Here is a 72089-nt window from a genome sequence, read left to right on the forward strand (position 1 = left end):
GGTCTGTTCCATATTCTTATTATTCTTAGGTTTGTTCTTTTCATTGTGTCCTGAATTTCCTGGATATTTTAGGTTAGGAACATGTTATACTTTGTATTTTCTTTGACGAACATGTTAATATTTTCTCTGATACCTTCTATACCTGAGATTCTCTCTTTTATATCCTGTATTCTGTTGGTTATGCTTGCATCTATGACTCCTGATCTCTCTTCTAAGTTGTCCATCTTCAGAGTTGCCTCCCTTTATGTTTGCTTTATTGTTACTATTTTGATTTTTAGTTTTTGAACCATTTTTGTTTAATTCCTGCATCTGCTTGATTGCATTTTCCTGGATCTTTTAAGAGATTTATGCTCAAAGCATATATTGTACCACACACAGTAATAGTGAGAGACTTAATCACCCCACTCTCATCAATGGACACATCATGGAAGCAGAATCTGGACTGGCAGACAGTGAAACTAGCAGAAGTTGTCAACCAATTAGATTTAACAGAAATCTATAGAACATTTCACCCTAAAACAAAAGAATTTAACTTTTTCTCAGCACCTCATGGTACCTTCTCCAAAACTGACCATATAGTTGGTCACAAAGCAGGTCTCAACGGATATAAGATCAAAATACTCCCATGCATCCTATCAGATCACCATGAATAAGGCTAGTCTTCAATAACAACAAAAAGCCCTCATACACGTGGAAGATGAACAATAATTACATGGTCAATAGAGAAATAAAGAGAGAAATTAAGGACTTGTTAGAATTTTATGAAAATAAAGGTAAAACATGCCCAAACTTCTGAGATGCAATGAAAGCAATACTAAGAGGAAAACTCATAGCTCTGAGTGCCTCCAAAAAGAAACTGAAGAGAGCATATACTAGCAGCTTGACAGCACAGCTGAAAGCTCTAGAACAAAAATAATCTAATACACCCAAGAGGAGTAGACAGTATGAAATAATCAAACTCAAAAAGAAATTAACCAAGTAGAAACAAAAAGAACTATACAAAGAATCAATAGAACCAGGAGCTGGTTCTTTGAGAAAATCAACAAGATAGATAAACCCTTAAGCAGACTAACTGGAGGCCACAGAGAAAGTATCTAAATTGACAAAATAAAAAATGAAAGGAGAGAAATAACAGAAGTTGAGGAAATTCAAGAAATCATCAGATCCTACTACAAAAGCCTATACTCAACCAAACTAAAAAATCTAGAGAAACGGACAATTTTCTATGCAGATACCAGGCACCAAAGTTAAATCAGGATCAGATAAACTCTCTAATCAGTCCCATAGCCCCTAAAGAAATAGAAGCCATCATCAAAAGCCTCCCAAACAAAAACAAAAACACAAAATCCCAGGACAAAATGAGTTCAGTGTAGAATTTTATCAGACTTTCATAGAAGACTTAATACCAATACTCTCCAAGCTATTTCATGAAATAGAAACAGAATGAACACTACCCAACCTGTTTTTTGAAGCCACAATTACACTCATACGTAAACCACACAAGGACCCTACAAAGAAAGAGAACTTTAGACCAATTTTTCTCATGAAAATTGTTGCAGAAATACTCAATAAAATTCTTGCAAACCAAATCCTAGAACATATCAAAACAATCATTCACTATGATCAAGTAGGCTTCATTCCAGGGATGCAGGAATGGTACAATATATAAAAATCCATCAACATAATCTACTATATAAACAAATTCAAAGAAAAAATAATCATCTCACTAGATGCTGAGAAAGCATTTGACAAAATTCAACACCGCTTCATGTTAAAAGTCTTGGAAAGAGCAGGAATTAAAGACCCATACTTAAACATAGTAAAATCAACATACAGCAAGCCAGTATCCAACATCAAACTAAATGGTGAGAAACTTGAAGCAATCCACTAAAATCAGGGACTAGACAAGGCTGCCCACTCTTTTCTTACCTATTCAATATAATACTAGATGTCCTGGCCAAAGCAATTAAACAGTAAATGGAAGTCAAAGGAATACAAGTAAAAAAAGGAGAAGTCAAAATATCACTATTTGCAGATGATATGATAGTATACTTAAATGACCCCAAAAATTCCACCAGAGAACTCCTACAGCTGATAAACAACTTCAGCAATGTGGCTGGATATAAAATTAACTCAAACAAATCAGTAGCCTTTCTCTACTCAAAGGACAAATATGCAGAGAAAGAAATTAGAGAAAATACACCCTTCACCATAGGCACAAACAATATGAAATACCTTGTTGTGACCCTAAGCAATTGAAAGATCTGTATGACAATAACTTAAAATCTCTGAAAAAGAAATTGAATAAGAACTCAGAAGATGAAAAGATCTCCCATGCTCATGAATTGGAAGGATCAACACTGTAAAAATGGCTATCTTGCCAAAAGCAATCTATAGATTCATTGAAATCCCCATCAAAATTCCAACTCAATTCTTTATAGAGTTAGAAAGAGCAATTTGTAAATTTATTTGGAATACCAAAAAACGTAGGATAGGAATAACTCTTCCCAACAATAAAAGAACACCATCCCTAACCTCAAGCTATATTACAGATCAATCGTGATAAAAACTGCATGGTATTGGTACAGAGATAGTAAGGTAGATAACTGAACAGAATTGAAGACCCAGAAATCAACCCACACACCTATGGTCATTTGATTTTTGACAAAGAAGGTAAAAACATTCAATGGAAAAAGAACAGCCTCTTAACAAATGGTTTTGGTTTAACTGGCAGTCAGCATGCAGAAGAATGCAAATTGATCTATTCTTATCTCCTTGTTTAAATCTCAAGTGCAAGCTGATCAACAACCTCCACATAAAACCAGGTACACTGAAACTATTAGAAGAGAAAGTAGGGAAAGTCTTAGAACACATAGGCACAGGAAAAACTTTTCTGAATAGAACACCAATGGCTTATGCTCTAAGATCAAGAATCGACAAATGGGACCTCATGAAATTGCAAAGTTTCTGTAAGTTTAAGGACACTGTCAGAAAGACAAAACAGCAGCCAACAAGTTGGGAAAGGATCTTTACCAATACTACATCTGATAGAGGGCAATGTCTGATAGATATCCAATATATGCAAAGAACTCAAGAAATTAGACTCCAGAGAATCAAACAGTCCTATTAAAAAATGGGGCCCAACAACAGGGCCCACCTGGGAGGGAATCAGAAGATCAGAGCTCCCTAGAATCTAGGATGGAGCCCCACCACTACTACCCAACCTCCTAGCCAAACAGGGTATCTTTCATATATTATTTTATTTTAAGTGTATATGCTACCACAGAGGATAAGAGAAGCTCTATCATCTTATCCAAATATTGTCACTGATGTCTAGCATGTTTCAGCAACAGTTTTCTTGTAGATTGAAAAGGGGGTAGTTTAATATGACTAAAAATCTCCATTTTTATATATGTTTTTGCATGTGTTATCTCTATTTACTAAGGATTGAATTACGGATTCTGCTAACTCACAATGTTGAACATTTAGAAGGTAGTTTTTATAGGTGTTGCTAGGCTTTTCCTTAACATTAGTCAGCCTCAATATTTGGAATAATATTTAATCTCATGTATGTAATAAATCTAGTGGCCCCATGAAGGTTATTTACAAGCAGAGAACTCTGCATTCATCAGAATACTCTTGATTCTTTTGGCCATAAATAAATTGAGTAAACTCTTAATTAAATCTCTAGCTGGGGGAGCCTTAAGTAGATTCGTTGGTTTTGCCTGGGGATAGTTAAGGTTCACTGTGCACAGTTTACATGGTCAGCACAGCTGTTCTGAGAAACAGTGTTAACCAGCTAGTCACTTTCTAACAGTCATACACAATACTCAACAAGTCCATACTTGTGTTGAGGTGTGTCACATTCTCTCCCTACTGTGTGTGTGTGATAAACAAAAAACAAAAAAAAAAAAAAAAAACAAAAAAAACCCAAAAACAAACAAACAAACAAACAAACAAAAAACTGGAGTAGGCTTTTTAAACGACAAAGTTTAGCTTTCTAAATGCAGGAGTTTCAAAAACAAAAGATGCTGAAAAGATGTTACCTTTTACTTTGGTCAAATCATTACCTATGCTCTGACATCTTAATTTTTAGTACTTAAAGTCTGTGTAATAGAAATATGTTTAAGTATATACATAATTAAAATTTAACTCAGAAATCTTCAACAGTGGAGTTTGTTTTCTAGAAAAAATATAACCCTATTGTATCAACTTTTATTTTTCTTTATTATGGCTCATATTCTGAAAAGAATGCTTAAGCTATTTTAAATTCTCATGCCACTTCCCCCAAAGGATATTTAAAAATGTGATCTTACATTAACTTTATATACTTTCTTCATAAATTTTGCCTTAAACATTGTATCTTGTTTTAGTAAATTGTTTTATTAGAATCCTACTTTGATATTTTTAACAACATTTTATTCTAATTAGAAATTTACTTTAAAAAAATCCTTACAATGCCTGTATTTGGTATATCATTGCTTCTCTGTTTATTGAATTTGTTAAATACACAAGTCCAAACATTAAGCATGTTTTAGCATGTATTGTATGTGCTAGATAAAAGAGAAAATAAAGTTACAGTGTGTTCCTCTCATAAAAAGAATATATTCTATAAAAACCTGTGTTTAACAAAAGAACCTGAAATATAAAAAGAATGTGGACCTGTAAAAACAAAAAGAAACAAAAAAACAAAATCAAAATAAACCAAACAACAACAAAAAAGAAATAAGCAGCCCTGTGGCTCTCATCTGTCTTTACTAACATTAAAGTATATGTACCATTTAAATTATCAGACATCTTCAATTGACAATTTGGCATAAAACAATTGTAAAATTTTTAGCCCTAATTAACTCTTTGATTATAATTGTATTTTCTTTTATACTAAATAAAAAGCATGTCTCCAAAAAAAAAAAATGGGTAACAGAGCTAAACAAAGATTTTTCAACTGAGGAATATTGAATGGCTGAGAAGCACCTAAAAAATGCTCAACATCTCTAGTCATGAGGGAAACACCAATCAAAACAACCCTGAGATTCCACCTCATGCCAGTCAGAATGGCTAACATCAAAAACTCAGATGACAGCAGATGCTGGCCAGGATGTGGAGAAAGTAACACTCCTCTATTTTTGGTGGGATTGCAAGCTGGTACTACCACTCTGGAAATCTGTATGGTGGTTCCTCCAAAAATCGGACATAGTACTACATGAAGACCTAGCTATTCTACTCCTGGACATATATTCAATAGATGCTCCAACATATATTAAGGACACGTGTTCCACCATGTTCATAGCAGCCTTAATTATAACAGCCAAAGTTAGAAAGAACCCAGATGTCCTTCAACAGAAGAATGGATACAGAAAATGTGGTACATTTACACAATGGAGTACTACTCAGCTACTAGAAACAATGACTTTATGAAATTCGTAGGCAAATAGATGGAACTAGAGACTATCATCCTGAGTGAGGTAACCCAGTCACAAAAGAACACACATGGTATGCACTCACTGATAAGCCGATACTCACCCCAGAAAGCTTTGAATATCTAAGAAACAATTCACAGTCCTTAAGAAGCTCAAAAAAAAGGAAGACCAAAATGTGGATGCCCCAGTCTTTCTTAGAAGGCAGAAAAAATACTCACGGGAGAATATGCAAGGTCAAATAGAGGTTCAGGGTTTGAAGAAAAGATCATTCAGAGGCTGCCTCACCTTGGGATTCACCCTATATGCAACCATCAAACCCAAGCACTATTGCTGATGCCAAGAAGTCCTTAATGGCAGGGACCAGATATGCATGCCTTTTCAGGGGCTCGTCCAGATTCATGCAGATATAGCTGAGCATGCTTGCAGCTAACCATCGGACTGAAGGTGCTAAAGAACGACTGCATTTGAAAGCAAACTAAGACAATTTTACAGTGTCTCATGTGCCGTGGGGAAGACAGTGCATTCTATCTGTTGTATTGAATATTCAATAGTTCTGATCTAGAAAACATCTCAATTGACTTCCTCTTCTTTATTGATTTTTTTTTGTTTTTGGTTTGGAAGCCTTATGTATTTATTTATAGACAGATTTTCTCTGTGTAACTCTGGCTGCCCTAATGTTTGTTCTGAAGATCAGACTGGCCTTGAACTCAGCAATTTGCCTGCCCCTATTCCCTAGTGTTTTGATTAAAGGTTGTACCATGATGCCCAGCTTGGAAGCTTTATTGAAATATAAGAGCAGAGTATTAAAGTTTTCCAGTATTATTGTGTCAAGATCTATGTGACATTTTATATTTCTAAAGTTTAAGGAAATTTGGAGCCTGAATCTTTAGTATGTAATTATTTATCATTGTTATATTTTCTTGGTGAAACTTTACTTATATGTAGTGGTTTCATTTTTCTCACTGACTAGTTATGGCTTAGAGTCTACCTTCCAAGACACAAGAATCATCATGACTGTTAATGGACGCCATTTGCTTGGTAGACTGATTCCCACTAAGTCTCAGTTTTGGCATCTAAGTGCGTTTTTTAGAGACAAAGCTAATTGGATCTTGTTTAGCTTTTGGTTTTTCAAGACAGGGTTTCTCTGTGTAACAAAGCCCTGGCTGTCTTGCACTCAATTTGTAGACTAGGTTGGGCTTGAACTCATATAGATCTACCTGTTCTGTTTCTGAGGACTGAGATTAAATGCATGTGCCACCAGGTCAGGCTGGATTTGTTTTTTAATCTGTTCAGCTACTGTGGATATTTTTATTGGTGAGTTGAGGTCATTTGTATTTAAAGTTATTATTCAGAAGGATTTGCTATTCTCTATGATTCTGCTAGTTGATGCTTTGCTTGGTTGGATCATTCATATTTCTTTTCCTCAGCTTTATTTATGTTAGGAATTTTGGTTTTTGGTTGCTTTTTCAGTGTGTTGATTGATTTTTCCTCTATTCTTTGGTTTTCTGCCCATCTCACAAAATGTATTGTTTTATATGTTCTTGTAAGTGAGACTGTTTTTTTTTTCTTCATAAATAGTATTTTTCTTTAAAATAATTCTCTGCAGCAATGCTTGGTTTTCATGAATCGCCTTAATTCATGCTTGTCTTAAAATCTTTTTAATTTATCATAGGGGTGGCACAGCCCATCATGTACAATTAATTTTAAGATCCAACGGTCATCTGAGAAGATAGAGTCTCAATTAAGAGGTTGTAACACTGGCTACATCTTTGGGGGAATTGGCTTTATTGTAGGTTGATGTGGGAAGGCCCAGCCCTCTTTGGGCTGTGCTGCCTCTGCAGGTGGTCCTGGGTTGTTTGAGGAGTTTGGATGAGCACAAACCAGGGTGAGTAAGCCAATAAGACCCTGCAGTTTCTGTTACAGGTTCCAGACCTCCATCAGCATAAATGGTGAACTGGAAGTGGAAGATATAATAAATCCTTTCTCCCATAAGTTGTTTTTAATCATGTTTATCCCAGCAACAAAAAAGCAAATGAGAATAGTATATAAGTTGGTACATTTGTGCCTTTGTATGTGAGCTGATCTTTTCCTTGTTTTTAATATTGTCTTGTTTGCTTTGCATTTTTTGATATCTTGACTACTATATATCGTGGAGAGGATATTCCTATTCATATATATTTGTGATTCTAAATTTATCTTGTATTTGTATATTAATTCCTTTCTATTGAGAAAATTTTGCTGTAATTTTAATGAATAATTTATGTATGTTTTTTCCATTTTATTGGACATTCTCTGTATTTACATTTCAAGTGTTATACCCTTTCCCCTCATTTCCCAACCCCCCTTCTTCCGTGAAGGTGCTCCCTCTACCAACCACGAATTTCTACCTCAGTGCCTTGGCATTCCCATACACTGGGAAAACGAGCCTTCACTGGACCAAAGGCCTCTCCTCCCACTGATGCCAGAAAATGCCATCCTTTTCTACATATGCAACTGGAGCCATGGGTCTCTCCGTGTGTGCTCATTGGTTGGTAATGTTGCTCTTCGCATAGGGTTGCAAACCCTTTTAGCTCCTTCAGTCTTTTCTCTAGCTCCTTCATTGGGGTCCCTGTGCTCAGTCCGATGATTAGCTGCAAGCATCCTCATTTGTATCAGTAAGGCTCTGGCAGAGCCTCTGAGGAGGCATCCATATCAGTCTCCTGCCAGTAAGCTCTTCTTGGAATCAGTAATAGTGTGTGGGTTTGATGTCTGCATACGTGATGGATCCCAAGATAAGGCAGTTTCTGGATGATTTTTTCTTCAGTCCCTGCTCATCTATTTGTCCCTGTATTTCCTCCCATGAGTGCTTTGTCCTCCCTTCTAAGAAAGACTGAGGCTTCTACATTCTGGCCTTTCTTCTTTTTGAGCTTCATTATGTCTGTGAATTGTTTCTTGGGTATTCAGAGCTTTTGGGGCTAGTATCCACTTATCAGTGAGTGCGTACCATGAGTGTTCTTTTGTGACTAGGTTATCTCACTCAGAGTGATAGCTTCTAGTTCCATCCATTTGCCAAATAATTTTATGAAGTCATTGTTTTTAATAGCTGAGTAGTACTCCATTGTGTATAATGTACCACAGTTTCTGTATCCATGCTTCTGTTGAAGGACAGTCAGGTTCTTTCCAGCTTCTGGCTATTATAAATAAGGCTGCTATGAACATGGTGAAGCATGTCTTTGTTGTATGTTGGGTCTATGCCCAGGAGTATCCAGGTTTATCTATGATTTTTAAAAATTTGTCTCTGCTTCTTCCAGCATCCCATGGAATCTTCCTTTGTTCTCTTGAATGCATTCTAGAGTTCTAGATATTCATTAATTTTTTCACTAGTATATATATATATATATATATATATATATATATATATATATATATATATATTTGAATATACATGTATATGAATATTTTGTCTTGACTTTCTCTCATATACACATAATTTGTTATTCTTTGTTTTATCTGTTGACTATGCTTTATTGATTATTGTTTCATTTCTGGAATTTCGGTTTGGTTCTTTTTAGTGCTTCCTTACTGAATTTTGCTTCAATTGCTTTTGAATCTCCCTTTCAAGTTATCAGCTCTTTCATTCACTTTGGTAACTATGCTTTGATAGGTTTTCAACTGCTCATTACTATCTAGGTGTTCATCTGCTTATCAGATCCATTATCTGGCCCTTGCTGGTTTCTAACAACAGGATTCTTCATTATGCCTCTGGCATTTCAGCTCTTTCAGTTGTCAGGGTGAGAATGAGGCTGAGAATGTGTTGTGGAGCATTGTTTTCTCATATTCTTTGTTTGGTTTTTTTTTTTTTTTTTTTTTTGAGATGTTTTATGCACCCCGTTGTTGTCCAGTTTTAACTTTTTCCTTCTTTTCAACTTTTCTGTTTTGCTTTATGTGAGTCCTCCAGGGTGTTGTCCTCACTAGGAGTTATGACTTACAGAGACAGTGGCATAGGGTACTGGTTGGGGAAAAGTTTGCAGATGGTTGCTTTGCATTTGTTTGCTTGCTTGTCTATTTATTTATTTGAATATGGTCTCATTATGGCTGACCTTGAAGTCACTTTGTAGATTAGGCTGGACTGAGAATCAGATGGTTCCACCAGTCTCTGCCTCTTAAGGTCTAGGTTAAAAGGTGTGCGCTACCATGCTGGGCATTGTTTCATATGTGAGGATATTAATATTTAGTGAATAAAGAAGGAATGGAAGGAGGAAGTAGGTAAATCATGAGTGAGAAAGAAAGTATATCAGTTGAAGACATGTGGGGTAGCAGAGAGACAATTATAGGTACAGAAATGTGGGCGTAGAAAGCTATGAATGTCTTTTCTGGTAAGACAGAAGTCAAAAATCCAGTAGCTCAGTGACTAACATACAATATTTGCATTGTAAATGGTGATAACAAATTTAGAAGAACAATGAAAACTTAGGTGAATTTAAAAAGTTGATAATATAAAATGTAAATATAATGCTCGTAGTATGATTTTACTCCTCGTTGGAGGGATCCTCCCTTTCCTCCAAGACTGTCCTTTGTACCAGTCTCAGTAGATTCTGGGGCAGATTGCTAGTCTCAGTATTTCAGAGAAGTGGAATCAGGGTGCCCTTCCAGACAAGGGTTTCTCTGAGCATAAACCAATTCTGCTAGAGCTTGTTGATTAAATTTGTTAGTGCCACACCCCAGTGAGGTGCAATTGTTCTCAATAAATCCTGGATGAAGGTTTGCATGGGCAGGGTTTTCTGTAATTGGTGTTCTGAAGGGATGTGGGAGAACATCCCCCCTGGGTATGATGTGTACTAGCACAGTGCTGGACACACAGCACAGACTCCATGATATTTCAGCTTGACAGTGGTGGGGGAGCCATTCAGCCTGACTTGCTGTCTCGTGTTCAGGGCCCCTTTATATACACCTTCGTGCTTTCCTGCTCTGGGGGGCTCTCCATTTGCTTTTCACCAGACCACTGCTGCCCATGTGTGCAGTTCACTGGCCGAAAAGTTAATTCTGATCCTGATCTGTGGGATGGCTGAGGTGGCTGGGGTAGCATGGTAGCAGTAAGAACAGATCACTGGGGTACTGTCCCACAGGCAGTTCATTAGCAGAGACATTTAAGGATGCTCAGCAGGGTGTGTGTGGTAGCTGTGGCCCTGACCACAGCAGTAGTGAGGACCTAAGCCTATTTGCAGAAGTTCACTGATATGCACACAGAACGTGCTGGTCATCGAGCTCGGTAGTAAATTATCCATTTTGCCTTTTGGTTTTTGTTGGTTTGTTTTTGTTTTTCACATGGTACACTGCTGCATATACTTACGAGCCTTTCCTAGAGGACATTTGAAGGTATTTCCACAGTGCTTTCAGTTAGCAAATGCCCTGCAGGATGGAAAACGCTGGCCCATCATCCATTGGTGCTGCTAACAGTTTCCAGTGTGTCTGATAAATTGTTTATATTTTTACTACGCCGTATTCTCACTAGGCTGTAAAAAGTGTGCAGAGAATAAGACAGTTGCTGGTGACTAATAGAAACCATGTAAGACCACTGAGCAGTATACACTGTTGTCTTATCTCTTCTACGCTTCCTGATGTGAGGTCTGGGGTTCTTACGAAATCATTCTCCAGGCAGATCTTTGTGAGTTCAAGGCCAGCCTGGTCTACAGAGTGAGTTCTAGGAGAGCCGGGGTGGTTTTACAGAGAAAGCATGTCTTGAAAAGCAAAAAAACTTACCCTCCCCTCCAAAACAACAACAACAACAACAAAAAGAAAATAAATATTTTTCCTCCACCCTCTTCCTCTTGTACTCTGCTTTTTTTTTTTTTGTGATGCTTGCAGTAGAACCCAGGGCTTTCTGATGCTCAGCAAGTATTCTACCATTGAAAACCATTCCAGCCATTTCAGTTGTTACTCCAGTGGGAGATTGAAGAACTACCTGAGAAAGTGAGGATTTAATCTTCCCTGTGGATTCTCATTTCTTTCTGTTCAGCTTTGAGTTTCTGTCATCATCACCCAGTTTTGCTGTCATCTTTTAGAGAATCTCTATCCCAGAAGTAGCTCAATTCTATTTGGGGTTTTACAGATCTTAAAGTCAGCTCTATTACATCCATAAAAAGATGGCAGGAGAGTCGGCTGGGAGCCATGACTCTGCACACCAGGCCCGTGGGACTCTCCTCCAAGGATCCAAGTTTAATTGTTTTTCATTGATTCCATTTGTCATTGAACATGAATCACCTCTTCTAATGCTATTGTCTCTGGGATCTCTTTGAGTTTTCTTTACAATTAGTAAGTAGCAGTTCTATGCCACCTTGTTTTTTCTCTTATGTTAAATTCTTTTTGTTATAAATACCTGTTTTCCAGGTTCCTGCCTCCATCTACCTCCTGTGATTAGCTTGTTTCTCTATCTGTGTAGGACTGAAGCATCCAAACCTTGGTTTTCCTTCTTCTTATGCTCCATATAGTTTGTGGGTTGTATCATGGGTATTTTGGGCCAATACCTACTTTTCAGAGCTTACATACCACGGGTGTTCTTTTGTGACTGGGTTACCTCATTCAGGATATTTTCTAGGTCCATCTATTTGCCTGCAAATTTCATGAAGTCATTGTTTTTAATAGTTGAGTAGTACTTCATTGTGTAAATGAACCACATTTTTTTGTATCCATTTTTCTGTTGAAGGACATCTGGGTTGTTTCCAGCTTCTAGCTAGGGAGAGAGGAGGGGGAGAAAAAGGAGACAGAATCAGGTGTTGGAGGGACAGGAGGGATGTACAGGTTCAGAGGTTCAGTCCATTATCATCAAGGTGGGAGCATGGCAGCATCTAGGCAGGCATGGTGCAGGGGGAGCTGAGAGTTCTACATCTTCATCTGAAGGCTGCTAGCAGAATACTGGCTTCCAGTTAGCTAGGATGAGGGTCTTAATGCCCACACCCACAGTGACACACCTACTCCAACAGGGCCATGCCATCTGATAATGTCACTCCCTAGGCTGAATATACAAACCATCACAGTGACAGACCTGGATTTGGACCTAGGTAGGCTAATTATGCATTAGGTGTTCTTAAACCCTGGGCTCAGTGAGAATTTCTAATTCTGTGAGGCTGAGATGTAATTGAAAGAAAGATGAAAATAACTTAGCAGGCTTGGAGTTGTAATGTAACTGGAAGATATTGATCAAGTTGTCTCTCATGATTAATGCTGGAAGAACGGAGGCAGAAAACCAGGGGACTCAAGGCAACAGAGTACTTATGTGCACTTATGTGCAGCTTTCGGAAGGCTCACTGTTATTATCACAGCTCTTTTGAAACATAGTTATGAACATGCAGATTGGCAGGGAAGCCTGTTTCTCAGGAAGCACGCCCAACATTATATAAGGCACAGCAATGTTATTTGTCTCTAGAAAGATGTCTGGGGTCTGGGAAAATCTCTTACTCTAGCTGTATCTAGTCGGTGAAGAAGGCTACAAGCATTCCTGCTTACCTTCTCATTGGTGGCATTCCAAACTCCCTCATTTTTTTTTAAATTGAAAATACTGTTTTTCATAAAATATATTCTGATTGTGGTCCCCCCCCCTCAACTCTTCCTCGATGTCACCTACCTTCTGACCCTCCCAAATCCATATCTTTTCTTGCTCTCTCTCATTAAAAAAAAAAAAAAAAAAAAAACCAGGCATCTAAACATAAAATAAAAAGAAATAAAACCATATTTAATAAAAACAAACAAACAAACAAACACAAAAAGCCAAAGATGCCGAGAAATACACATTTACACATATAGAAATCTCATAACAATACAAACCCAGAAACTGTAATATAAGCAAAAAACTGTAATGAAAAAAACATTCCCAGACTAAGCATTATGTGACAAAAAGCCTCCAATGTCCCACTGAGTTTATTTTGTTCATACTAAGGGCAGACCATCTACTGCTGGGCATGGGGGTCTGCCCGTAAATATGGTTTGTATACCCAGTGAGGCTCTGTCTCCTTTGTGAGCAGTTATCAGTTGGAGATAACTTCTAGGTCAGGAATGGGGACTGTGTCTAGCTCTCCTGCTAGTCCTGGGACTCCACCAGGCTCCCACCCATGGAGGCACTGTGCATGCTGCACAGTCTCTGGAAGCTCATTTGTGGATCAGTTTTATTGTGTGGAAGACATTGTTTCATTCTGGAAATTATTCATTCCTTCTGGCCCTCCTGCCCCATATGCTTCCTCTTCCATACAGCATCCTGAGCTCTGAGGGAGGGCTTGATGGAAACGTCTCATTTAGGACTGAGTGTTCCTGCAACATTGTACACTTGTAGGCTTTGGCATTTGTTCCTGTAACAGGAAGGTGTTCTGGGTAGTTTTATGTCAACTTGACATAAGCTAAAGTCATCTGAGAGGAGGGAATCTCAATTTAAAAATAGTCTCCATGAAATTGGACTGTAGGCAAGCCTGTAGGGCATTTCCTTCATTATCAATTGATTGGTGAGGGTCCGGCCCATTATGGATCGTGCCACATCTAGGGTGGTGGTTCTGTGTTTTATAAGACAGCAGACCAGCGATCCATGATGCGGAAGCCAGTTAGCTCTGCATGAGTTTATTCTCCCAGGTTCCTTCCTTCACTGAATTCCTATCCTGACTTCCTTTAATGATGACCAGTGAAGTATTAGCCAAATAAACCATTTTCCCCATGTTTCTTTAGTTCATGGTATTTCATCACAGCAGTAGTAACTCTAACTCAGGCAGAACAAGACTGATTTATTAACAGAGAAGAATGTTGTTAGGAGTCATATTATTGCTATGTTCCTCTAGCAGAACAGTAGTATTTTGTTTTCCTCGAGAACGTGTTCTACCTAGGCTATGTTCTTGGGCACCTGAGCAGAAATAGGTTCTATCTCATGGAATAGACCTTAAATCCAATTGGAAAGTGGTTGTTCACTCCCATGACATTTGTACCACTATCACACCAGCATATCTTACAGGCAGGTTGTGATTGTAGATTACTGGCTGTCTTAGTCAGGGTTTCTATTCCTGCACAAACTTCATGACTAAGAAGCAAGTTGAGGAGGAAAGGGTTTATTCAGCTTACACTTCCATATCACTGTTCATCAACAGAGGAAGTCAGGACTGGAAATCAAGCAGGTCAGGAAGCAGGAGCTGATGCAGAGGCCATGGAGGGATGATGCTTACTGGCTTGCTTCCCCTGGCTTGCTCAGCCTGCTTTCTTACAGAACCCAGGTCTATCAGCCCAGGGATGGCACCACCCACAATGGGCTGGGCCCTCCCACCTTGATCACTAATTGAGAAAATGCCTTACGGCTGGATCTCATGGAGGCATTTCCTCAGCTGAGGCTCCTTTCTCTGTGGTAACTCCAGCTTGTGTCAAGTTGACACCAACCTACCAGTGCACTGGATTTGCAGCTATGTTGGTATTTATCTTTGTCCTCTGGTAACATGCAGAGTACCTTCCAGTAGTTAGTAGGGAAATGGGGGTGAAGACTCTAGGTAGGTATCAACCCAACTGCTCAGTGTTCATTGACTTATATAGGTGCTGTCTTCAGCAATAGGAGTTTATCACTAATTTTTGGATAGAAATCAATAGTTTTGGCAATAACCTGGGCATTTGGGGGTGCTTATATGAGCCCCCTTTGGCCAACAGCTCAATTAGATGTAGCCCATTCTTGGAGGGTCCATTTGGTGACAAGTGATGTCTAATTGGGGCTTTGTCTCCCTGTTTCTTTGGTGATTCCATTTAGATTTCTTATGAAACATCAGCATCAGACAGTCCCATGCCTGTGTCAAAATGTCATTATAACACTCCAACCCCAACAACAATTATGCTTTGTAAATTGCCCCATTAGACCGAAAGTTGTTAAGTGTATATTATACGAGAAAAGAACTAACCTCACATTTATGGAGGGATGTATCATTGAAGAGTATGCTGTCTATATCAAGTAGATGAAATTATTATTATGAATGAGAAAACCAAGACATTGAGTGTAACTGACTGTCCAAGGCTGTGACAAACAAGTGACAAATGAGTTTTGAGCTCAGTCGTTCTCTGATTCATTGTACTTTATTGCATGTGGGAGAGTTTCTGTGGATATTGGAATTATATTTGTCCTTAGAAAGATTGCCGTTTCCTTCTGTGTTCTAACTTCCCTAAAGGAATCCCCCCGTATATCCACCATAAGGATTTCCCTGCAGGCCAATCCAGAAGCACTCTGCAAATGGTGTTGCAGCTCCAGGTGCCCACTTTCTGAGTTTTTATTGTTCTGGAAAGAACTAAATTGGAGAACAGTATAAAGATTTCAAAACAGCATTAAAGATTTTTCCTAAAGTATCAACAGAATTTTGGACTTTATTCTATTCTCTAGTTGTCTGCACATTCTACATGCAGAGTTTTTCTGTCCACGTGGGTCTTATAAAGTTGGAGGCTCCCTCCAGTGAAAGATGTGGGGGAAATATCCATTCATTCTTGTGTCTTGTGTTTGCGCTGCAGATGGCACAGTCTTGACATTTTGTAAATATCAACTAAGTTTAAATTTTGGAAAAAGACCAACGTAAAAATCCCCTGTGTTAGTGTTGTCTTGTACATGACATTAACCCAGAAAAAAAAATCCCAAAGATGAGGAAAAAGGGGTACTGTGGTGAAAAGGCTGCATTGTCTAATTTAGACACACAAATGACTTTCTCTAATGATCTCTCATGGGAGTTATTAGGTGAGAAGTTGCTATAGAATGTCCTTGACACCTGGCATAGTAATACTCAATAAATAGCAACTCCTGTTAAATAATGAAATTTCTAAATCATGTAAAAACAGCAGAGCCAGGAATTTCCTCCAGATACACTGAAGACCATTTTTGGTACTGGCCAATTGACATGTAAATTACCGTTAACTTTCTTAAAATAATTTTCTTTAACAGAAAGTCACACTGATAAGAAAAACCAACCATTAAAATATTTGATCAAATCAAGTGATAGCTTCTACAGTTCCGTGTATGTCCCACAGACTCCAGTTAGTTACCGAACTCTTAAAACCAGTGTTGTGACATTACAACAATGTTTTGTGAGAATTTTATAAACCTTTACAATATGTGTTACTTTTCTGAGGCAAACTGAAGGTATATTTCTTAAGGTTCTGGTGCCTTTAGCAGCATTTGATGGAGAATTTTTTTTTATACATTTGTGATAAATAGAGGTGAAACAGATTGCAGTTTGTTTTTAAAAGCAATATTATTTTTTAGTCATAAACCATGTACCAAGTTTCTGGTCAAAATTGTGTAGGATAAGTTAAACTTAATTGCATTCTATTAACCAATATGAGTATATTTCTTACACATATAGTTACATTGAAATAAAGTTCTAAAAACTATCGAAAAAACTTTAAGCAAATGATCAAGGCCACAGTCTATTGATACAGCAATTAGGGGTTAAGTTCACATTTATGTGTGTCTAGAGTTTAAGCTCTCCCTGACAGTGTTTTGTGTTTCTGTTTCCCCAGGCCTCTGCTGGACCCTTAACCTGGGCAATGGATTTCAAACTGTCTCCGGACTAGGGAAGATTCTTACCTCAGATACAAAAACTCGAAAATCTCAAGTAGTCTCTGTAGAGATGATGGCTAAAATTTCTAAATCCAGTTAGGGTTGAAAAATAAACCTTCACGTCCCCCTACTTGGAAGGAGCAATTTATAAAATGTCCATGGAACGTTTAACATTTAAATCTCACTAACCTCCACTGCTCTTGCCAAATTAGTACCTGGAAAAAAAATTAATGTGATGATGAACTAGACTTATTAGTAAGCAGTGCTTAATAATATTTCCTCTTTTTATCTACCCACACCCACAATGCTGAGCAGTATTATTGACTGTTATTAGACAAACTGGAGCTTGTCTAAAATTGCATCTGGAATGTGTTAATATTTTTACATGTTTTAAAGGAACCTCATAAGATTAAAATTACTGCATCATATTTCTTATGGGAAATAAATAAGGCATGTACTCTAGAAATACTTTAGTTAATTCAGACTCAGGGATCCCTCAGTAAAGTGGATCCTAGCCCCGTGGATACAGCTGACACGGAGAAATAGAAAAGTAGGTCTTACTGGCCCATTATTTTCCCTGTTTCCCGCCTCTTATCTAGAGGTGTGCTGCTGATAATCTGTAGCTTGAGATTCAGTGGACTTGGCCACCTCTCTTTCCCCTGGCTGAAGTATTTTAAGGGTGAAAGGCCACCTGTCTGTTTAACAGTGAGACTGAGTCGGGGCTGGAGAGATGGCTCAGCCATTAAAGGCTAAGCTCACAACCAAAAATATGAGACTGAGTGGAAGTCCCCAGTCCCAGCTCCCAACTCTCTCCTGTACTTTGCTACTGCTGATGGTACACCCAGAGTGATCATTTCTAGGGGCTTTCGTGCTCAGTTGGACCTTTTGGTAAGATTGGCAGCGTCAGTGGCACAGGTAGTGGTGACACCAAGCACTCTGGTGGCAGTTTTTGAGCCTTCGTTGTTTTAGGGCAGTTTTATGCTACTAATAAAAATACCGGAGTACTTTGGGTAGTTTGTAAGGAATAAGAATGACTGGTTTGTGGCTCTGGAGGCTCAAGAGGATGATGTTGGCATGTACCTGGCCCGTACCAGCCTCAGTTCAGGTGACATCACTCTGGGGGTGGGGGGAAGTTCCATCAAGAATAGTCAGGATCACATCTGGAGGGGATTTGGGGCAGTGCTACACTCATGTAGAACAACTGGCTCTGTGGAGCATACCAAGAGAGTGAGACTGGATTTCCTTCAAGAAAAATATCACTCTTTCAGAAAGACCGAGGTGTGTAATCTTTACACTAAGGTTCCTTCAGCCATGCTGGAACCCGTATTCATATTGAGCCTTTGGGGGACAAATTATACACAAACCATGTTATGGTTCATGCCAGAGAGTCCCGTGATCTGTGTGCAACTCCCCCAACGGTTTATGTCTAGAATATTAAACGAGCGTATAATGAGTTTCGATTCAGCGGCTGCTTTTTTCTACCATGTGAAACATTTCTGTTTGCTGAACCACTTGGAAATGGGTGGCAGCCATCATGGTGCTTCCCACTGAATCTCCCAGGAAGAAGGACATGCGTATCATGCCATCGTCACATGCTGGAAACACAACACGAATAATATCATGGGGTATAGTTCACATCCAAGTTTTCTTTATTTACAAATGTCCTTACTAGCTACTTTTTAGAAATATAAGCAAGCATCTATGACCACTCTCATGCATAAAGTCATCTTTGGTAATTTTAAATGTGCCAAGATTCAACTTGCATTAATTTTCAATTTCAAAACTAAGTCTAACACTATGTGATCTAAGGATATTTTCAATGATATAACATGTTGATAATACATTTGGAACTTAATATTCTAAGTATACTAAACCTAGAAAGAAAGATCTCTTCTTTAACTGCTTTATTTTGTTGTTGATAATGATGTAAATATTAGCATTTTGAGGTGCATAGTTTAGTGGTGTTAACTACTTTCACATTGTTTAATAGCCAACCTCCAGAATGCTCTATATCTTGCAAAACTTAAGCTTTGTACACCTTAAATGGGAATTTTTATGTCTCTCTCTTCTCAGAATCTGGCAACCACCATTTTACCTTTTACTTTTGTTCTTCAGGTACCTCATATGCAGAGAATCATACGACATTTGTCTTTTTGTGGTGGGATTATTTTTCTTAGCATAATGTTTTCAAGGTTAATTATGTCATAACATAGACAAAAATTTTGTTCTTTGAAAAGGTAGATCAATATTCCATTCTATGTATATGCTATGGATCTATAGGTTAACATCTGTTTACTTCTATCATCTGGTAACTGTAAACAATTCTGCTATGAATGTGGGTATTGTTTACTACTTTTCCTCCTAAAACTCAGGATCCAAATAAGAATTAAACATCTAATAGTTTGTTTATATGCACTGTTTCTGCAGAAAAAAAAATCAGTTGGTTTTGAATTTTGTTAGTTACTAATGACTCAGACACTACCCGGATATTCATGGTATAGCCTTGCAGCTTGTCTGTAGTTGCATTTGAGTAATAAACAACGCAAATTTTTGTTAACTCAGGGCAGGAGTTGTTGAATCTAAATGGTGACTCCTATTTCTAATGCATCCTCACCTGACATTGAGGTCCTTTGTGCATCATGTGCCTCCTTCATTTTGCCTCAGGGAAAAGGATGAGTGAGAAAACAGAAAATATGGGAGCAGATCTAACTTATTTCTTTCCTCTTCCTTTGACACAATATTCCTGGGAAACACGAACAGACAACTACCCACTCATATAAAGAGCCAATGACAGACCAAAATACGGATACAACTAAAGTCTAATTCGTGAGAGAGTGAGCTTTATTTGGGTTACTTACAGAAATATGGGCGAGGAGTTAGTTACTCGCAGGAGTGGAAATGATTCAAAGCTACATTACCAAAGCCCACCACAGCATGAGTGACAGCTGTCAGAAGTGAGAAATTTGGAGCCCATCACACAACCTTCAGTTTGCTGAACAGGCTGGAGTGCATCTTTACCAGGCAGCTTGATGGGCCTTTCTGTCTTTGGGCCACTCAGCTGGTCTAACAGTCTTCTAGAAAATGTGGCCGATTTGAAAGTGTATCTCAGCAATCCTTACTACCTGCATAGGACTAGGGAGGGAGGGCCTGGTGTATCTGCTCGGTTTATGGACTTTCTAAAATTTATGAGTTGAGTAAAAGTAAATTTATCAGTTTACTTTTTGAACTTGAGGAGCTTCCCTGAAGGATGGAATGTTTCACCTTCTTTTAGAGCATCCTTCTTCTTAAGACTCTTCCTTCTAAGATGGAGGTTTTAGCTCAGAGTAAATTGTTTAACAACAGCTGAATATTCTAACATCTTTGCAGTTTTAGGATAAGATAGGAAGAGGATGACATAATGATTATACAATGCGGCTCCAAATTCACTAGTATTATTTTGTCTTCAGATTCTCTTTCCATTGCATGTTTGAAAATTTATTCTTACAAGATATTTTATTTTTGCTTTTGATTTTTTTTATTCTTGGAGGTTATAATGCAATTCCACCACTTCTTCCTTCCCTTCCCTGTCTCCATGTCGTCCTCGCTCACTTTCAAGTCCACAGCCGCCTCTCTTCATTAACTGTTGTCATACATTCCTATGTACATATACATTCCTAAATGCATAAATACAAACTGCTCGGTCTGTACTTGTGTGCATCTTTTCCAGATTGGCCATCTTGGTAGTGTACAGTTGGCATTCTCTACCCTGGGGAAGACTGTTTCCCACTCTCAGCGTTTCTTTGTTGCCTATAGTTGTATGTGTAGGGTTGAACTTTACTAATTTTTTAAGTGAATTTTCTGCCCTAAAACTGCCTGACCAGTTTTTGTTTCCTGTTTTTATTACTCCTGTCTCCACCACACAGTACAGGGATTACAGATAGATGCTACCACACCCAGCTTCCACGTGGGTGTAGGGGATCTGAACCTAAGTGATTCTTGATTTTGCCAATTTGATGATCAACACTAACCACCACAGCTACCCACTTTTATGAGTCTATTTCATATGTGTATCATAAAGCTAACTGACACAGAAATATATAGTTAGACTATTTATACAGTGCTAAGGATTTTGCTAGCCAGGATCGTGGCACACACCTTTAATACCAGCACTTCAGAAAGCAGAAGGCAGTAGATCTTTATCAGGTCCAAGACAGCTGGGTCTAGAGAGCAAGAACTTGTCTCAAAAACAAGCAAGGGTATAAAACAAACAGACATCAAGGTTTTTACTAGTGGCCTGTGTCCTTGGGGTCAGTGAACCAAGCTGAGAACAGCTTCTAAACAAACCTGCCTTTATATATTCTAATCTGGCTTGACTTGGTCCATTTCACTGGCAGAAAAAAAAACTTATCTATGCCTATGAAGACTGTACTAGTTAATGATGAATATTAGAGCATATTTAGGTTGACATATGTCCTAGTTAGAGTTTTACTGTTGGGAACAGACACCATGACCAAAGTAACTCTAATAAAGGACAACATTTAATTAGTATTGTCTTACAGATGTAGAGGTTCAGTCCATTATCAATAAGGCAGGAACATGGCAGCATCCAGGCAAGCATAGTGCATGAGGAACTGAGAGTTCTACATCTCATTCCAAAGGCAAACAGGAGAAATTTGACTTCTAGACAGCTATTACAAGTGTTTTAAAGCCTACACCTATAAGTGACACACTTCCTCTAGCAGGACCATACCTATTCCACCAAGGCCTCAGCTCCTAATAGTGCCACTCCCTGGGCCAAGTATACTCAAACCACCACATTCCACTCCTAGGCTTGTTAAAACACATGATTTTTTGGGGCCATACTTAGTCAAAGCACAATGCAAAAATACATTTAATCCAATTTCAAATTTCCCCATAGTCGGTAGCAGTCTCAATAATGTTAAAAGTCCACAGTTCAAAGTCTCTTCTGAAAGTAATGCAATCTTTTAATTATAACCCTGTATAAAGTAAAAAAAATACTGGACCTTGAACCCAGAGATCTGCATGTGTTTGTCTCCTGAATGCTGGGGTAAAAGGCATAGACCAACATGTCTGGACTTAAGCTTTTATCTTCTTGGAACCTGCTCTATACCAGGTTGGCCTAGAACTCAGAGATCTGCTTGCCTCTGTCTCCTTGGAGTAAAGGTGTGTGCCACCATGCTTGGTCCTAAGCTAAGCGGAGTGGGACCTTGCCCCAAAGTCACCACTTGCTTAATCTGTTTATTTCCTTGAACATAGGATTCAGCTCCAGTTTACTTCCTGGTACCTTGTTATTACTTGAACCATATATTTTTTCCTCAGTTTGATTCTTCTCATTAAAATGCTCTTCATAAGAATGAACTTTAGTAACCATGTAACAGAATTTATGCTAGGCTGTTTTGAGACTTCCTTTGTCAAAGCAATTAATCTAAATCTCTTTATTTTAGCCTTAGGTAGACTCTTCAGACAATGGCAAAAGGCAGCCCTGTTCTTCACCAAAATACCACAAAAACAGTCTCTAAGCGACATATTGGAATTTTTTCCATTGAAACAACTTGGGCAAAGTCTGCACAGGTCAAATTACTCTCAGCAATAAAGTCTTCAATATTCCTATTAGGATAGCTTATTAAACCCCACTTAGAGCATTCCATTGTTTTCCAAATCCGATGTCTCAAAATCTAAATTCTTCCAAACAGAAGCCTGGTCAGGCCTATCACTGTAATACCCCACTTCTTGGTTCCACCTTCTGTTTTAGGTAGGGTTTTACTGTTGTGAACAGACCCCATGACCAAGGCAAGTCTTATGAAGGACAACATTTAATTGGGGATAGCTAACAGGTTCAGAGGTTTAGTCCATTATCAACAAGGCAGGAACATGGCAGCATCCAGGCAGGCATAATGCAGGAGGACCTGAGAGTTCTACACTTCATTCCAAGGGCAAACAGAAGAAGGCTGACTTCCAGGCAGCTAGGATGAGGGTCTTAAAACCTGTAGTGATATACTTCCTCCAAAAAGGCCACACCTACTCCAACCAGGCCTCATCTTTTAATGGTGCCATTTCCTGGATTAGGCATATTCAAACAGCATCAACTTATAAATAAACTGTTGTAACATTGCTGTTAACTCATTAAGCCTATGATACAATGCAGTATGTGTCCACCTACTAGGTAAATGATATATAAGGAGAAGGAGTTGATATCTGGCTATGTTAGCGGTTTTTTTAACACGTGTGAAAATTAAAGATGAAATAATAAAGGATTTTGGTGGATACACCATGAATGAGAAACTAAATTTTATTCTATTGTGTGTGTGTGTTGGGGGAGTAAGAAGGTAGAGCAATTTTTGGCCTCATGTCTATAATTTCAGAGAGTATGGGATACAAGTTGCCTTAAAGAGGCTCGTGTCATTATTTATAGTCTTCAGCTTTACCAGATGATAAATTTAGAAGCATTTTAATGATTTGAACATGAAATGTCATGCCACAGCCAATGTATTGAATGCTTATTCTTCAGCTGTCTGGTGTTATTAGGGAGGCTATGAAACATTTATGAAGCCCAGCCTAATTGGTATAAGCAGGTCATTCAGGGGCAGGCCTTTGAAGGTAGTAGCCTTGTTGCTGGTACCCTCATGATCTACCACCATGTGAACAACATATGCCACATGGTGTTAATGTTGGAGAGTGACCCACTATCCAATATCCTTCTAGGCATAATGGGTGGAAATGCTGAATCAAAATAAACCTTTTGTTTTAAATATTTTTCTGTCAGATAATGTGATCAGAACAATGTAACTAATACAGAAGATCGATACCAGGAGTATGGTCATAGCTTTGATTAAATTTGAGCATGTGATTCTTAGGCCCTTGAAAATGGTTTGCAGAAGAAAGATGGAAAAGTTTGAAGGTGCATGTTAGAGAAGCCCAAAAATTCAGGAAGAAAGTTTATAGGGTTATTCCAGAAGAAAAGTTGTTAGGCTCCAAAGGGGTCTCAGACAGTTGGAGATGGAGAGGACCCCCTGTCCATTTTCTCCCTGAAGTCTTGGGTTGTTGAAGCAGGTTTGAGGAACAGGTAATGACCATAAAGAGAGGTTTGCTTCCAGTGGGCATGAAGTGGAGAGGACGACATTGTACTCAGACTATTCAGAGGAGCCACCCTTTCTTTCTCAGATCCCTGTTCTACACACCCACTTGGAGACATTCCTAACCCTGTGACAATCCACAGAAAGAAGAGGAGGAGTTGGTGGCGTTTGTAGTAACAGGATGAGAAAGTGTGAGACTTCCTGTTATGTATGTGTGACAGCTGGTGACAAGTGGAGGGGCCTGTGCAGGAAATCCGTTCAGCTTCTGCAGGGTGACCTCCCCAAACCTTGGCAGCTCCTTTAGTCTAGATGTTGACGGCAGGACAAAGAGGCGCCTGCACCATGAGCGATGTGGTAGAGAGGAGCTTGGAAGAGCCCTTAGCACCCACTACAGACAAGTCCTCCCAGAAAAGGGGAGAATTGGTGGAAATACTAAGTGGGGAGAAGGTCAAATTTGACGACACGAGACTTTCTTTAATTCTTCAGAACGGCCTGGAGACGCTGCGAGAGGAAAATGCTTTGACAGATGTCATCTTGTGTGTGGACATTCAGGAATTCTCTTGTCATCGCGTGGTGCTTGCTGCAGCCAGCAACTACTTCAGGTCAGTCAGCTTTGAATCCAAGTCACACTGTATGTAGAAGGCACAGAAAACACCTGGAGGTGTGAGAGCTCTACAGCCTACAGGACTGAGCAAGCTCAATCTGATTGGCTTGCTGTCTTGTGCTTATGGTTATACATATTCTTACATAGAATATGTTTGTATCATGTTATATTATATATACATTGCATAGTATGTATAGTAGAAATATGTATGCATATACACTAAGGTTTGTGCCTATTTAAAATATAAGAAAAGAAACTATCAAACTTTAGAGTTCTGATTTAGGCCAAGAGTGTACATATGTGTGTGTGTGTGTGTGTGTGTATGTGTGTTTGAGTGTGTGTGTATAAAACTTGCCCATACATAAGTATGTCCTTGATTTTAAGGATGTGAGGTTAAATAAGTCAGGGGGATTTTTCCCTCTCTTTCTGCAGTTTGACTAATGTGTTTAAAACACAATGTTGTCTTTGTTCATCGATAGAGGTAGAGAAAAAGAAAGTGGCCTCACTCTTGGAATTACCATATAACTTGCTGAAAATTAGGGGTTTCTGCTGTGCAAGGAGAAGGTGGGAGGGACAAACAACACAAGGGGGCTCTGGATGTGAAAGACTTGTGAGGAGTCAGAGAGAGACAACCTGGGTTAGAAGACTTGCTTTCGTTTCACTTGAGCCTTTCCTGGCCACGAGATTTTAGGCAAGTTTCCTGTTACTGTGAATTTCTGTTTTGTCAACTGGAAGATGGGGATGGTGACAGCTTTCTTATCTTTGTTTGTGACATCCCGCTTAGTGAAAGGGTCTTACGGAGTCCGGCAGATACATACGCACATGAGATCTTTGCTGAAACCCTGTATGACACAGCTGGACCAGCACTGCCGGCATCAGTGCGGCCATGACTGAGAACCAGTGAGTGAGGAAGGCATGGTGGAAAGCAGCGACAAAATTATTCTGTTTTCAGTGAGATTTTCCTACCTCTCAGTTCTGGTGGAGGATTTTAAGAAAGTACCATGTGAATATATATATATTTTCAAATATCACGTATTTCAAATAAAATGCGATTATATATATAGTCAAATACATAAACATTAAGCAAATATATACATATATAGCTCATACCATTCGTGTGTGTATATATATATGGATAAAATAGTATTTTATTTGGGGTACTTAGGAGAAAAGTTTTCTTTAGAACTCAAAGAGCAGAGTCAGACGGTTGTTGTATATAAAGAGCTCCCATATGTTGACAAGGAAAGGGACAGGGCCTGCGTGAGTTTGAGGGAAGTCATGCCTGCTCTCTACCACAGACAACGGTCACTGGTTTCACTCTGCACTGGCATGATGAAGGTGACAGACGCCCCCTTTTCAGATGAGGAAACGAAAACCACACATACGTACCTGCCCGTTGCAGGAGCAAGGATTCCACACATTCTAAGAGTCCTCATTTTATCTGCAATAGGAGCCCCCAGTAAGGACACAGTGTCATTCTACCAGCAGCATATCTTGGTAAAATAGGAACCCGGTCATAAGAATGGGTTGGCACAAACACACCCCTTGACCTGCCCTGTACTGGTCCTAGCTTTTCCATTCAGGAGGGAATGAAAGTCAGTTTGTCTCAGTGCCCTGGGTACTCATTTTCAGTTTATTCTTTATGTTTTGAGTCACTGAAAAACTGCTGTCATTAGTTGGCAGTTTTATAAGTGTGCTTGCTTGCTGATCAGACAGGACTAATGACTGTCTACCCTTGAGACACTACAGAAGTTGCCTTAGGTCAAATCTTCTATCCTTGCTAATGTAGAAAACACGCAGCTGGTCCTCAGGGCCAGTAAGGCAGTAAGAAGCTGGAGCACACACAGGTGTGAGTGTCTGCCTGCGAATGTTGACTTTCTTAACCTTCCTTTAGATTTACATCTAGCTATTTCCAATGTAGTTTTCCTCCAATAATGGACACAGGACTCTAGTGTTAGGACTCTGTTTACTGTTCATTGAGCAATTGTGTGGGACAGGCTTTGTGCCACATGCGCTTAGCCCATGTAATGTGTACAAAAATTTTGTGTACAACTATTTTGTGCACAGTAATGTACTCATCTTACGGATGGGGGGTTGAAGTCTAGGGTATCAGTTAATTAAAAAAAAAATGTTAACTTGAATCCTAGTTAATGTTAACTTGACCAAGGATCAGCAACGGGTCCAACAGTGGCTCACTGCCTTTTTGCTCTGTTTCTAAGGTTTTGGAAGGGGTGAGGCCAGATCATCTGATTCCACTGCAGATCCAAACTAGCAACCTCTGTGTGTGGTATAAAGCAGGCACCACTTCCCTCAAACTTAGCTCCTGGCCTTCTCAATAAATATATGGGGGCTATTAAACCCACAACAACCCGCTGTTCCTGCTCATCGCACACATAGAAAAGCAGTTGCAAGAATTTATCTGTGCTCCAGAAGAGGCAGGGAAGGAATGTGTCAGCCAAACAGGGACAATATTAGTCACCCAGACAGTGATTTCCCTTTGTGGATCTATTTTAGAGTCTTTGGAGAAATGAGGAAGTTGGAGAAAAACGTGTTTTGTGAAGACTGAGAAACGAGCAAAGGATAGTAAACCTTAAAAGTTGGCTTCTTGGCTCTGTAAACCTGGGAGGAACTGTTTGGCCTCTTTAAGGCCCAGCAGCCGTATCTGCAGCTAAAGATTTGCAGGTCTACGTTTTCAACTGAGTCATCATAGAATGCAAATAATAAAACAGTTAATTTATTAATCCGTTTGGTTAAAACACATTATATGTGGCACGTGGTAGTAAGTTTGTGGTTCAGGTTTTTGTGATCAGAAATGCCTCTGGCTTATTTGAGGAGATGAATGTATGTGTGTAGTTGTATAGACTTGAAAAACCCCCTCCCAAGGAGTGTAGAGAAGCAAAACCAGAAGGGAAAAAAGACAGGTGCAAGGAGGTCAGGCAGTAGCTGAGATCTCAGCCACCCAGCCTGTGTCAGGAGGAACCTAGCTGCTACGGAGTCCTGAAAGCCATAGTATAGAGCAGAGGTTCTCAACCTATAGGTCATGACTCCTTTGGCAAACCTCTAATTCCAAAAATATTTATATTATAGATTCATAACAGTAGTAAAGTTACAGATTCTAAGGAAATTCAACTGTGGTCAGCTTTAGAACAGTACTAAATCGTAGGAAGACTGGAATTTGGCAGAGAGCAGGGGGACAGAATCCCAGGCCTTCAGGGCAGTTGGGATGCTCTCTCTCTCTCTCTCTCTCTCTCTCTCTCTCTCTCTCTCTCTCTCTCCACCTCTCCCTTAGCTGTCTCCTGTTGGACTTCTCAGTTCAAACTTCTGCTTTTGGTAGATCTGAGACTCATTTCTTGCAGCTTTGGCTAAAGGGAACTAAGGAGTTTTTCTCTGATTTTAGTCTAAAAAGCTCCTGGGAAAGATGTTGATTGGCCTAGACTTCAACTACCATTTCTAGACCAATAACCGCATCAAGAAGCTGGGACACAATGATCAACCTAATTTAGGAGCTTGGCCAAAGAGATAGATGTGTGTGTGTGTGTGTGTGTGTGTAAGAGAGAGAGAGAGAGAGAGAGAGAGAGAGAGAGAGAGAGAGAGAGAGAGAGAGAATAGAGAGAATATCCACATGCCACATGAACAGCATAGTCTGAGTGAATACTGGTTAGGAGAGGCAATGTGCCCAAAAAGGGAGTCACTGAACAAAAAGAAAAATAAATATCTATTAAAGACAGTAAATTTTGCTTTCTTCCTTTTGCTAGCCAATTCACTATAACTTTGTATTGTTTTGGCTGTCTGGAAGCTCATGCATTAATTACCTTATCCCCACTTTCAGTGCAAAGGGCATACTAATTACATCAGTAATGATTCCATTACAATTTTAAACCATGATGAAGCTGAAAACTAATGGCTTGCAGGAGGAAGCTGTGGAAAAATATAATAGATATAATGGTCCATGTCTGGGGTCAAAGATCTTTGGTCATATAGAGTAAGTCGAATTATCTGGGGCATTTTGGTTTAGGGGGATTTAGGAGAGGGCCTGAAACCCAGTGACTATTCTGGAAAAAGGGATTAATAGACAAGGGAACACACACATGGATTCACACGCTATCGTGTCCACAAACAGGAAAGATAAGAAGAGTGCCAATTTACTTAGCAACACCATAAGACTCGGGATGGCATATTAGGTTGGCAGACCTAGAGTGGACCTGGGCGAACTTCTGGAGAGGTAGTGTGCACACACGCATGCAGATCACCAGGACAAGTAGAGAGATGTGTAGTTCAGTAGAACTGAGAGACTCCTAGGGTCAGACCATGAAAGGTTTTGTTAGAACTGGCTATGGAGTGGAATGTGTCTCACTGGCATGGGGAGGACATGGGATCCTAGAGCATAAAAAAATGACACGATTTGACCTCTGTATAAAATGCCCTATTAGGTTGTAAGTAGGGAGAGCCACACCAGAGAGACCCTCTAGAAACTGCAACAAGTTACAGTGTAGTTGGGCAGGTGACACAGGTTTTTGGGAGGCTGAAGCAAGGGGATCCAGGTCCCTCTTCTGACCTTCTCAGGAGCCAGACACACATAATTACATGTAGGCAAATACTCATACATAGAAAATAAAAATCAATAAATCTTTGAAAAATGAAATCAAACAAAAATATGGCTTGTTCTTGGCTTTTTGATAAGGTGGTGGTTTCTGCTTTAATCACTAACCTATGGACATAGACAAGAGAATTTAGACAGCAGTTCCATGTGGCTGCTTAGCAAAACAATAATTGTAGGTTCCCTCCAGGGCCTAGGATCTCCCTAGCCATGTCACAGAAAATGAGGTGGTAAGATTCTGAGAGCCAGAAGAAGGGGCGATGTGCAGGAAAAAAAAGGGTGTTCTAAGACATGGTATAGCTTTGGCACTCTGGAACACACTGCAGTTCTGGTTGTCTGCAGAAGAGTAATCTCCTCAACATCACAGTGTGGATGTGGGAGGGACCACAAGGCCCAGCCTTCCCTGAGGTCAGCTGGCAATTTAACAGTTGCTGGAGAAGGAAATAACCACTTTTTTTTAGCCACTACTAAATTGCCTATAGTCCAATAAATACCCACCTACATCCTCACAGTTGTGAGAACAACTCAACTCAGTATGTCACACACAGGGAGGAAGCATAGAACCATGAGGGGACCTTGGGAATAAGATATTTCAGTGTGAGGAGAGGAGTAAGGGAGGGGAATGGGTGTGTGTGAAAGTGACCACAATCTCTTATATACATGTATTAACCATAGATGAATTAAAAACCATGGATTACTTTAGATCAAGGGTTGACACGGTTGTTCTGTAAGGGGCCATGAGGCAAATGTCTTAAGCTTTAGGGCTGTGTGGTCTCTATGCTAATTGCTCAACACAAAAATTAATGTGTGTTGCTGAAACTTTGTCTCCAAAAAAAGGGTTTTGTCATTGTCCCACAGGTGTGGTTAGCCCCCTGGCTGTGGTTGGCTGGCCTCTAGATGCATTTATGTGATTTAAATAACGACTTAGCAGATCTAGAAGCTTCCTCCTCGTAAACATCTTTCTTTTTCTATTGTCTTTAAATATTGATGGTGTTTCACTGTGTGTAAGAGACTGCTGTGTTTACACTGGGCTTCATCCCACAGCTTTGTGGGATGTCTCCCCAGTCCACTGTGCTGCTCCTTTATCAGTTCAGTTTTTAGTTACCCAGAATCCTCCTGTGCAGAAACCTGCTTTTATATTTTATATTATACCCACCACAGCATGTAATCCTAACATTGCTTTTAAAGCTTGTTTTTTTTTTTTTATTACATATGGAAACCATACTGATTAAGGCAAATCTGGGAAAAAGAAGAAACATTTAAAGACTAATAAATATGTACTGAACATTCTTATGTATGGAGCTATACATTTACAGAAAAATTACCCAGAAGCATTTTATGAACATTTAAGTGTATTATCAGTTCTTTTTTCTAGGCATAAATATTAAAAAGTCATTGTGCTTGTACACCATATTGTCACTTATTCTTTATTTTCAACTCAATTACCTAGTATAAGCATTTTCCCTGTTATTCTATACTTTCTATAGACATAGTTTAATAATTTCTGTCAAACTGTGGATATATTCTAATTTACTTAATACTTAATTGTGAACAGTTCCGTAGTTCTTGTAACAACCTTTTGTATAAAGTTAAATGCTTTGAAATTGGTTAGAAAAAGTTCTAGGTGTTGACAAAGGACCGATTCTCACCTCACAGAAACTGAAGAACTTGTTTATCCTGGAGACAAATATGAGAAGACCACAGCCTAGGAACACAGAATATAGTTTCTTCCTGAATACCATGTTTCAATGAGGTAGCAATTTTATGAAGCTTCTATAGAAACAGAACAAAGGAAGTAATGGGTCAACATGCTTGCCCAATACACTGATGGGTGCATTAGTTCAGTATGGTGAGAAACCACCAGCAAGGTGAAAAACCACAGCTGGATGCTATCTGTTGAAATTCTTAGCCTTTCTGTTGGTAAAAGTTGGTGTACATTCCAAAGCTTATTTCACAGTCACAAAGATGTTAGGTCACACACAGAAGGGGGTGATAAATGGCTACCGAGGGCAATGATAATGGCTCAACATAACTTGGAACTTGCAACATTCCAACCTCTCTCCAGTGACTGATGTTCTAATCAATCAGTCATCCCTCGTAGTCACAGTTTCTTTCCAGGAGATCTTGTTCACACAGGTATGAGACTATGAACACAGTGATATAAATATTTGAAGACAAATGAAGCAAATGGCCCAGTTGTTTCAAAAGGCTTGCCTGCTGCAAGGTTTGCAGCCAATCAGAGGGATTCCAACAGGCTTCCGTGAGAATCTCCTCTCACTGCACAGTAGCCCTGAAAAGTGCATTGCAACTTTTGACTACATTGCAGGAAGTACTACAGCTATTACACTCAGTTCCCTGTGACACCTAGATTAGCTTAGGCTTTTGGGATGCTGTACTTTGAATCTTTAAAACATTCTCTGTGAGGGAGGACCAGCTAGATGTAGAGATTCTTTCTCTGTGTACTGAAGAAGTCCACATTCAGGGCCAAAGCCTGGCAAGTGTCATAGGTGCTTATTGGCACTTATGCACGAGAAGAATCTGTGCAACTTCTCCTCTTCCTCATCCCGCCCTTCCCCCTTTTCTGGTTTTGCTGTTGCTCTCTAGCAGGAGTGCCCGGCTTTCTACTCTTGCCTTCTGGCTTCTGGATCATGGACAACCAAATCTCAGGCTTGTGGTCTAGCTTAGTCTGGGAGTGGCAATGGGAGCACTCTGGAACAAGCATATGGCTAGCACTGTGCTCCACAATAGGGATGCTCTGCTACTAGCAGATCCTCTGTGTCTTGGGAAGAGGATGTGGACCAAAGTCTGTCTGCAGGATTCTAAGTGGTTAGAACCAGGGAGTGCTCAGTTAAGTCAGAGGCTGATCTCTAACTACTGGATAACGACGTGGGCATCATGGCAAGCTTCTATGGGGTCCTGTTTGAGTTGGGATGGAACATAGAAGAGCAAGAAAATGGTATGGGGTGAATAGGGTTGGAATGTAGCAGCGGGCAGCAAGCACCAATGCTCACCTAATCTAATTAAGTGCCACTCTTGGCAGACCTCATGGAAGTGGACTGGGAAGCAAATGGTATCTGGTTGGGGCAGTGGTTCTCAACCTTCCTAATTACTGCAACTCCTTATTACTGTTCCTGGTGTTGCGGTGACCCCCTACCCCCAGCCACAAAATATTTTCATTGCTTCTCTGTAACTGTGATTTTGCTACTGTTGTGAACTGTAACGTAAATGTCTGTGTTCTTTGGTGATTTTAAGTGACCCCTGTGAAAAGGTGCTTCGACCCCACCCAAGGTGTCTCGACCCACAGGTTGAGAACCAGCAGGTTAGGGGCAGGTAGGCTGTATTTCCAGTGGAGAGTGTGAGATGAACTCAAAGACACAGGGAGTCAAGTAGTCACCACTGTATGCATAACAGAGAAGCACAGTTGGAGGAGCACAGCGTTAACATCAGCATCTTGGAGTCTGATTCCAAGAATCACCTGCTCATCACACAACTGCATGTATCTGTGCAAGGTCACGCTGGAGTTCACATGTACTCACAGTACATATTGTGTAGGCCAGAGTGTGGAGGGGAGCTGTTAAATCTTCTTGGCCTAAACTGTCAGTGTGGGTGTCTTCTCATTTCTCTGTTCATCCATCTCTGCACCTGACAGTCATTAAAACGTTCTTGCCCTGGCACTTTTAAAAGACTAAAGTGTCCTTACTCATTTATGCTTCACAAGTCTAGGTATATTGCTTTTGGGTGCAGATGTATTATTGTGTTAACGTTAACCTCTATGTGTGTCTGTAGCATTGTGTCTCCTTTCCCCTCCTGTTGCCTATGTTGAATAGAGACGAAGAGGTCACAAATATCCTTAAATTTTCATTTCTACCATCTCAACGATTTCAACGGGAAACAAACTTCTTACAGAAGTAGTTCCAGAGAAGGCTCTGAAACTGGCTCAGCTTGGACTCTCTTTGTTCTGAACTTGGCCCTAAGTAATCACTAAGGCTTGGGGGATGTATTACATGACTTTGACTATGTTTGCCACAAGAATTGATGCTAGTTTCACACAGACATTCAGGACTGTGTAGGGGACAGGTGGGTCACAGTGGGAAGCCTGGTGCTCCTACTAAACAGAGTAAGAATGATAGTGAGCAAGAAAGCAAGAAAGGCACCAGATTATGATTATGTCATACTTGTGTCTGGACCATCACTGGACCCTGCACACAGTATTTGCTGTTATGGTCTACTGGATGCAACCTTGTAGGACAGAACAAGCCTTTCTGTCACAAATTTGGATGATAAGAGTCCCATGGCTTACTGAGTCACCATTATTGCCCTAGTGGATTTTGAGGGTTCTGGTTGCTCAGTAAGCTAGCCAACTTCTGCTTCCCCAAAACCATGTGTAGTGACTTTGAGGAGTGGTCAGCTTGAAACATAAGGTCGGCAAACAGAAGTTCTTTTAAGAACTGATGACTAAAGTCAGGGAGGGAAGCTCAGCTCTAAGCTCATCTATCACTATAGTTCAAATGCTCACTCAATGACTAGAAGCGTTAAATAATCCGACTTTAACATCAAGAGAGAAATGTGTGATGCTGTCTATCAGACGTGTGTCAGATATGTCTCTGAACTTTCAAAGGCCACTCTGAAGATACATGATAATTTTTTTTCTTATTATCACTATAACAAATACCTGAGGCTTGGAACTTTAATAGTAAGAAAAGGTTACATAGTTCTGGTGGTACAAAAGCATGGTGATAACATTGGCGTGGCTCTGGCTTTAACAGTCACTTAATAAGTTATCTTATGGTGGGAGCATGTCAGGGAGCAAGGTCCCACGGTGAGGCAAAAAGCCACACAGCTGTGGGGACAGGGTCAATCTTCCTCTTTCAAATAACCTTTTTTGACAACTGAGCAGTGTTCTATGAGAACCACACTGGTTCTTCTGATGCCTGTGTCCCACCAGCCTAGCTGCCTTGGCACTTGGTATTTGAAAGGTCCCAGGACTTGTATAATACTGTCACATTAAGGACTCTGCTAAGAACACACAAACCCTTGGGGGAATAAACCACAGCAGAAGTTGCACTTCCAGATGTGAGAGGATTTGCATGCACACAACAGAAAAGAACAAAGTCTCATGTTATTACTTATTAGTAAGGGTTTTATATCAGGCTGTTTATGGAAACTCTGAGCTCCAGTGAACTGTGCTCCCTGAGTACAGGCCTTTTCTGAGTCTATGAGCAGAAGAGGTCAGGGCAAGGCTTGGTAACAAGAGTTTTCTACACTGTGAAGAAAAGGAGGCTGCTTGTCCCTCTTTCCTTTGAGAAGGATCCCTAGGCCTGATGGGATCCTGTGAGTGCTGGATCTCAAAAAATAAAGAAAAACCTCTACAACAAAACAAAATGAACTTCTAGGAAAATACTTGTCCTGGCTCTAGCCAATTATTTTAACTTTGGTCTTTATTATGTCTTCTTGTTAGGTGGGAGCCAAAGGGGTCTGTGTTAGGAAACCCCCTGCTCAAGGTTCTCGTTTGGTAACTGTGGCAATTTGAGTGAGTAAAAATATCTCCACAGGCTCACATATTTAAATTCTTGATCTCCACTTGGTGGAACTGTTTGAGAAGAATTAGGAGGTGTGGCCTTATTGGAGAACTTAGGTCACTGGGCAGACTTTGAGCTTTCAAAAGCCCACGCCACTCCCACTTAGCTTTCTCTCTTTGTTTCATGATTGTGAATTAGGATTTAGGCCCTCGGTACTATTACTCCAGTGTCATATCTGCCTGTCTGCTGCCATGCTACCTGCTGTGATGGCTTATGGACTCACCTTCTGAAACTCTAAGTTCCCAATAAACTTTTTTTCTATAAATTGCCTTGGTCATGGTATTGTAACACATCAATAAAAAAGTAACCAAAACAGTAACTTAGGAATGCACTAACATGCTTGAATCAGGGCAGAGGTTTTTAAGTTTTGGTTTGCTAAGGAATTGTGAGGACAAGAATGAAGTCTAATAAGATGCATCTAGCTAACCCCATTGCCAAAGATTCAACTCATTTGCTTTAGGCTTGGTAAAATTCAGGATTCTGTTCTCTTCACAGGCACACATAGTATTCAGATGTGGCTGGCCTTGGATCTTACATTATGACTCACCCCATAAGGCTGTTAGGAGAATGAGGCTGAGTATTGTTTTAGGAGAACAGAAAGCTTCCCCTTCTGACCTCCGATTAGGCATAAACCACACCAAAACACAGTATCAAAAGACCTTGTAGGTGTAAATTTTAAAACGACAAAAGGGGAAAGGCTGGGTTAGAATGGGCTAGGATGTGGTGGTGTATTTTAATTGGGCACCAAAGGGGGCTTTTGGTTGCTGGATTTAAATACTTTGGAAGCTGGGCCTTCATAGTCAGTCTCAGGAGAAAAATGTGGATAAATAAAGAAATAAACCTTGGTGGCTAGTTTTTGGCATGCAATTAAGTGGTTTTAGCAAGGAGAAGGGAATGGGGGAGAAGGGCAAGTCCTGCCAGAGCCAGGCTGGCCAGAGTTTCTTCACTGAGGGTGCAAGTAGGACTTCAGAGAGTAACTAGAGATCAGAATTTGGACTAAGCTGAATGTCTGCATGCTTTGTCTAGCTAGAATTGGCTTGGGGAAGGGGTTGGAGAGATGGCTCAGCAACTAAGAGCACTGGCTGTTCTTTCCAACAACCTAGGTTCAGTACCCACATGGCAGCTCACAACCATCTCTAACTCTAGGTCTAGGATATTCGATGTTCTCTTCTGGCTTTCATAGGTACTGCATGCATATTATACACACCATGCATGCAGAGAAACATCTACATTTTAAAATAAATGAATTTAAAATGAATTGAAAAATAGGAATTGGGTTAGGAAATGGAATGTCTTGGTGCTGCAATTCAACATTTCTGGCTGCCCATAACCAGCAAAACCACATTACCTTCCATCACAGCTGGATCTGCCGACTCCTGATTTTTTTCCCCCAGTGGAAACTGCTTTGATTGGCTACCCTGAACCATATCCCCTTCTTAACAATGCCGCTCATTGGGCATTGCACGATGAAACTAAAAATAATGTCTTAGCCCAGTGGCATATATGTGAACACACACACACACACACACACACACACACACACACACACACAACACACACACACTGAAACAGAGTCTTGATAGGTATTTCAGGTTGATCTTGATCTTAAAATCCCCTTGCTTCAATTTTCTGAGCACAGGGATTGCAGGCTTTAATTTTGTGCCATCTATAGAGTGGTTTGTACTCTTAAGTTGAATTTTATCCACTTTGCAATTAATGTTAGTGCCACAACACAGAATATCTTAGTGAAGCACAGAAGTTAATCCTGATGTGGAGAGGTTGGGAAGGGGTGAACTAAGTAGGAACAGACATGGGTCAAAATAGGACAATAGATGTGACTGGGGAGAACTTGTTTACAGTCCTGGAGTTGAGGCAAGGAAGTTTTAGGAGAGGGCAACCCATAGGTCAATTGGAATGGGTAAAAAATTCCATCAGTGACATTTTAGGATGTTCAGGAGCCTGTGAGCTCATCAGAGTGGAAAGTGGAGTGCTTGTAGAGATTTATTTCTCTCAAATTCCAGGCCCTGCGTGTCCGATGGGAGTTTTTTAGTGAGAGGCAGGGCTCCCTTTCATTCTCTGTAGGATGTTTGGCAGTTTTTAGAGTGGCAGATGACCAACAAGGAACAGTTCTAAGGCTCTCGGAAAGAGCGTCCATCAACTAATTCACTCACTCATTTATTTACTTATTTTCTCCAGAGACCGAATCTCCACTGGATCTGGAGAGTCGTTTTAGGCACTGGAGATCCAGTGAGGGTGACAGTTCATTCTCTTCATATGGTAGCTGAGAGAGTGATCGTTACATCAGTGAGCAAGTAGGAATGTAGTACAACGCCAGGTTGTGGAGGTTCTATAAAGCAAAGGAAAGGAACGAAAGTTGAAACGATGACTTTAGATTGGGTGCGGTATGAGGGAGAGCATCTCTGAAGAAGCGACATTTGAGGAGGAACCTCAGTTGAGGGCTAAGCCCCATGGGCACTGGAGGGCTGTGTGACCCAGGCACAGTATTTTTATCTGGACCTGACTTCATGTAGGCGAATCATAGGCCTTTCGCTATATCCGTGTGGTAGGAGATGTGCTGGATGACTCTGGCTCTGCACCGGGGTATCATTACTCACTGTCCTGGGCAACTGGCTTACTGCTCTTCAGCTATTTTTGTTTTAAAATGAGGATCTCATGCAAGTTGTTCCACATCTTTTTAGAAATTACTTTTTGTTATGCAATGTTTCCAAGAGGCACATTTTTTAGTCTTTTCATTTTTGTTACCGTGAGAGGTGGAGGCATGGGAGAACACGTGTATGGGCTCATGTGTGGAGGTCAAAAGACAATTTCTGTGAGTTGGTTCTCTTTCATAAGGGTCCTGAGATTGAACTCACGCCTTCACATTTCTTACTAGGCTTCCTTGGGCTTCTTTATTCTTTTTCTTTTCTTTTAGTTTTCTTCCTTCCTTCCTTCCTTCCTTCCTTCCTTCTTTCTTTCCTTCCTTCCTTCCTTTCTTTCTTTCATCTTCATTTCTTTTCTTCCTAACTTTTTGTCATTATTGTTTTAAAACAGGCAAACTGAACTCACAGAGTTTTGCTTGCCTTGGCCTTTCAATTGCTGGGACTAAAGGCATATGCTGTCACACCTAGCCTAAAAAAATCAAAGAGAAATCTATCTATCTGATCCTACTACCTCTGCTTGTTTGCCATAGTCTACTGGCAGGTACCATCACAACCTGCCATTATTCTTAATTATTCTTATTTCTTTAAGTTAACATACAAAGAGTGGGGTTCATTATGGCATTTCCATCTTTCCCTTTTGGCTTTTTTCTTTGAGATAGTGGGAGGGTGGCTGGCTTTGAGCTCCTTATTTTCCTGCCTTCACCTCCTGTGTGCTGGAATGACAGGCATGTGCCACATATGACTGTACCATTATACTTTACTCTTACGCATTGCCCCTCCATATCTCCACTACCCCCACTAAGAGGTAAACTGCTGACGACCAAGCTGCCTATGCTACCAGAGAACAGACCACGTTTAGTGAACTCAGTGTTGATGCCGAGTTCATTCCCTTGTGTTTGACTTTGTATCCTACTGATTTTGAGTATTGTCTTTTGCTAGGCTCCAGGCAAGAGCCCTAAGTCCTACTTATAATGTCTCTTCTGTGGCTGGCCACCATGGAGAACAAAATTTGTTCATGCAAGTGTATGTATGAGTCTCTAGGTGGGGGGAGGAGCAATAGCTGCCTGGGGATTCAGTCAATGATGAATTTGCTGGCTTAGCTTTGGTTCCCCCTGTATTTGTGCTCAGCATGGTGGCCATGGCCAAAGGCAGAAACAATACATCAGAAGAGAGTAAGAAAATTCAGGGACTTTGGGAGTGAGATATATAGAAACCTAGAGAGAAAGGCATTTTTTCTTAGACTTCTTTTTTTGTTTTCTCTCTTGAACCTATAAAGGGTTTTGGAGTTAGTGTCTTTAGAGTGGTGATAATCTGCCTTGGCTGTAGATGAAGCGTGGGCAGCATGCAGAAACTCCAAAACTATGGACCTAAGAGAGACCTGGACACATGCTGGCAAGCGAAGGGGGAAAGTGGTGCATGACCCGTTCTCAGAATTTGGATGTTAGTTGTCGCCAGCATGTTTGTGTGTTTGGATGCTTAGCTGGTTGTGCTGTTTGGGGAGGATGTGGGACCTAGTTGGAGGAAGTGGGTATCTGGGAGCAGGCCTCCTTGCTTACAGCCCAGCTCCACTTCTGGTCCTATCTCTGCTTTCTGATTTGAAAATACAAGGAAGTGACTCACCCTCCTGCTGCCACAATTGTCCTTGCTGCTGTGCTTTCCCTCCCATGTGACCTGTGCTTTCAAGACAGGAGCCAGAGAATTTTTCTTCCCTGAAGTTGTTTCTTGTTATCTGTTTGGTTGCAGCAACAAGGAAATTAATTAATTCATCCACCAAACACTGTCTCTCACCAGCTAAAATCCCTCTGATACAGTCTGGAATGTCTTATTTGTTTGAGTTTTTACTGGTATATGTTATCTTACGTATTCTTCAAACACCTCAGGAAAGTAAAAAATTATCAATAACCATTACACAGATGAATTGATTTGAATTTTTTCACTTATGCCATGTTGGGAATGAGTCTAAGCTTTGAGTGGGTTCCAGCCTTCTACCTGCCACAACAATTGGGCAGCACTTCCTTTTGGCTTTCTTCTGGGCTTTTGAAAAACCAGATTGCTTGATAATTATCTGTTCCTGGAGGAGTCTTTGACTGTCTCAGACAGAAGGCTGTCTGTGGTCTTACAGTGCCAAAGCAATGTCTTTTTATCTCTTGTTGTGACAGATGTGAAGTGTGTCATCCAGTCCCTGCAGGATTAGGCTGAAGCAACCTTCTCTAAGCACCTCATGCATTGCTTCTTACATGCCCAATTTCCTTGATTTTCTGGGAAATCCAAGTGTGGTTAAATTGGAGTAGAGCGTCATCCACTGCACATGATTCTAAGAGAGAATTCAGAAAGAACATCTAGGAATGAAGCTCAAATGATCTCATATTAAAGTCATATATTAAACATAATACTAAGTGATGTTGGAATACATGGTCTTCACTTAAGAACTCTTTTTTTGGTGCTAGGCACTGATTTAGCATATTCAAGGAGAGAGAAAGGACCAAAGGGGAAGATCTCAAGCAATCAGTGAGTTAAATGACTGTTTCTATGGTGGCAATCAGTTCAAGTTCTAACTTTGGGACTCATTGTTGCAGGAGATCAGATGACTTTAAAGGGGAAATCTGTTCAGGTCTGGAACACAGGGTCCTGGAAGAATTCACATCACAGGTCTCTCTTCTAGGGCTATGTTCTGCAATGACTTAAAGGAAAAGTATGAGAAGAGGATCGTTATTAAAGGGGTGGATGCTGAGACCATGCACACTCTCCTGAACTACACATACACAAGCAAGGCTATGATCACCAAGCAGAATGTCCAGCGGGTTCTGGAGGCTGCCAACCTTTTTCAGGTGTGTGACCAAACAAGTTCTGTGCTCTTTGAGATGAATGAAAGCAGGGAGCCCTCAGAGACCTTATTAGGGTGACTGCCAGACCTTTATCTGGGATTTACACATGCATGTACCTACACATACATACGAACAGACACACAGACACACTCACAGAGACATGTACACAAAGTCAGACAGACTGACAGACATAGAAAGATACATACACACATACACAGACACATACACATACACACAAACACACAGAAGAGAGACAGACAGAAAAACAGACATGTGTACACAAAGACAAACAAACAAATGGACAGACAGACATATAGACACAGATACTAACAGAGAGAGACACAAAGAGAGACAGAGACACAGAGAAAGGCACACAGAGAAGCACACACACACAGAGCAAGGTTACCTGAAGGTCAGAAGGTGTTTGGATATTTAGTGGCAAGTGATGGGATGAGGCATTGCCTACTTCATCAGATAAAGGGGGGAATGTGGTGCCTGGTTCTACACTTAGTATCTAAGGATAGCACAATGGCTGCCAAGTGTATCAGCCCAGTTAGAGCCAGCCGTGGAGCTTATGCTTCCTATACAGAACCTCTAATCTGAGTGTGAGTTGGACAAGAAATTGAGGCAACACAGAATATGACCGAAAGCGCTGTGACTTGAAATTGGGTTTTCTGACTGAAGGAAGCACTGCTTGCTATCACACCATTGGTGCAGCTTTCAGGTGGTGATGCTGTCTAAAGGTAGGGGAGTCAAGATTCGTGTGACAAGCACTTGGTGCTGTCGGAGAAGAACATTGAGAGGTAAGCAGTGTCACAGAAGAGAGAAGACTTCAGAATTATGATTTATTTTAAAATAATGTATTGTTTCTATCCTGTGATATTGGCTTCAATATGACTATAGCAGTTACACTGGCTTCACAGACTCATTAAACCACGGATAATGTCAGTTGTATCTATAATTATGACAAGAGACCCATCATCTATGGTCAAGACTAGGATTATACTGTTGAAGTTGGTTTCATCGTATTCATGTTGTCTCATTGCCTGTGGGTAAGAAACAGAGTCTTGGAATAGGCCAAGTCATTCCTAGGGACCAGCAATGAACATCAAATCTTGTGTATGGCTTGGCTCTTATGGAGGTGATTCCTGTTTGTGTCATAATTGGCTTGTCAGTTGAAGGGAACAGAACTCAAAGTATGGAAGAGTAAGTATACCTGAAGGTTTCAGGGCCCAAGATGGTTGGTAGCAGGGTTAGCTCTGATAAAGTTGGGGTTAGGGAGGGATTTATAAAGTCTGGCGAAAGACAGAAGTGTGGAAAGGAAATCCACTACAATGCAGCCTTGATAAATTTTGAGTAATAGGTTTCTTCTAGTTTAGTCAATTTCATTGCTTCAGTTCCTTGGGGAATCCTGAAGATGCCAAGCCAATCATTTCTAGCAGGGCTGCTTTCATGGTAATGTCTCCAAGTCATTCTCCTGACGTGCTGTCTATGCTCACCATCAGCCCATTTGAGTAGCAGAAAACTATCTTTCTCTATGAGAAGGGGAATCACTAACTTCATGCCTATTTGTAACTCATTCCCTTCTTCCCACTACTTTAACAATAAGACCTTCATCAAAGGAGAAGTGTGTCATGTAAGTGTGCATCTGAGTAAAGTATCTTGTAGCCTCCATCTTCACTAGCTGGGATATATAAGGAGCATTGTGTATGCTCTAGCCATTGGTAGATGGCATCTCTTATTTCCTTGGTCAGGAGTTTGCCCAGCAACAAATGTGTGTGCTAAGGAGATGTGAGATGTTTGCATACTTCTCTTGCTTCACAACTTGGGTACACCCAAGTGAGGGAAGTTATAGAGAAGTAGGGAGATCCTGATAGCTATAGCCTCATGGTTAGATTTGTTTTTCTCTTCAGTCTGTAGAATTCCTTAAAAAATTTGTTAGCACTGTATTAATGGCCATAAATTCTTTTAGCTTATTTTTATCATGGAAAATTTTTATTTTTCCTCCCATTATAACAGATAGCTTTGCTGGGTATAATAGTCTGAGTTGGCACTTGTGTATAAGAATTTGAAATCCATTTTTTTTCTAGGTCCTCCAAGCTTTTACATTTTCATTTGACAAAAATCTGTTATTCTGATAAAATTGCCTTTATATGTGACTTATTGTTTCAACCTAATTTTTTTGTTCTGTACATTTAATGTTTTAATTATAATATAATGAGAGGAGAATCTTTTCTGGTTTTGTGTATTTGGTGTCCTAGATTCTCCTATATATCAATTTTCAGTCTTAACTCTGGTACCTTTTTTCCTTTACTTTTAAGAATTATGAGATCATATCCATCTCCCATTTTCCCCCTTTAACTTCCTTTAAGTTCTCACATCACAGTCTTCTCAATTTTATATTCCTTCCCCTTTCGTTTTTATACTCACTAAGTCCATTTAATGCTGCCCACTATGCATGGGTTTGGGACCATCTGCTGAAGCATGCAAATCCTATTTCTCTACCTGTGGACACATCTTTCAAAACTAATGATTCTTTCTCTTTCAGCAACTATTAACTGTCAGTAGCTCCTCAGGAAGAAGTGGGGGTTAGAGAACATTCACTCTATCTATTCCATAATTATGCCTACCATGATCATATGTAGGTCTTGTTCAGGTAAAAATTATTACTAGGAATTTTAAGTGCGACTGTCATGCCATATCCAGGAGATAGCATTTTATGTTACTCCTTCATCCATCATCTCCTTCTTGCCTCTTTTTCTTCCTGCTTCCTGAGCCCTGGTGGTGGTGTAGCTAATGTAGACATCCCATTTAGGGCCGAGAACCCAGACACTCATTTTCAGCACCCTGCCCAGTTATGTCTCTCTCTATTGACTGCTTCCCACTGCAGAAAGAAGCCTTTTCAACCAAGGTTGAGAGTGGCCTAAGTCTGTGGGTATGAGGATAAATACTTAGAAGAAAAGTAGACATCATGAACACTTGAATAAATAAAAGGAACAGGTTCAACCCCGGAGTCCGTTCCTTACTCATGGGTTTTTGACCCAGGAATAAATTCCTTGTCTGGCATGGGGCTTAAGTCCAACCAGGAAGTTGTTTTCTCATAAAACCAACCCAATAGGCACCATTAAGCATATCATGTCTGGTAACTTGATACTGTAGCATGTAGGGTCAAGTACTAGGTAAGACCACTGATGTCTTTTCTTCAACAGCAGCCTGCACAGGAGGATCCCAATCTGTATGTGGTTGATTTCTTTACATTCCACAACCAAACCATATGATGTCTTCAGCACTATGGTCTTACATTGTAGTCATAATGGACCACCAAGGGAAATAGGAATGCCTTATGCTGTTTTGTAGATGTGTGCTGCCTAACTGAGCTATAACTCCAGGGAGGTATCCCATGCCCTGTACTTTCATAATTGTTTTAAAACTGTGTCCTATATCTTCAGAACAATATTATTTTGTGCCTCTTATCTATAGATTTATCTTTTCAGAGTGTTACCTATATCTCGCTGGTACTTTTTTGGTGTATCTTGCCCTGCTTGATTGTTGTGCTTCTTCCATGTCATCAAGCTAAGCTATTCTAGTCGCTGTAGATCCATTCCATTGATGTAACTTCCACAGAGCTTTTGATTTGACTGTGTTTTTCATTTCCAGCAATTCAGATTCATGTTTCTTCATTATTTCTCTTTGTGGAATTCCTTTTTTATGATTTGCACCAGTGTCCTCATTTAATTCCCAGGTACTTCTTTTCTTCTCTGAAAGTAGTAATAATTATTCATTTGAGTTCAGTGTCTGGGATTCTATTTAACTCACTCTTATTAGAGATCATCAGTGTATAATTGGTACTTTTTGACAGAGTTACGTTATCTTGGCTTTTCATATGTTACTTCATTTGTGTTGACTGTATCTGGTGTTATTTTCTTTGCTTGTTTTTTTTTAATCAAATATTAGTTAAAGTATTTGCAGTGTTCACATGAGACTTAGGTGTGGTAGAGTTGAGCGTTCAGAAAATAGTTCAGTGGTCCAGCAGCACCATGACACCAGAATGCCTGGTGTTAAGTTTATATTACTCTCTGAGTAGGTTACTAATCATAAGAGCAACCATGTTGTCATTTTGACATTACCACTATGCAAATGTTGTAAAACATACACACACACACACACACACACACACACACCCTGCCCGGAAAGACTTTTAAAAATGAGTAAAGAATCTGAATAGATACTTCTTAAAAGAAGACCTACAAATGACCTCTTTAAGGAAGGAACTTCTTATGGAAACTGTGGCCATATGTCTTTGATGGTATTTTAGGAGTTCCTGTGCAGCCATATCTCTTTGGAGCTATTTTAGGAGTTCCTGTCAAAGAGTCAGGTGCTTACTGGAACCTTTTATTCATGTATCCCTCTAAACAGGAAATTGGCTACCTGTTGCCATTATATGTCATCTCTCAGTTCTGAAAGCCAAGTTCATGGAGCAGTAGCTGAATATTTACCCAAAGGCAAACATATGAAAAACAATTTCTTGTTCTCATGTCTGTCTTGCATTCCAGCCAATTTCCAGCTGATGGCTAGATCACTCAGAGATTCTTGTTGACACATATTTTGGGAGAATTTAGGCAATCAGAGAAACCCACCTTCCCCTGTGGTCATAAGGTCTTTAGAAATGTTTCTGGCTTTTTGTTAGCTCAACAGTGCAAACCTGAAAGCTGTTAATTAGCAGCTGTAATTAACAAACTGGCTCATCTTCCCATCGGCTATAAGACTTCAGGCAACAATGTTTGCTCTGAATTTTCTATATCCTCTTCTTTAAAAATGTAATCTGACTATGTTCTTTTTGCTAATTAAATGAATTTGATGAAAAATAGTTTGTTACATGCAATGACAGATAAAAAGGTGCACAGGTCCAGGTGCCTAATAGCTCTTTTAATCCTCTGCCTTTTCTAACTTCTTCTGTTGTCAGAATTTGGAGAAGGTATTGGCTAAAGATAAAAGCCCAAAATTGTAACCTGGAACCTGAGCTGCTAGACAAGCCTATGATGTGGGGGTTCTGGGGATCAAAACCTGGCTCATCAGGTTTGATTAACAAGCACTTCTATCTGCTGAAGAATAGAGCATCTCATAGCTCAAAAGATAAAGATTCTTATTTAAAATAACCGTAAGACTATTATTGCCCTTAAAATTAATAATAATTTTTCATATCCCCAAATACTAGTACTTGTAGACATTTCTCTGGCTTCATTCATTGCTTAAGTCAGTGATCTAACTATGGTTTATACATTGAAGTGAGTATCTCTCATCTTTAATAGGATATTTTTATTTGTTGATAATTTATACACGAATATAATATCTCTTGATCTTGTTTTTTCTTCTCTAACTCTTTTAAGACTCACCCTAACCCCTCATCTCTCCTCCCGACTTTATGATCCCTTCTTTAAAAATAACCACTGAAGCCATCTTGTGTTGCTCATGGGCGGGTCGGTGCAGGCAGAGCTCAGGTTCCTGTTCTTTTCCTCCCTTTCTCCCCTTTTCCTACTTGTCGGAAATCACGTTTCTGCAAATTGATGATTAAATATAGAGGCTTAAATGTAGAAAATATAGCTTGATGGCAGAAAACTTACTTAGCACATGTGATGATACGCATCTACCCTCAGTACTACAAAATAAAATAAAATAAAACATTTAGAGGTTTGATTAGATTTGATGAAGAGATTTGAAAATCTTTATATTTTCACATGACGTAAGCTAATCTTTTTTTATTGGATATATTTTATCTACATTTCAAATGTTATCCCCTTTCCCAGTTCCCCTCTATAACCCCCATCGCATCCCCCCCACTTCTATGAGGGTGCTCCCTTACCCACCCACCCCCTACTACCTTCCCACCCTGACATTCTCCTATACTGGGGCATCAAGCCTTAGCAGTACCAAGGGCTTCTCTTCCCATTGATGCCCAACAAGGCCATCCTCTGTTACACATGCAGCTGGAGCCACGGGTCCATCCGTGTGCACTCATTGGATAGTGGTTTAGTTTCTGGGAGCTCTAGTTGGTTGGTATTGTTCTTATGGGTTGCAAACCTCCTCAGCTCCTTCAATCATTTCTCTAACTAGTCTTATATCATGTTTTTATAGAGTCGTTGGCTATGTGAATTTTTAGACTCTTCCCTTGTTGTTGCATATTTAAGATGTGTCAAAGTTTGGCTGGCACACACAACTCACTGATAAATGTTCTTGAGAGATGATCACCTTCTGGCCTGACTTTCTTCCCTTCTGTTAGTTTCTACAGCTGGTGGATGCCTGTGCCAGCTTTCTCACAGAAGCATTGAACCCAGAAAACTGTATTGGAATACTGAGGCTGGCAGACACACACTCCTTGGACAGTTTAAAGATGCAAGTTCAAAGTTACATCATTCAAAACTTTGTTCAGATTCTGAACTCCGAGGAGTTCCTCGAACTTCCCGTGGACACTTTGTACCACATCTTGAAGAGTGATGACCTCTGTGTGACCGAGGAGGCTCAGGTGTTTGAGACTGTGATGAGCTGGGTCCGGCATAAGCAATCAGAACGACTCTGCCTGCTCCCTTGCGTCCTTGAGAACGTGCGCTTACCGCTTCTGGACCCGTGGTACTTCGTGGAGACGGTTGAAGCGGACCCTCTCATTAGACAGTGTCCTGAAGTCTTCCCTCTGCTTCAGGAAGCCAGGATGTACCACCTTTCTGGCAATGAGGTGAGTTGGACTTGAGAGATACTGCATTTCGTTGGAAATGTAAGGCAATAGTCAGGGACTTGTAGAGACATAAGTGAACCTTGTTCACAGATCCATCATTCCGGAAGCTGGGGATTCCCAATCTGTACAATGACAGTGACATCTCACTTTAACACAGCTGTTTCAAGGCTTAAGTGAGACATGGAAACCTGTTGTCCTGTGTCTGTCACATCTGTTCTCTGCCCAGTTGTGTGTGGTCTAGTCAAATCATCATTCTGGAGGACTTCTTTCTTCTGTCTTCCTGCTCTTGTGAGAATTTGCATCTGTTGTTCTATTCTGACATTGCCTACATCCAGAGTCTCATAATTTCTTTCCAGAATTTCTGGAAATTCCTTAGACCTCATCACTGTGGTCCCAGTCTGCCCTGCCTCCAACTCACTCCCAGAAAATGCTGGTGTGAACTTTGCCCCTGGCCTGACCTTTCCACTTCATTACTTCTAGGAAGATACCCACTCTTTTTGCTAAAGTTTCCTAAACTCCACTTTGGTGAAATATCTCCTGCCCATGTCTCTGCCATCATCCACCACCCACTTTTATTGTGTGTGTTTGTGTTTTATTTTTTTCAAATTAAAAACAAATGTACTTAACATGCATTTTTAAATTGAAATATAATTATATCATTTCTCCTCTTCCCTCTTCTCCCTCCAACTCTTCTCCTGTATCCCTCTTATGAACAAATTCATGGCTTCTGTTTCTGTAATTGTCATTATATACATTCTGTTGTGGTTTTGATGTACTACATCCAGTTCCTCCAAAGGACATGTTTTCCCAGCCTTTAAAACAAGGCAAGTGCTATCTAGATGTTTTCCTCTTTTTTCTTCCTCTACTTAATTAATTTCTGCTTCTACTCCAAAACCCAAGCCCAGGTCACCTTTGCCAAAGAACCCTTTGTTTTCTTGTGGCCATTAGTTTAATCAAATACCACATGGTAACTACAGAATTCATCATCTTGTAAGTAGTCTGAACTTGCAACTTGTTACAATAGGAACTAGAACCTACTGAATTTTTCATATCTAGATTTTAGAAATCCCTGATGTGTCGTGAATGTTTAATATTTATGATTCAATGGACACCAAAAAAAGCATTTACTGTTATATATTCTCTTTTGCAATTTCTGAAGCTGTCTTTTACCCAGCATTTTATAAAGGCAAGACGAGGTTTAGTGGAGGAGCAAGCTAATGAGAAAGCTACATTACAGGAGAGTTTGCTACTGATTTACACACATGAAACCTCCTGTGTACCTATCACGGCGCAAAAGCTCTAAGATTAGCCAGAAAAACCTCATATGGTGGAAACCTCAGCCAAAAGTCTTGACAAGTCTCTTTCTGGGACTCCTCTAGACGATGTCTCCTTACTGGTGTGGATCTCTGCTTTTTAGTTGTTCTTAGACCTGCTTCCTGTGTGTTCTTCACAGGTGTTTGGTATTATAGCATTTCCTAAGCCTGGGGTTTTCTTTGAGAGAGGAGGTTTTCGCTTCAAATTGCATCACATTAATGCTGCTGGGGTTGTTTGTTTCTTCTCAGATGGAGTTGCAGAGAATTTATCCATCTGTGTAAGTAGCTGGATTTAGTGGCATAAAACTGTTTATAATCTCCCCTAATTATCTGTACTGTAACATTTTAGAGAGACTGATGTGGACAGTATGGAAGGAACTACATGTGCTCTGAGGCCTAGGAGGAGGACATTACTTGAGGCCATTTTGGAGAGTGGGTACCACAGTGATTTACATTATAAAACGTAGTCCACACAGAGGCCTTGATTACCTGTCTTGCTCATCCATCTGTCTATCCATCCATCCATCCATCCATCTGTCTATCCATCCATCCATCCATCCATCCATCCATCCATCCATCCATCCATCTGTCTATCCATCCATCCATCCATCCATCCATCCATCCATCCATCCATCCATCCATCCATCTGTCTATCCATCCATCCATCCATCCATCCATCCATCCATCCATCCATCCATCTATCCATCCATCCATCCATCCATCCATCCATCCATCCATCTATCTATCCATCTGTCTATCCATCCATCCATCCATCCATCTGTCTATCCATCCATCCATCCATCCATCCATCCATCCATCTGTCTATCCATCCATCCATCCATCCATCCATCCATCCATCCATCTATCCATCCATCCATCCATCCATCCATCCATCCATCCATCCATCCATCCGTCGACTCATGGAAGACCACACGATCCATGTACTGTTCCTAGTGCTGAGGATCCATTAGAGAAAACGGGTTGTTCTTATAGTAAATTACAGTCCTTGAAGCACTGCTTACAGTATCAAATTTCTCTCTGAACAAGAATGCCTATTTATTTTGTAGGTTGTTCCTTAGCTGCGGGGAGGGAGAAACCAGGTTGATGTTTGGAAGAAAGGTGCAGAGAAGCAAAGTTGTCTTCGATATTAACATATTGCATGATACTTCCAAGTGTCTCTGAATTTTTTTATTCCTCTGGTCCTATCCTTACTATATGGATTTTCTGCTGTTTATGCTCTCAGGCTCTGAAACAAAGGCTCTCTCTCTCTCTCTCTCTCTCTCTCTCTCTCTCTCTCTGTGTGTGTGTGTGTGTGTGTGTGTGTATGTCTGTCTGTCTCTCTCTCATGTATGCACACACACTCACACACACACATCTTCAAGGCCACATTATAGCTATCGGTGGCTGTGATGCTTTATTTCTCTTAAGGAAGCTCCTCTTTGAGCCCCCCCCCCAATAAAGTTCTTTGGAAGGAAGAAGTGTGTCAGTTCCTTCCATTGATTTGCCATCCTGTTCTTTCTTTTTTACATTATTATAACGGTTATTGAAAATGTGTTAGCTTTGACTTTCATTCCAGGAGTTCAGGTTTCAGATGAGGTAGTACAGGCAGGAAATGCATTTGATGGCTAACAGACTCTTGTCTTAAAAATAGCAACAAAAATGACAGGTAACATTTACTATTACTCAGTAAGTACCCTAAGTACACAGTAGGCCCTGAGTCATCACATTCCATATATTATGCCATTTAAGACAACAAATCTACTAAATAGTTAAGATCAAATAGTCATCAAATCATGGTCAAGGAGGTAAAATCATGTGGCCAACAATGGTGGAGGTGGAAATTGTGACCTGGTCCCACGACCTGAGCTCTGCACTGTCATGTTGTATGTCCTCTGCCTACACATCCTCTCCTTGGTTTCTAGATTATCTCAGAGCGCACCAAGCCCAGGATGCACGAGTTCCAGTCTGAGGTGTTCATGATCATTGGCGGCTGTACAAAGGATGAACGATTTGTGGCAGAGGTAACCTGCCTGGACCCCCTGAGGCGCAGTCGCCTGGAGGTGGCCAAGCTCCCACTGACAGAGCATGAGCTGGAGAGTGAGAATAAGAAGTGGGTGGAGTTTGCATGCGTGACATTAAAAAATGAGGTCTACATATCAGGTAAGCAGGAGGCTGGCACTAAAGCAGCTCCCCAGTAGCAAGTATCCTTCCCTTAAGTGGAAAACTAACCAACCACTCTGTAAGAATATCTGAGTTCACAGAGGTCTAGCTCTGTCTGGGTCAGGATATGGAATCATGAGCTCAGGTGGCCTTATTCTGAAGAAAACACTATCACTTAGTAAATACTGAAATATGAGCAGCACTGTACTAAGATATATGAGGACAGGCAGCTCTAGCCCTCATGCAGGAGCAAAAATGAAGTCATGTTGGGGCTTGTTCAGTCTCCTACAGGCTCAGGGCACTGTAGTACTAGAGTAGAAATTTATTATCCTTCCACAAACTTGACCTTCCCAAATTTCATAGATGCTTTGTAATACACTTCTCCTAAAGTACTGAGGAAAATAATACTTTTCATTACTAAGTTGTTGCTTAATCATTAACAATTACTTATGCTTTGTCTTCCCCTTAGAATTTATGTTCCATGAGAGTTAACATTATCTTTCTTACACCTAGCAATGCAAATGCCCAATAATGTTTTGGAATGACACAGCCACTGTCATCTTTACTGTATAATAGGTAAATCTGCACTTTCACAACACACAATTACCAACCACAGCGAGGAAGGGTACATTATGAGGTTGGAAAAAAACAGAGCTCAGAGACGTTCTAGAATGTAATGAAGTTTACATCCTGGTGTTAAACAGGGTCAGAATCCAGGGACTGAGCCCAAGTCTGATTCCTCATTCAGATCAAAAGGAGGATGCGAAGACTCCCTTCTCCTATGTATTTAGTGTCCTCCAGAGGGTAACATCAGCCATTCTTTAAGTCTATTCATAATATTGATACGGCTATATGTTTTATTTTATCATTCAAATGTTGTAAGATTTGAACAATACAGAGAATAGAAAGTAAAACATGGCAGTCTTTCTGTTTCCCACGTTTTAATTTTTTATAAAATATTTTAATATTCTGTTAGAATAAGTAATGTTATTTTTGATAAGTCCTAAAGTCCCACTTGATGAATGAACACAAGAGTGTGTGGAGTGGTGGCATCAGGAGTCCACTGCTCAGCGTCGGCATTCAGGGACTCGGGCTCCTTCTGTCTTGTGATTCTGCCATCTCCCACACATGGCCTGAATGAGAAGACACATCTATTCTATGACGCCTTAGCCTGGAAAGGCCACCAAGAGTTCAGTGGGAAGAGCCAGCAGTGTGCCCTTCTTTCCCAGAATAGATGTGGGATTGGCAATGTCGTTTAGTGATTTGTCCAGGAAGGTGATCAGAACTAATCTCAGGTCTTACGCTGCACCTGTGCTTGCTGTTTGTAATCTCCCTAAAATAATTGCATACAAACAGCTTATGAATTTGTAGAAAGGATCCTGGAAGTGGTCTTCAGGTAAGTGAATTGAGAATTTGCCAATTGCTAACTTGTCCTCTACAAAGATAACACATTGTATAGTTTAACCAGTGCCCATTCTCTACATTCTTACTAACAGGTATTTTTTAAATTAATTAATTAGCTATTTTTTTACACTCAAGATTTTATTCTCCTCTTGATTCATATCCCATACCTCCTTCCTGCCCTCCCTCTCTCCATGAGGATGTTTCCACCCTGCCAGACCTCTAAACTCCTTGGGGCCTTCAGTCTTTTGAGGGTTAGCTGCATCTTCTATGACTAAACCCAGACCTCTGCTGTATATGTGTTGGGGGCCTCATATCAGCTGGTGGATGCTGCCTGGTTGGCGATCCAGTGTCAGAGATCTCAAGAGTCCGGGTTACTTGAGACTGCTGGTTCTCTAACAGGGCCACCCTCCTCCTTAGCTTCCACCAGCTTTTCCCTAATTCAATCACAGGTTTAAGCAGTTTCTGTTGATTGGTTGGATGCAAATATCTGCATCTGAGTCTTTCAGCTGCTTGTTGGGTCTTTAGGGCCAACATCAACAGTGGAAGCAGGTGGCCTCGGTAGGTAGGAGGATAGGAGGACACTCCAGAAAGCACCAAAGATCTGGGAGGCAAGAGACTCTCAGGACTCAGAGGAAGGGACCCTGGATAAAATACCATACAGTGGGGGGAGGGATATTGTAGAGCCCACCTCCAGCAGAAAGACAGGGCATCAAGTGAGGGATAGGGTTGCTATCTCACAGTCAAAACTCTGGCCCATAATTGTTCCTGTCTGAAAGGACTGCAGAAACAGAAATGGAGAAGAGCCTGAGGAGAAGGTCCAGGGACAGGCCCAAAAGGAGATCCAGCTCAAGGGGAGGCTCCAAGGCCTGACACCATTACTGAGGCTATGGAGTGCTCACAGAAAGGGACCTGTCATGACTAACAGTTATTATCACCAATTATTTCTGATGTAATAGACTAGAATATTTTCACTTATACTCTTGTATATTAGTGATGTTGAGTATATTTTTATATAATTATTGGCTAATTTTATTTATTTTGAACCATGTTTGTTTATACACTTTGGTTGTTTCTCTATTGTTTGTGCTGGTCTTTTTCTTACTAATTTTTGTATCCCTTGTTAAATATATTTTTCTTTGTGGCATAAATACTTTTTTTTTTAGATTGAGGTTGTCTTTTAACTTTGATTTATATTTATACAACTGTTTTCTTTACTATGTAATTCTGAATTTCATGTCACATTCTACAAATCACTGTTAGTCTTTTATATTCTCTAGTTGCTTCTTTAAGTCACAGTTGGAAGCTGTTTTAAGTGTAAAATATCTATCTAACTTGTCTTCAAATGGACAATTGCTAAATGACATTTATTCAACGTTTTCTATATATTCGAGTTATTTTCTGTATTCATTTTTAATCGATCAGTTTATCCAATTCTATCCTCACACCATGTTCATTTCATTATGCTGTCAGTATATTTTCATATTTGGTAAGATTCCTTCCTTCTTCATTCTTCTTTTCCCAAAAGTGCTCTGGCGGTGGAAAGCTTGCCTGGCGTGTGCCTGGCGTGTGTTCCTGGCATGTGCTCCATCACTCTCGGCCCAGAAAGCTTCTCCCGGTGAAGTTAGAGTTCACCTCGTAGGTTCCCTAAGTGCTCTCACAAGAATGAAGACAGAAATTCCTGATAAGGCTGAGCATCTCTAGCCGCAGTTCCTCTCGTCTTCACATGCAGGCTACTTTCCAAACTAACCAGGCGTGACGTCTCTAATAAAAATGACAGTTGTTTGCTTTTAATAAAGATCTCATTGGAAGTTTTCACGGTGCTTTGTTATCTTTAGTTCTACCCAAAATGTTATCAATATTACAACGTCTTGAATAGAGGCCTTTGAAAAGTACAAAGCGAAGGCAGATGCTCAGGATATGTGAACACAACACTAAGAAAGAAAGTGCAGTCCTTTGCAGTCTTAAGGCTAAATTCAGAGGCACAGTCTGTATACCAGGGAGCCAGACTTGCCTACACGTATATTCAAGAAACCAAAGAAAACAACCAAATTTATAGCAAAAGGCAGAAAGAGGAGATTTATTCAATGTGGCCATATTGGAAAGAAGAACATCCTGTGACCCTGTTCAAGTTTATCTTTGGGAACTCAAAATGAAATTACAGGTTTTTGATCCGCTGAGACAGGGCCTCACTATGTAGATCTAGCTGCCTTAGAACTCTTTGGATAGGCCAGATTTGACCTCAAGTTCATTGAGATCCCATGTTTCTGCCTCTAGAGTTCTGGGGTTAAAGATATCACTGGTGAGATTAATGTGAGGGTCAAGGACATGCACTTCCAAGCAGGCCTGGTGGAGGTGTGGTGCTACCCATCACAAACCCATTCTTGTCTGGGCTTTGGTGTTGCCTGACAAAGTATTCTAAAAACCTGTTGGAACTCTGTGAAGTCTCTTTCTGGCAGACAAGTTCCATAGGTGCTCAGTCTTTTTCTTCTCTCAAGATGAGATCGCTGGGGAAATTCTCTTTTCTTGGGGTCCATAGTTTCATTTCAGTAGTAAGATTGACTGAGGGACTCAAGCCGCCTCCGGTTTTCTTTATTCCTGCCATGCTTATAACATCATAATCATGGTGGGAGTCAGGCAATCTTGGAGAATTATGGGAAACACCTGTAACAATTGACAAACGTGTGCCTTTGACCTAGATATCATATTCTTGTGTTCTAAGAGTCGTAAAAAAAAAAAATATTGGCCATGTCACTTTCAAACAATCAATTGTCACCATTTCATATTTTTATAATAAACATTAATTTAGAAGTAGGACAGGTCCTGCTGCTGTCTAGGTGCTACAGGAAGGTTCTTTTGCTCTGCCAGTGAATGAAAAAAGTGACCAAGAGTTGCTGCTAGAAATTCTGGGGAGACCCGGAAGAGCCACCTGGCCGTAACCAGAAAGTCAATGTTCTCTATTTGGGATTCTTGGTCTTACTGATAAAATATTTTAAGAACAGACTCAAATGGAAGCTAAGGACATTTTATTGGAGTTTAAAAGAAACCTCAGGAGAGGAAAGCAGTAATTCTCGGTGTCCAAGGGAAGGAAGAAGGGAGGACAGAAAAGCAAAAGCCAGATAAGGCCTCTGGAGCACAGACCTGAGCACAAACAGCTCCAGGGTAGGGGAGCTTTAGAGATTTTAAAGCTTTGGCCAGCATCTGAGAAAAAGACAAAAGAACTAGAACTTCTTTGGCTTCCTAAAGACTGTCAGACGCCGCCCCATCTAATGGTGACTTGGCTTAGGGGCTGCCTGACTCAAGGAAGGCACTGAGGTGGGAATTCTGGAAAGGAAAAAGCACATTGTTTTAAGGTAGAGCAGCCTTCCTGGGAGTATCCCCTGGCCAGATTCCTGAGCTGCTCCACTGGATTAACCCTAAGAAAAGACAAAGGCTTATCTCTACCCAGAGATGGATTCCATTCTTTATTTGATTTACTCTTTTATATAAATTGAAGATATAAATTTGAATAATTTTGTAAGGTCTCTCCACAATTTTTTCTAAATTGTTTTCTTTTTGTTTCTTTTATAAATAAGTACACTTAGAACATAAGCTACCTTCTAACTTCCTGGCTGTCAAGGCCCTACCATTCCTGCCGATCCTTTTGATGGCACAAACCCTAAATTAGTGGGCTCCCACCCACCAAAAGGCTCACTGAAGCCTTTCCTAGATCTCAGTTGGTTCTCCATCCTGAGCGGTGGGGGTATAGCTCATCACCCCCACCTTTGTGACATGGCTTCCACCCCAGCTGTTAAAGCTTCTTATTCTTTTGAGTTTATTTTGTCCCCCCTACCAGACCTTATCCCCCAGAAGCTGGTCTCAGCTGAAAATTTAGTTCTTTTAGAGTTTGGGAAATGCTGGGGAAAACTGTATTTCACATCGAGTTGGTGTTTTTAAATGCATTGTATCTCTTGTAGGTGGCAAAGAGACACAGCATGATGTTTGGAAATACAATTCCTCCATCAACAAATGGATTCAGATTGAGTATTTAAATATAGGCCGCTGGAGGCATAAGATGGTCGTGTTAGGTGGCAAAGTCTATGTGATTGGGGGTTTTGATGGCTTACAAAGGATCAACAATGTGGAGACTTATGACCCCTTCCACAACTGCTGGTCAGAGGTATGCGATTGTTTCTGTAAGTGACTTCAAAGCTTAAATGACAGCAATGGCAACAGAACACTGCCTGTGGTGGTGGCAGGCTTTTTGACTACTTTGCTACTCACGTACTTCGACCTTCTCTCTTCCTAGAAGCCATGGCATCAACGCTGCTAATTCGGTTCCAGTAATAAGGTGGCAGGGCTCTGTGTAGACATTGTTTTATGCCAGCCAGAGCCTCAGCTATAGAGGGAAGACAGCCTATTCCTAAAGGGATTCTGGCTCAGAATCTTTCTCCTCAGATGCCTTCTGACCCGTTTGTCTTCGTACTAGAAACCCCAGGATCCATTTCCTGCACCATTTGTGCACACAAAGTCATTTGGTTATGGCTAGAAGTCAGCCATATTTGTTTTCTTATTAATAACGAGCCATTCACAGGCCTGTGAGCCAGTCTCAGCAAAGCCACCACTGGTTAAAACCTGCACCAGGACAAAGCAAACACTTAGCTCCAGCATTTCCAGATCATTCTCAAGTGTGGATTTTCTTTTTTTCTATCAGACCGTGTTCCAGCTTCATAAAGTTTGAAACATGGTCACTGTTGGCCCAAGGGAAAGTTATCACATCGCTGGGCAATCCAGCTAAGGCTGGTGAACCAGTGGGTGTTGGGCCTAGAGATCATTAAGTCCTGTCTGTCACTTAGTCCCACAAACTAAAAGATTATACAAGTTGACAAGAGATTCTGGGAAGTCTCCTTTAGTGTCCTGGGGAACACAACCTTCAGAAAGACAAATCTGCCTTAACCCTCAAATCTGTAGTGTTCCCAGATTGAGAGTATCTGTGTATGTGTATAACTTTAAACCACTGTATCACTGAATGGATGTGAATATGCTGGCTTCATGTATGCAGACATTTAGTCTTCCCTGGACTTCAGGATAAGCAAGCAGAAATAGCCAGTGCACAGCTTGCTCTAAGCTGCCTACAGCCTAATGAGATGGTGGGCTTTGTTTCTTTCTGCATTTTTAGAAGGAGCCAAGGGCTTTGTCATTTCAGTCCAAGCAGGCCCAAGTATGTGTTCTGTGAGCCTCTCCACCAATCTGAGCAGCACGTTGACTTCTTGATCCCTCTGCCTCTGCAGGCTGCACCCCTCCTTGTCCATGTCAGCTCCTTTGCAGCCACCAGCCACAAGAAGAAGCTGTATGTCATTGGAGGAGGACCCAATGGGAAGCTGGCCACAGACAAGACTCAGTGTTATGATCCTTCGACCAATAAATGGGTTTTGAAGTCGGCCATGCCAGTAGAGGCTAAATGCATCAATGCAGTGAGTTTCCAGGATCACATCTATGTTGTTGGTGAGTCAGGATGACTTCTTGCTTATCTGTAGCCCCTCACCCACATGGCCACCTGGGAGACCAGTTATTGTCCTCTTGAGAAAGGTTGAGTGATACGGATGTAGATGAAGAGGAAGAGAAGATGGTTTTGGCCTAGGCCTTGGTGGAATTTCCCTGGAAGTCCTGGAGACAAAAACAGTCACACAAAGCATAGATACTGTCGTTGAGAGGAGGAGGCCAGAAGTCGCTGCACGAGTCAAATTGCAGAATCTGAAACATGCAGTGTAACCGGTGCTCAGCAAATACGAAATGTTTCTTCCTCTCCTGTTTGGTTTTAGGGATCTGAAAAAAAATGTACGTACTTGAGAGGAGGCCTTACAAGTCAGACCACAGTTGTTAAAGATGGTAACTATGGTAACTATCAGCCCTGCTCGTTCTTTAGGATTACCAGGGAGCCTTTTTATAAAAATATGATAGCTACGCCTTACGTCAGATATGTGAGTGGGAAGGGAAGAAGGGCGTCTGGAGCAGTACAACTGGGCTTTCAGAATTCCAGCTGGCTTTGATGTGCACCGGCATGGAGCACTACCAATGAAAGTGGTGCCAGAATACAAGCAGTGATTAATCAGGGTTAAGCAAAGCAGCACTGGGAGGGAAAACACTGAATACATTAAGAGAAATGCAGCTCTCCCTTGCTTCAGGTTTTGTTTGTGGTCAGGCTCCTAAAGGTTTCAAAGGTCCAGCATCAAGTCAGGCAACCCAGGCTGGTGTCTTAGATCGTACTTAATCTATACAGAGATGCCATTCCTAGTTCATGTCAGGTCCAGGACTTTTTTGAACCCCCTGTGGGCTTAGTCCTTTTGTTATTTCGTAGCCACTGTGACTCTAGTGCCTATGGCTACATAAGATCAGGAGGTCGCCATGGTGAGGTACCTGGCATTCTCCCAGGGAGCCATTCTTAGGGTATATTTTGCAGCAGTGCTAAGTCATGTGTCTTTTAGAATCAGATTCCCAGTTGATGAGAATCGAAAGGAGATGCAGTTTATTCAGGTTAGTAGCCTAGGGATCCATCCTGGCTTTCTGGAAAGAAAGCCATCGGTCAACTCTTTCTCTGGTAAGATCCTGTAGATGGTCCTACAATTATTTGTATTTTGATGTGAATTCCACTTCCCCAAGAAGTGCTGCCTAGTCACTACTCAGGACTTCATCAGAACCTTCCCATTTTAATTAGTAGAATAAAGGCGAGAGCCGGTGATTGGGCAGGGGAAGGGAGGTGGAGAGAGAGGGTCAGAGGTCAGAGGACAGGGGAGGACCAAGGGAGAAGCTCCAAGATGGACATCGAGAAGGATGAACTGGATCCAGGTGGACTTAATTGGCGTTAAGTAGCTCTGAACATTTTAGGGATTTTATAGGTCTTTTATCTCATATAGAAGGGCAGTTTGTATCTTTGTCCATTTGATATAATCTTATTGTGTAGAGGGTTTGTGTAGGATCGAGAGTTTGATATATAAACCTGTATATAAAGCTATTGGGCCTTAGAGTCATGTTGTGCTGGCGGAGTGAGATCGGGGGTGGCTTGGACCTAGCGACAGAGTCGATACACTGGCTTCATACTAGAAGCGGCGTCTACGGTGTGAGACCTTGGGGGCCGATAAAGAGATAAGATTTATAAAAGATACTGCAACAAGATGGTAGATTTGGCTTAATCAGAAGGATAATTCTTGTGGTTAATGAGGAAAGACCCAGAAAGATGCCCAGGATGCGTGTTCTCCCTTCACAGGTGGTGCCATGAGAGCGCTCTACGCTTATAGCCCTCTGGAAGACAGCTGGTGTCTGGTGACACAGCTCAGCCACGAGCGAGCCAGCTGCGGCATTGCCCCCTGCAACAACAGGCTGTATATCACTGGTGGGAGGGACGAGAAGAACGAGGTCATTGCCACCGTGCTCTGCTGGGACCCCGAGGCTCAGAAGCTGACTGAGGAGTGTGTGCTACCGCGAGGAGTGTCACATCATGGCAGTGTCACCATCAGGAAGTCGTATACTCACATCCGGAGGGTTGTCCCTGGGGCAGTGTCCGTGTGACTGACTGCAAAGCGAATCGGGAGTGCCCTGGAGTCTCTGAGCACTGATTCTGTACCCTAGCCTGCCCATCGCTTGTGAGCCGCGGGCTTGGCTTGGGCTTAAGGTTCATCTTGGGGCACATAGAAGATAAAGCTTTGGGATATGTGAGACCAGCCAGGAATGCTTGTGTGAGCTACCTCAGGATGAAGGGTGTTTAACATTCCGTACATGCCTATGTACCGTGGCCTGTGCCAGGAACTTAGCCATTGTAATTTACTTAACTATGGTAATGGGCTGCTGCCAGACAGTATCACGCCTGTCTCAGAGGCAGGGAATAGGAGTTTCAGACAGGCCAACTTTCCCTGGGTCTCTCAGGAAGCAAGTAGCAAAGCCAGAATAAACCCAGGTCTTTCCACTTCAGTCAGTGTGTCTCCCACTACACTGCTTAACTCAGACAGGAAAACAGAAAGCCAGCCCCAAACTCGGCTGGTGTCTCCTGCTGGCAAGTCTGCTAAAGATAAGGGAGTAAGGATATTTCTCTGTGCTGTCTCCTTCTAATAGTTGTACATAAACCACAGGATAGCCTTGGTCTTGGAGCTTTTCAGGTCACTTTGTGTCAAGAGCATCTCCTATGATCTCCCACAGGTCTGCTGTGACTAGTCTGGGCAGGCCCATTTGTTTTGGGAGAGGTGTTAGGAGCCCTAGTGTCCACATGAAAGTTAAGCAGTCCCAGTGAAGCAGAGACAGGTTCCCCACGGCAAGCTGCGCAGTTGGTCAGAGTCGACTCCAGCTCATCCCAGCCGCAGTAAATGACAATGCAGTCACTGCTGGGAGAGAGTGGGTTCAAGAGTTTAAAAGTGGTAAATGACCGAGAACTCATTTGGCATTAACTTTGGACCTTCATACTTGTGAACCTGTAAATACACCCACGCCACATGCACACTTAAAAAAATAAAATTAAATTAAAAGTGGAAATGAAAATGTTTTTGTAAGTTTTCCTTTATTTTTCTCAATGGTTTGGTGTCCTGGTCTCTCAGGGTACGGCTTCTGTTTTATTTTTACTTTTGCGTTCTCCTGAGTTTCTCCAACCTTCACACAAACACTTCCTAAGGGATTTGCCTCAGTCCTGTGATACCTGTTGAAAAATCCACTCCAACTCAAACCTTAGACTCTACTTTCTATACACCGGACGGATGCCACGGACTAGCAACAGGACTTTGCCCATATGCCTCATGTAAGAAGGGTATGACTACCTTTTACTAAAGGTCAGTACGTTTTCAGGAGGGGTTGAGGCTTTTCCAATTATGTTTAAAAAAAAAGAAAAAAAAAGAAAAAGAAAAAGGTTTCTACTGTGTCCCATATCTTGATCTCTAAATTTATTCCCTAATTCAGTCTCCCATCTTCTTTCCAACGAGGCATCTGCTTTAATATACATTCACAACTGCCTGAGGTGTTGTGACCTCCTTCCAGGTTTCCTGAAGACTCCGTATCTCATCTCACCCTAATTGTCAGAGAAATGACTCACTGAATCCTCAAAGAAACTCTCACCAAACTGACTGGACCGAACTCTAATGCCTGGCAGATCTAAAACGTGAGGCTCTCCCTGCAAGCCCTCCTACCTCATAGGCTGCTCTGCACTGATCCCTCACTCCACTCTGATTCCTTTCTCCATTGTCAGCATTCTCCTTCCCTTCCTAAGGACCCAGCTCCTGCCCTCTTATCACTCTGATAGATGTCTCACTCCCATCCTAGAGACTGTGGATCTAGAGTATGTCTCTGTCTCACTTAGGGTTATGATTGCTGTATGAAACACCAAGACCAAAAGCAACTTGGGGAGGAAGGAGTTTGTTTTACTTACAGTTCCATATAACAGTTCATCATCAAAAGCAGCGAGGACAGGAACTCAACAGGGCAGGAACCTGGAGGCAGGAGGCAGGAGCTGATGCAGAGGCCATGGAGGAGTGCTGCTTACTGACTTGCTCACCTGTTCGTTCCAGGGGTATCCCAATCAAAATGGGCTTGGCTCTCTTACATCAATGACTAATTTAAAAAATGCTCTAGAGGTTTGCTTGCAGCCCGAACTTACGGAGGTATTTTCTCAACTGAGGCTCTCTCCTCTCAGAAGACACTAGCTTGAATCAAATTGTCATAAAACTAGGCAACATATCCTCTAATCCTAATTCTCAGGACCTCTCCTACAAATGGACTGATCCTCTTAAGATAGAGGTTGCTATCTAAATTTCCTTTAATCTTGGTGGCCTCTCCTCATGGATTCACCTATTTTGTTTCCAAAAGATTTGAAATCATTTTTTTGAACAATACTTACTGTACCTTCTTCCTTTAAAATTACTAGACTCCCCCCTGTATTTGAATAGTTGCTCTTCTAACTACAATAGCTCCATTCATTCTGGAGACATCTACAGGGAGAGTCATGACCGATCTCACTGTCTATCGCCCCATTAGTGGACTTTCTGAACATTGTGAAGTGAAGGCTGCAAGGAACCTTCATTCTTTTCACCCCAGATCAGATGCAATTTTATTACTATTCTATCTGTCTCTGTATCTGTCTGTTTGTCTGTCTGTCTGTCTGTCTTAGCAGGGGACCTAGTGCAGGCCTAGGCATGCTGCTTCAGCCTCTGTGAGTTCATATAAGCTTTGCTCAGTTGTTTCAGAAGGCCTTGTTTTTCTTTCCCACATCTGCCTTTTCCTCCATGGGTTGCCCTGAGCTCTGAGAAAAGGAATTTGATGCAGACACCCCATTCAGGACTGTGTGTTCCAAGGTCTCTTTATGCAATGTCTTGCTATGGCTCTCTGCATTTGTTTCCATCTACTGTAGGAGGAAGCCTCTCAGATGGTGGCTGTATAAGGCCTGCATCTATGAGTAGAAAAGAATATCATTAGAGATCATTTTACTGTTCCTTTTTTTGGGGGTGGGGTGGGAGTAATATTTGGTTTTACTTTAGGTCTCTATACTCTGTTTCTTGGTCATCTAAGTGGTGTCCAATGTGGGTACATTTCATGGAGTGGGTCTTAAGTCAGATCAGCCATCAGTTGGATACTCCCAAAAAGTCTGTGCCACCACTGCCCTAGTATATTTTGCAGGCAGGACAGATTGTAGATCAGAGGTTTTATGGTTTGGTTGGTTTACTTTTCTTTTCTGGTAGCCTTCAGAGTTCCTTTCTATGATATAGACAGTAAAGCATGTGATGAATGAAGATTCCATGTAGGCGCCAATTCTACTTTTCAGTGCTCAGTGAGTTGGGTGAGTGTTGTCTTCAGCAACGGAGCCTTGCTGTCCGTTTGTGGAGAGCAACCTATTGTCTTGGGAATAGCCTGGGTATTTTGAGGATTTCTTGGGACCTTTTTGGCCAACAACTCAATTGGATGAAATCAGCAGGAAGGACCAGGGCCAACAGGAATACTAGGAAAGGTTCTTGGCTGTGCCTTTCTCATTGAAGCAAGGATCAGTGAAGATGTGAGTTGAACAAGGATCAGAACAGCTAGTTCTAAAAGCAAGCCAAGCTCAGCCTTCATCACTGTCTGTCAGGTTCTATTTATACTCCCTCCAAACATCACATGTCCTCCACGGGTCTTGCCTCAGCGTGTGCATGTGTTTCAGCTGACATCACTCTGCCAACTGGCCCGAGTCTGCTAAAGTGGCAAGAAGCCAAGTCACCACCAGAGGTTTTTGGGTGCATTTCCTTCTATGGAGTCCTGACAAATGGAACTCAACTACACAGTGCAAGGTGGGCCAATACCTGTGTGTCGTTCTTGAAGAATCCTTCCTCATGTGTCCTTTCATGTGCCCGCTTTAGCAGAACATCCTTTCACTCATGTCTGCCTCAGCAAACTCATGACTCTGCCTTAGTCTTTCACCTGTGCCTGCTCCAGGAAAACACTCCTTTATGTGTTTGCTTCAGCAAACAAACCTTCCAACATAATTGACTTCCCCCGAACCCCTTAAGTTTCTACATCACCTGTTCTTTCATTCTTGTCCCTCTACCCAGCTCCAGTCCACTTATAAAATCTATTTTATTTTTCCTTCCCAGGGATATCCATGTGTCCTGCTACCCTCCCAGCCCCCAGTCCTTTCCTCTATGCCTAACCTTTCTAGGACTACAGATTGTAGCTTGGTTATCATTTGTTTAATGGCTAATATACAATAAATAGATACCATATTTATGACATCTTTCTGGGTCTGGGTTACCTTGCTCAGAATAATTTTTTTTCTGGTTTCATCCATTTGACTTCAAATTACGTGATGCCATTTTTAAAGAACTGAGTAATACTCCATTATGCAGATGTTTCATGTCTTTTAAATCCATTTTCTTTTTCTGTTGAAAGGCATTTGTGTTATTTCCAGTTTGTGGCTATTAAGAATAGAGTAGCAATGAACATGTCTGAGCAAGTGTCTCTGTAGTAGGATGAAGCATCCTTTGGGTACATGCCTAAGAGTGGTATATCTATATCTTGAGGTAGATGAATTCCCCTCTTTCTGAGATACTGCCATACTGATTGGATTTCATCGTGGTTGTACCAGTTTGTACTCTGAACAGCAATAGAGGAGTGTCTTTCTCCACATCCTGCATCTCTGGGATGAAGTCTACTTGATCATGGTAGATGACCGTTTCGGTGTGTTCTTGGATTTTGTTTGCCAGAAAATATTAATTTTGTATCTGTGTTCACAAGGGAATTTTGTTTGTGGTCTCAGAATGAATTGGGCAATGTCGCTTCTGTTTTATCTTGTGGAATAATTTGAGAAGTATTGGCATTAACTTTCTTTGAAGGTCTAGTAAAATTCTGCACTAAAACCATATGGCCCTGGGCCCTTTTTTGAAATGGGGGAAAACTTTTAATGACTGGTTCTATTTCTCTAGCCGTTATAGGTCAGTTTAAATTGCTGATCTGATCTTGATTTACTTTGATGAGTTGTCAGATAGAATTCTTTACATTGGCTCTCTATTTTCTCCCATTCTTTACCTACTTGTTGATTCTAACTTACTGTGGTGCAGCACTCCACCCTGAATGACTGGAAGAAAATAAAACTTCTAACATTGTTTTACCTTGCTTATATTACAATCCTTGATTATATACACTGCTACACTTAGTTAAGCTCTGTTAGGTTCACCTCTGCTTCTAACTTTTTCATAGTGCATACTTTGTGACACTCACCTAAGAGCACCTAGAGACAAGGGACAGTCAGTGGCTTCCCTTGTATGTGGTGTACTGCTTGTTTGCTCTCATGATCCAACTACAGTCTCACCCAATTTAAAATATCTTTTCATTGGCCACACCCTCCTTTTTTCCCTCTTCTAGTCACAGTTATGATTCTCCTATTACTTCTTACATTTTAACTCTCTTTTCCATTTAGATCTGACTCACTTCTGTCAAATACCAGCAACACCTTGAGACACAATACAAATCCTTCCCTGACACTATATGATAGCTCATATCTACAGATACTTATGTTCTTTCCTTTTAAAGTTGTTCTTCTCTTTGTCTCTTCCTTCTCTTCCTTCTCTATTCCACCTTCCTGGTCATTCTCTCAGTTTTATTTTGTCACAGTAGCTTATTTACTTTAATGCTTAGTCTCCACTTGGTAAAACTGTTTGAGTTGGACAAATGTGACCTTATTAGAGGAAGCATATCACTGGGGGAGAGCTTTGGGGTTTCAAAAGCCCACATCATTCCTAGTTAGTGTCCTCCTCAGCTCTTGTCTCAGGCTTGTGGAGCAGATGTAATCTCTCAGATACAGTCCCCCTTCGAGTTTCTGCATTTCTTACAATGTCTCCCCCATGACTCTTACTTGCCCATGCACGACAACCTTGTATTTGTATTTATCATCTTGGGGTCTTAGGAGGCCAGATACTGCCTAGCTGCAGCCTTTGCTTCTCAGCATGATGGTTAACTACTCTAACCCTCTGGGACAGTGAGCCCTCAAATTAAATGGTTTCTTTTTTAAGTTGCCTTGGAGTCTTATATGTTTCTATGGTATATTTTTAGAGTAAAAGAAAGTAAGTAAGATAGAGACCCAAGCTATTTTCAGCCCTCTAATGATAATGTATATACTGACCTCTCCAGAAACACAAATTATGTGGTCTTCTATGAACTTACTTCTCTTAATCTCTTTCAAGAGAACACTGGCCTCCTAAGACACCAAGATGATAAATACAATCCACCTTTGAGTTTTTGCATTTCCCACAATGTTTCCCCCATGACTCTTACTTACCATGCCACACTGCCTTGTTATGGAACCTCAAATTATTGGGTCCTGTTCATTTCTGACTCCTTTACCAGAACACTCCAGAGTTTAACTTTCTAAGCTATTCATTTATAGCTAAAGTCTACCCACCACCAAGACCTACCCACCACCAACCCCTTCAAGCAGCACACTGTCAAAAGAACATAATGTCTGACAAGATGAAATCACTGTGTAAACATGCTGGTCTGCTAGAAGTAAGATCTTTTCCCACCTGTTAACACTCCCCACTTCATTCTTCTTTAACTCTTCAAGAAACTTTCTTTGTGATTCAGATAGCTACCTATGTCTGCCAGCCAATTTGTTAGGAATCTCCACTGAAGTCTTTCAATAAGACCCTGACATAAAGATTCTCATAACCAGACAGCTGCTATTTCTTTAAACAATGTCTGTTAAATCTATACTTTCAATCAAGGAGAATAGTCCCCCTCCTGCTCATTCTGGTTACATTTGGCACCTCATCCTCCTTGGGGATAGGCATTACAAGGATAACTACCTCCACTTACTATTTTCAGTGGCTGTCACAGACATTTCTCAATGCCCTAGCTGAGATAGCAGCTACTATCAATACTCTCCCAACACAAATAGATTCCCTTGAATAGATCTATCTCTAAAACAGGAAAGCCATAGATCTAATGGAAGAAAAAAGGGATGAGGCACATGCCTCTTTCTCCAAGAGGACTGCTGCTTCTATGTCAACCAATCAAGAGCTATCTGAGACACCATAAAACCTCCAAGACTAGGCATAGAAATTATACAAAACACAAAGAGCCTGCTCACAGTAGGACAACTGGTACTTTGGGTGAGACCCCCTACTGGGTCCCTTACTCTGCATTCCTCTTAGATCCTAAAGACAGACCCTAAAAACCCAACTCTGCTTTCATTCAGCATGAAGCAAACAGATAAATACAGTGTCCTCTCCCTTTTTATACTGTCAGGATCAGGAATAAAGGGCTGTGACCTGCCCTCAGAAGGTTCCTGGGAGGTAGATAAGGGAAATCTGTAAGTTCAATGACCCTGTTCCCTGCAGAATCTCATGATACCTCCAAGTGTCTCACAGCTTACTTTTTTTTCCCTCTACAGTGACAATCCCAAATAACAAGAATTCAAAGTCTGGGTCTTATCTCAATAGATCCAAGTTAAAGAATGAGATGCCACTATGACACATCCTAAAGGGGGCAAAAATCCAGACTGAGAACTGCCCTACCTACTTTACTTAAAGGTTAAACTCTCATCCCTGAGTAATAAAGGCTTCTAGTCAGACTAAAATAATAGTTTTTTTTTTCCCATTCTCAAGACTGAATTAATTATACTCCATGCTTTATTTTTTCCTGGTCTATTATATCCTAACTGATGTGTTCTATAAAATCAAAGATATGTTTTTATAGAGCATGGTATGATGCAGTGGGAGGGGGTTCCTCAGTGGGCCCATGATAAGACATCCCTCCCTCCCCAAGGTCCCAGTCATATGACAGGTCTAATATGGAATAGAGTTTATTTGGGGGGATGGGAAGGGAAGTTGAAAGGGAGTAGAGGCAGAGAAAGAGAGGGGACCGAGAAGGGGAAGGGAGGGAGAGAGGGAGGGAGGGAGAGAGAGAGAGAGAGAGAGAGAGAGAGGGAGGGAGGGAGAGAGAGAGAGAGAGAGAGAGAGAGAGAGAGAGAGAGAGAGAGAGAGAGAGAGAGAGAAGATGTTAGCTAGGGAAATGTAGAGAGTGAGGGGGAGAAGGAAGGGATTCAGAGAAAGAAGAGAGTCAGAGAGTCAGGGAGACTAACTAGTTTCTTTATAGCAACCCAGACCTACCTGGCTTTTGCTAGGTAACTGTTGGGTGGAATGTAGAAGGAATGCCAACACTAAAACCCAGAAACAAAGCAACCAGTTCAGAACTTGAATGACAATGTAAAATAAAAGAATCAAAGGCATTTACTTTGCCTCTTAGATTTGGTTTGTTTGTTTGGGTTTTCTTTCCTCCTCCACCCACTCCTCCTTCTTATTCTAATGAAGCACAAAACAAAACCTCCTAACGAGGCTCGAGGCTCATATTAGAGAGGAAGGCAATGTAAGACAGTTGTATTAACACTGGCTGTTGGGAGGTGAAGCCCTAGAATATGCAGATCACAAACCAGTGTTTCCATTTGTATGGAGGTTATGCTCCTTAGTCTTCCCCTAGGGCCCCCAGAGTAACAGAAGACAGGCAGGTACTCTAATCATCTGGAGGGCAGAAATATGCATTTTATTTGAATACCTCGTTTTAAAGTCTGACATAACTGTTGTAGCAATGTCAGATTTTCAGACTAGTAGCTTCAACATCCATGCAAGTGGTCAACTCTCCTGGTCTTTAAGTTCATTAGGAAAGTACAATTTCACACCGCAGTGCTCAGCATGTCTGCCTCACTCAACCCTTCAGCCAGACACAGACTATACTTCAGCTTACTTTTCAGACGTTCAAGGCCACACTGTTGTTAAAAGATGATGCCCCGGGTTTTAGTACCAATGTCAGGAAAAAGAGATATCTGGTCATGTGGAAATCTAATCTCTTCACACAGGGCACCAATGTTGTTAAAAGATGACATCCTGGGTTTCAGCACCAATGTTAGGGGAAGGATGAAGAGAGTGGGGGGCATATGGCCCATAGAGGTGTGGTGAGGCCTGGGGGCAAGGGAGATGCCTCTGGGGGCCCATGTTGGGAATCCCTTTTTCCTGAGGGACCAGCCACACAAGAGTATAGTACAGAATAGAGTTTATTAGGTCATGGAAGAGTTAAGAGGATGGTAGAGGCAGGGGGTGGGGAGGGAAGGGGAAGAGGAGGGTAGGGTTGGGAGAGCAAGAGAGGCAAGAGAGCCAGGAGGCAAGAGCACTAGAGAGAGGAGGGAGCAAGCAGCCCCTTTTATAGTGTCAGATCATTGGGGCGGAGCATACCTGGCTATTGCCTGGTAATTGAGGGGTGGGGTTTACAGAATCCCAATGGCAAGACCTGGGGACCAGGGAGATGCCTCTGGAAGATCCATGTTGGGAATCCATTTCTCTTGAGAGACCAGCCACACAATGGTACAATGCAGAATAGAGTTTATTCAGGTCATGGATGAGTTGAGAGGGTAACAAAGCCAGAGAGAAGAGAGAGAGAGAAATAGAGAGGAGAGAGAGAGAGAGAGAGAGAGAGAAAGAGAGAGAGAGAGAGAGAGAGGGAGAGAGAGGGGGGAGAGAGGGGGAGAGAGGGGGAGAGAGTAGGAGACAGGGGGAGACAGGGGGAGACAGGGGGAGAGAGAGGGGGAGAGAGGAGGAGAGAGAGAGGGCAAGAAAGAGAGAGAGAAGGAGAGAGGGGGAGACAGGGGGAGAGAGGGGGAGTGAGAGGAATAAGGGGACAAGTAGCCCCTTTTATAGTGTTGGGTCACTGGGATAGAGGATACCTAGCTATTCCTAGGTAACAGAGGGTGGGGTATACCTGGCTATTGCCAGGAAACTGAGGGGGTGGGGTTTACAGAATCCCACCACACACCACTCAAATGACCCATCCCTCTTTTCAATTTCTTCCTAAAATATGTCAAATATGTTAAATAATTTATAAGCCATGCATGTCCCTGCACTCAGGAGGCTGAGTTAGGGGAACTACAAAGTTTGAGACCAAGTTGGATCGTTTTTTAATCTCTCCTTTCTTTTCCTTATGGGAACTCCCCAAAGCTTAATTCTCTGTCCCATTTCATAACAGCTTCCTGTCTTGGTGCCTTCCTAAATGGATATAGCCTTTGTCCCATGACTGTTTTTCCTTTTTACTGTTCAAAGACTATACCTAAAAACTTAATAACCCAAATGACTATGTTGACACAAGATCTTTCAATAATATGGAAACTTCAGGCTCCACACACTTAACTGTTGAACATTCTATTCTTGATGTTAAACTAGGAGACTGGAAGAACCCACCTCTGACATGACCATCTTACAGAACTGAAGGCATTTCAGACATAAATTAACAAAAGACAGCCTCAGAAGGACAGGCAGACTCAGCTGAACCTCATGGTATCTCAGCTCATAGAGGTGTCATGACTCCTAAGGACTGTGCTCATTAAATGAGCTTGACTTCCTAGGAGAGACTCAAAGCACATCCCTGACCCGACCATTGGATTAACCCTTGAGGAAGTAGACAAGGGTGTTTATCTTGTCGTAGATTCCATTATTTAAGGACGAAAGCATGAGTTACAGAGTTTAAAAGAAGGCTCGAGTTCTGGTTAATATCTGAAAGAAAAAGTCAGGAGAGAAAAAAAAAATAAAGGAAATAAGACTCTGGGTCAGACCTCACAAAGGCTTTTGGTGGATAACAGTTATCCTGGGTGGTGTGGGAGGACTCACAACAGCCTTCAAGCATCTTGTACCATGAGGCTTTGTGCTTAAACAGAAATATGGGCTCTAGTTACTCCTGAGAGGCTAAGCGTTTCCCTTGGGGAGAATTACGTGAGACATAGAAGTGCGTGCACATGTGCAACACTTTTGCCAGTGTGCTCTGTAGAGCTTAGATTTCCCCCTATTCTGTAGAGAGCAGCAAAAGTCTGTTATTAGGTACCTTAGATCATTTCCCTCACCTTCTACAAAATAAGTCCAGCTATTACATAGAATTAGAGGTTAATATTTTCTTTGGCCAAACTTTTTTTTATTGAGGCCATAAATATTGTAGTAAACTATTAGCTTCTTTTTAAAAGAGGTTTTCAGGATCTGACTCATTCCAACTCTTGAAGCTATGTCATAGCAGCAAGACTACACACAGGTCAGTGATGATACTAAGGGTAGAGAGACAAGCTCGAGAGCCTTGGTGGTGGACTGTGGCAGCCCTGTTTGAGTCAGGGTTCTCTAGAGAACATAACCAATAGTATGAACTTACCATATCAGATTTAAAACAGTAATAATAGCAGACTCACATGTGCCAAAATAAAATGTAGTATTCCGCATTTCTCTATAGTGTTACTCATAACCCACCACAACCTATCCAATACACCAGACAATTAATTGTCTACCATCCGGAGTCACAACATACACCTGAAAAATAAAGTTGGATGGAGTTGATTGTGCAAAGATGATGAGAGGAAAGAGTTGGTGGGGTGTGATTTAAACCCCATAGTAGCACTCCATAAAAAACAGAGGGACATATCTGACTGCAGAGAAAAACCCAAGTCTGACCTTAGACATGAGTTCTGTGGGCGAAATTCTATTCTTTCATAATGAAAATGTAGTAATAGGCATATTTGTTGAGTAATTTCCTAGAAACGCAAGACCAAGTGAGAAACAGAAAAAGGGAGTAGGCTAGGGGCAAATAAATGTAGGGTCTGAGATGTGGGTGTAGACTAGGATATGTGGTTCGTATCTCTAGGTACTAGGTTTTAGTGGGTACAAATGCTGAGTGCCTTCAGCTGCCAAAGTGCATCCTGGTAGACTGTTGCTGTCTTAGTTAGGGTTTTTATTGCTGTGACGAAACACCACGAGTAGATGTTTCACCTAGTGTTGCTGTCAAAAACAACTTGAGCAGAAAAGGGCTTATTTGGTTTACATTCCCATGTTCATCACTGAAAAAAGTCAGGGTTAGAGTGCAAACAGGGCAAGAGCTGATGCAGAGGCCATGGATGAATGCTGCTTACTGACTTGCTCCTCCTGGCTTCCTCCATTCCTTTTCTACTAGAACTCAGGACCACTAGCCCAGGGATGGCACCACCACAATGGGCATCTTCTACATCAATCACTAATTAAGAAAATGGCCTACAGGTTTGTCTGTGGCCAATCTAATGGAATCATTTTCTTAACTGAAACTCTCTTCTCAGAAGACTCCAGCTCATGTCCAGTTGACATAAACCTAGCTGTCAAAGTTTGCATTTCCATAAAGATCGACTCACTGTGGGAACCCAGAGAAAAAGGCATACTGTAGACATTGTCCTAAGTCTTAAGCAGATAGTGGAGTAGGAAAAAGTCAGTTGAGTCATTGTGAAGTAGTGCACAGATAGTTACTGAGCACCTACTGTGTGCCAGAGACAAGTTTAAGCACCAGGGTTCCGTAAAAATGTAACATAGAATCCACTGTTGTTGTGTCTTAGGACTTAACAAAAGGTTATGATGGGAAACCACCTCACCCTCAGAAAAGTATGAGATTCTCACTTCTCCACATGGGCCATGATTTCTTCTCTGCAGACTTATAGCATGCCATCTAACTCTGATGCTTGTCCTAAACTTTCCTTGGAGCTTCCACGATGCTGTTGTTTAGTCTCTCTGTCTGTCTGTGGCCTTAATAATTCTTCTAATAAACTATCCCAACAATCTGTATAGAATGTTCCTCTTGAACTTATATCTGAGACCTTTCAGATTCCAACTGTGAGCAAAGAAAGGTTCCTGCTCTCTAACTTCAGATAACCAATTAAGTGTATTGTATTGTGACAAATGCGATTTGT

At 41.1% G+C, this 72089-nt stretch overlaps 1 protein-coding gene across 1 annotated transcript; it reads left to right on the forward strand.

Annotated features, from left to right (window-relative positions):
- Window positions 1-24329: 24329 nt before the first annotated feature.
- Window positions 24330-60300, forward strand: KLHL6 (kelch like family member 6; the record flags this gene model as incomplete). The annotated part of the gene is made up of 7 exons (XM_080919591.1): window positions 24330-24622; window positions 40123-40288; window positions 46563-47012; window positions 50248-50485; window positions 55843-56045; window positions 57157-57370; window positions 59130-60300. 7 exons carry the CDS (start codon window positions 24330-24332, stop codon window positions 59429-59431), a joined length of 1866 nt encoding a protein of 621 aa, XP_080775717.1. The 3' UTR covers window positions 59432-60300.
- Between the last annotated feature and the right edge of the window lie 11789 nt (window positions 60301-72089).

The sequence above is a fragment of the Micromys minutus genome (assembly GCF_963924665.1).
Source record: "Micromys minutus genome assembly, chromosome: 7".
NCBI lineage: Eukaryota > Metazoa > Chordata > Mammalia > Rodentia > Muridae > Micromys > Micromys minutus.